Source organism: Myotis yumanensis, unplaced genomic scaffold, assembly GCF_028538775.1.
Source record: "Myotis yumanensis isolate MYYU_CA2020_CCGP unplaced genomic scaffold, mMyoYum1.0.hap1 SCAF_16, whole genome shotgun sequence".
Lineage (NCBI taxonomy): Eukaryota > Metazoa > Chordata > Mammalia > Chiroptera > Vespertilionidae > Myotis > Myotis yumanensis.
This window is the reverse complement of record NW_027223767.1, coordinates 32632526-32703499: the sequence shown is the minus strand read 5'-3', so window position 1 is coordinate 32703499 and position 70974 is coordinate 32632526. Positions and strand designations below refer to the sequence as shown.

The following is a 70974-nucleotide window of genomic DNA, read 5'->3' as shown; positions in this document are numbered from 1 at the left end:
CTTTGAGTGGGGTCCACATTTTACATCACTACATCCCAGAGCTGTGATAAGTTCCAGGAAACAGTTGCCCTTACTACCTGCAGTGTGCTCTACTTACAATTTTTGACTCCTTTTTAAAAAACACACACACACAAAACTGCTGGTCATGACCCATTAATTTGATTTCTTGACCAAATAGCTCAAGGCCCACAGTTTAAGAAACATTGCTCTATGGCAGAGGTCCTTAAACTTGATGTGCATAAAGATGACCTTGGTCATGTTTAAAAATGCAGTTGTCAGCCAGGGCCGGTTTGGCTCAGTGGATGGAGCGTCAGCCTGCGGACTGAGGGGTCCCAGGTTCGATTCCGGTCAGGGGCATGTGCCTGGGTTGCGGGCACATCCCCAGTAGGAGATGTGCAGGGGGCGGCTGATCGATGTTTCTCTCTCATCGATGTTTCTAACTCTCTATCTCTCTCCCTTCCTCTCTGTGAAAAATCAATAAAATATATTAAAAAAAAAAAAAAAAAAAAAAAAAAAATGCAGTTGTCAGTCCACTCTGGTGATGTTTATTTTCAGCGGGGCACATTTTTAATAAGCCGGCCATGCGATTGTGATGCAGGTGGTTGATAAGAAACTCTGACCTAGTGGGGATTGCAGGCAGTGAACAATGAAAGGCATTAACTTGGGTGTGAAGTGTGCAACGCCTGAGTCAGAAATGTGACCCAGACTATGCAAACCTTAGTCTCTCATCTGCCTGTCTCAGAAGCCTATAGTGTTGTTTGCTTTCAGCCGCCATGAAACTTGGCCATAAGAGAAGAGATAGACGCCCCTTCCCTTCCCTTCTATCCCCACCCCACCCCATTTGAGGGCTGCTGTTCTCTGTTTTGGGCCACTGGATGTTTTCAGATGCCTGGCGTTGGGGTCATGAGTAGTGCGGAGGACTTAGCTCTGCTATTCACAGATTGTGTTAAAATCATCACTGTTTTAATGGTTTTGAGTTAGCAACACAGTCATTGTGTCTTGGATGTGAATAAATGGCCGGCAGAAGAGGTTGATTTTGTTTCATATCTGGGTATTCCAGGCTCTGTAGTCTGGGGGAAGGGCAGGCTGATGGTTTTGTTTTTGTTTGGAGGTGGGGGGGTCGTGTCCCAGGCTTGTCTGTCAACAGTTGTTAATAAGAGGCACAGTTCCCCACCTCCTTGCCTTCCTTGGTCCTGGCTCTTTCCTATGGTGACAGCTCAGGCTCCTGTCTGCATGTGGATTTGTTAGTCATTCAGTTTCTGATGCTGTGACCTCTGTCTCTACCTTCGAGCACAAACATACACAGATCGGATGCATTCACATGTTGGCTGTTTCCCTCTTAGTTACTGTATCCAAACATGTTGGTAAAAGAAATTTCCTTGAATTAAAGCTGCCATTTAGCTTCAAAAAGAACTAAATTATCCAAATTTAAATTCAACTGTGGTCCTTCCTGCCAAAGGTATGCCTTATATGGGATTGCTAACTGTAGGATTGTTGACATTAATAATGCTCAGTTTTGGTCAAGCAGGCCACACTGAGAATGTTTTGAGCCAATGGAAAAACAGAAAGCAACAAAAGGCTGGCAATGGATAGGATAGGATGTCCTAGGCGAGGAAAAGCAGAGGGGAGAGATGTTCAGGTGCCATTCAAATGGAGGATCAGGATCAGTTTCCTTTCTATATCATCTTGGCACTTCCCTAGGGTCTGTGGACCAAAGCACTGGATGCTCTGAAAATTGCACTCTTAGCCAAGTGAGTATTAAGCTCTGTATTTTTGAACTTGCACCTTCAGTGATGGAAAGCCAGGGCCTGCAGGCTAAAGGTGTTTTGTTAGAGTTGATAGAGTGATATTATCCTTAACAAAATAAGGTGATGGTACTTGACTTTCATCCTAAAGAACCAAACCTACCTGAATGTCACTGGGAGTGGTGAATGTAACCTTGGGAGGTTGGGGATGGGGGGTGGGGGAGGTAAAAGTAAATTGGATTATGCTCCTCCCCTGTTTACAACTTTTCAATCGTAATCCAACTACTTTCTCTGAGGCCCTCCTCTCTCCCCTAACCTCTCCCACCGTATCTCCTACCAGCCCTCACCTGGTCACCTCTGCTTCACTCTGGTCCAGCTGCAGGTGGTTTGTTTTTGTCATTGGGCCTTTCCTACTGGCAGTGCCTCTTTCCAGAATGCCTTTCATCCAAATTTCTGCATGATTGGCTTCTCTCCCTTGGGTCTCGGAGAGCCCTGCCCTGACCAGTTATCTAGAACAGCTCCTCTCCTCCCTGCCCTTTAGCCTTTCTTAAACCCCTGGGATGGAGTAGCACTGGCTAAAATAATCTATGTTGTTGGAGTGAATGAATGAATGACGAAAGAGCCAAGGTTGAGTCTCCAAGAGTAGGAAATAGTACTTTATTTTCAAGAGGAGAAGATATAAAACAACACAAGCATTTCTACCAGTAATCACATTTCATTAATACTAAGAGACATTATAAGTAGGGTTAAGAAGCCTGGGCTTTGGAACCAGAAAAATCTGAATAATTATCACTGTGATCTTGGGCAATTTGCTAAAATTCTCTAAATCTCTGTCCCTTATTTGTAAAATGGGACTAATAATAGTTACTATCACACAGGGTTGAGGGGAGGATTAAATGAGAGAATGCATGGAAACCAGATGCAGAGCCAGCCCCCTGAGCACCTGGTGTTAATAGCTAGATTCTCCCTCTCTGATTGGCAGGAGTTCCCAAAACATTGATTTGAGAATGGGCAGTAAGAGGTAAAAACTACAAAATTATCAACATAAGAATGCGTCAACCTAAGAGTTTATGTGAGCCAATCTAAGGAAGATTGCATGAAGGTGGGAGAAAGCAAGGCTGGGATTGGATTACAGGGCAGTTAACAAGATTATGTGCTCTCTTGAGGGTGGTTTTTCAAAGGTATGTTGACCTAGATGCTCAAGAACAATGGGGCTAGGGTTTGCTTAAGGCAAACATAAACCTTTTACTAAAAAAGGTACCTGTCTGAGGTGTGACTACCCTCCATGACCTGTTAGGAATTTAAGATGAGATCACCCTGTGAGGTTACTTTTCGGAGAACCCCTTTTTCATCCACAAAAATCTTTAATCAGTTTAAGTAAATGAAGACAAAGTGTCACTTGGATCTTTCAGAACTGGAATGGAAGTTAGAAATGCATAACTGTAAATAAATACCCATATGGAAGAAGTAACTTTTATAGAAGTTTTTGGAAGGAAATGTTGTCTACTTGTTCTTCTTTTATCCTTGGATTAAGGTGGGGCAACTGACAGCTGTTTACTGGGGCCATTGGTCCCCCCCGCCTTGTTTTCGCTGCGATGAGGTGTCCTCCTCTTTGCTTTGTGGAGGGACACTGTCTGAAGTAGCTGTGTATACCATGATGCTACATTTCTTATAAGGGTTTATATTGTTGATAACTTAAGCTGCAACTTTAAAAAGTTAATTGGAGAAACTTCTTTCAGAATCAAGTTCTCCGAAAAGCTTTGTCTCTTCCGAGGAACTGTTATGATTTTTTCTTTGGACAATTGGAAATTTATAGCTGATCATGTTTCTCTTTTTGCTTTGGCTGCCAGGAAGCACAAAGCCAAATTTGTGGCTTGAATTTAGTAACTAGGGGGCCCTGCATCCTAACTTTTTCTGGTGTGAAACTTGTAATTTTTATTTTCTCTACCTTCTAGTTAATGACTGAATAACTTTTTATTAATGAGGTATATACTGGATTGGCATTAACATCTATTTTATGTATTACGTTGTAGAGATATAAACGCTGAGGCTCAAACAGGGGAGAAGGGCTTACTTAAGACACACAGCTAATTAGGGCAAAGCACAGACTGGAAACCATACCTTTTGTTTATTAGGCCCAGGGCTCTTCCTACTCCTGTACATTCTGGAAAAACACCAGCTCCTGACTAAAACCCTAATAGCCCAGGATGTCTCAACACTAGGCAAAGCCTACGTCCTCTCTGATTGGGCCAAGGAGCATTCTGCCATTGAGGTGCTACCGTGCCACCCACATTCCTATTTCCTGGTTGAGTCAGCAACGTTGTGTGCTCTCCCGTCTCCTGAGCTTCAGGGCCGCCAGCCCTCCCCTGAGGTCTTGAGAATGTGGTGTGTCCAGATCTGAAACTAGATTGCCAGCTCAGAGTGAAGACACCCTCTGGTGTCTGGAGCTCTATTTGTTCATCTCCAGGAAGGAAAGCTTGATGTTCAGGTGGCCCGTGGGTGCCCCCGAGGCTCAGACAGGGTCTTCTGGGTGCCAGCAGTGGCTGAGTTTGGTTGGACTGAAGAAAGTGCTTTAATTTGATCTGGTACGAAATTTAGTTATAGGAAATACTGATTTTGTTTTGTTTTCCCATGGTGCTCTGGTTGGGAGTACCTGGGGCAAGAGGGCGCAGACTTGGAACACATCCTGCCTGATTTCTATTTTGAGTGAGAGAAGAGTACCTCTGGCCTGGGGCTGAAACTCAACCTTGGGTTTTGTTTTATTTTCCTGGGTGATAATCATTGAACAGGTATAAGACCTTGGGGAGATAAGGATGAGTTAAACATGGCCTCTGCCCCTAAGAGCAATTAAGGCATATGTATTAGTAACTAGAGTACAAAACAAGGTAGACTTTTAAAGTCATCACAGAGATACAGAGAAAAGGGTAGGCATATTGAAGACGAGGTGGTGAAGAATAAAGAGGACTTAAACATGTAGAAACACGCTCCAGGGGAAACTGTGGGTGCAAAGCCACAGAGGTGTGATCATAAGAGGCAGTGTATGGGCAACGTTCCGTAGGCACAGGAGATGTAGAAAGGAGACTGCTGGGATATTGCCACAGTTTAAAATAACTCCATGGAAGTGAACTGTGATTTCCATTCACAGTAGCACTCGTGAGCCTGCAGCCTGTGCACAATGGCTAGTTGACATAGATAATAGGCTTCCTCAAAAGTGAGACTCTCCTTAGGGCTCCTCCATCCTGGCTGCCGTTAAGAATTCCCAGCCCAGCCCTGACCGGTTTGGCTCAGTGGATACAGCGTCAGCCTTCGGACTGAGGGGTCCCAGGTTTGATTCCAGTCAAGGGCATGTACCTGGGTTGTAGGCACATCCCCAGTAGGGAGTGTGCAGGAGGCAGCTGATCGATGTTTCTCTCTCATTGATGTTTCTAACTCTATCCTTCTCCCTTCCTCTCTGTAAAAAAATCAATAAAATATATTAAAAAAGAAAAAAAAGAAAGAAATAGTTCCCAGGTTTCTCCAATGCAGCCATCCCACACATGTCTGAGGTCTGGAAATCACTGAGGCAGTTGCTCTTCCTGGCAGAAACCAGCCACCTAATTAATATCTTTGACCTTTGGCCTCCTCTCCCACTTCCCTTTCTTTTCTTTTGTTTGTATGACTCCTGTGTATGTCATCCATTCTTTCACCACTTCGGTCCCTGTCTGTTGGAAGGATTCCTCCCTAAATTGACCCACTACCAAATGGACCATAAGGTAGAAATGAATTCTCTTTCAGTATTTGCTGCTTTAATGGTATAAACGGGTACCTTGTAAATGTAAATAGGGCTTTTTGGTAAGTTTTGCTTATGTGGTTTTGAACTTGTTTCCTTCAGGATTTGAGGAAAGAAGTGTCCCACACATGACTGCAGCCTCAGCCAGACAGCCCATGAGCAGGAAGATACTGAAAACTAGCTTTTCTTGTGCCTAATCTCTTGGTTCACCTTCTGGTTCAGGTTATTCCCTACCCTCGTATGTTTTCTCAGGTTTCTGTAATTAAAAGTCGTAGCATTGAGCCAACCCTGAGAGTCTGAAAACGTTTTAAAGAGAACTTAACATCTTTGTCTTGCATTATAATTACTTGATTTCGACTCTCCCTCTGGGAGATATTCTGCTTAGTGCTCTAGAGGCCTCAAGAACCTAGGAGGCACAAATCCAGACCCGGCTCTGGCTTGTCTTAAGTTGAAGAATCCATGAGGGGTGGGAGGGTGAGGGCCCAGGACTCGGATGTTGGTTCTGGTACTTTCAAACAGGTGATCTTAATAATGCCCGCCTCCCTGGGTTGTTGGGAGGATTAACTGAGAAAATGGATACCAAGTGCCCCCTCCGGGGCCCACAATAGGAAATTAATAAATTGTAGAGTCCTGGAGGCTGACTGACTTGTTGCTGCAGAGCCTCAGGTGACTCCTCCCTCCCGCCTCCCCACACTTCCACCTTTTCCACCGAGGCCTTTTTGAGCTCTGACTGCCAGCCAGACTTTGGGCTGGGTATGAGGGATGATTAACCAGTCCTGGCCTCTGGCCAGCAATGGCTCACAATCCAGTAGGAAGACTGACCCGTCAACAACCAGCTTGGTGGAGGTTTCTCCAATTATATTTAAGGCTGTGCTGGCACAGTGCTCGTCCCCCCTTGATGTGCCAGGCACGAAAGAGAAAAGAGGCTGTAATTCTTACTAAAACCTGTCTGCCGTCCCCAGAACAGGAGAAATCCAGAAATTTGTTCTACATGAGTCCCTCTCTTCCTCCTGACTCCGTTTCCTTTCCTTCAAGAAATGGCAACACTAGGTGACAGTTTAATAATCCTTAGAACAAATTATGTCCCTCTGTGTCCTGGTGAAGGCTGGGACTTTAGACATACAGGCATTCTTGTGAAAGTGCCTCTGCCCTTTCTTTCTCTTGAGTTTTCAGTTTAATTTCCAAATTCCAATTGTGGAAAGGCAGGGAAGGGAGCCCAGCCACAGATGTCAGAGTCTAGAGTTGTGGATTTATTTGAATTGGGAGATTAAAGTCGGGGAGCCAAAGGCATGCTGACAGCTGAACAATGAAATTGTATTGGCAGATCGGGGATGGATGGTTTGTAACTAATTGGGGCCCCAGCTGTGCCCTGGGGGAGCAGCAGTTACAGAGGAATCGGGGTCACACAGTGCCCATAGTCCAAAGGACATTTGTTTATTTAGTAAATAATAGTTGATATTTGAGTGTGTGAGACACAGATGGCAATCAAATAATGACTTTAATAAAAAATACAACTGTGCAAAGTGCTATGCATGTGGAATAGGGGACCTGACTTGATCGGGCTTGGAGGATGCTCTGCAGAGGGCTCCCTGGGCAAGGAACTTCTGAAGATTGGCCACATCTCTTGCTCTATTTTCAAAGATGTTTTCTTGATAGATCTACACGGTTGTCTTAGATCAGGGGTGGGAAACCTTTTGCCTGCCAAGGGCCATTTGGATATTTATAACATCATTCTCAGGTCACAGAATTATCAACTTAAAAATTAGCCTGCTATCTTTGGTCAAACATTTAATTAACTCACCCCTAATTCCTTGGCAGGGCCAGAACAAGGATTTTATAGGCCTTATATGGCCCTCAGGCTGGATGTTCCCCACCCCTGTTTTTTTTTAATTACTATTTTTTAATATATATATTTTTATTGATTTCAGAGAGGAAGGGAGAGGGAGAGAGTGATAGAAACATCAATGATGAGAGAGAATCATCAATCGGCTGCCTCCTGTTAATGCACACCCTGCACTGGGGATTGAGCTCTCAACCTGGGCATGTGCCCTGACCCAGAATCGAACTGTGGCCTCCTGGTTCATAGGTCGATGTTCAACCACTGAGCCACGCTGGCCCGGCGTTCCCCACCCCTGTTTTATAGATTATAATTCAAGGTTAGCTGTGTCTGGTCCCTCTCTGGGTCCAAGACCATGGAGAAAATGTATTTGTTTTGTTTTCACCAGGAGTGTCATCTCTGAGCATGGCCAAATACAAAACAAAGGACTAATGCTGAGGGTGGCAGTCTCCGGGGGTTGGAAGAAAAGGGCAGGCCTGGCCCTCTTTTGCATGTGGAATAGCGAGGCAAGCTTCATGGACCTCTTTTCTTCTCGGCCTGAACCAAGCCTGACACCTCATTTTTTCCTAACTCAGTGATTTAATGCAGTAGCTCAGATGGCCCTAAGGGATTTATGGCCACCACCCCAGGAGAAAGAAGGTTCCTGTGTTGACAGTCTAAGGGTTTTTCTAGGGGTCCAGAAGCTGCCCCAGGTGATGCTAAGAGATGGTGTGAAGGGCCAGGGGAGGTGGAATGGGAAATGTTTCTGCCATCAGACAACAGCCAGTGAAACCACCAGTGGTCCCATATGCTGGGGCGGATGGGAGACATGGCTCCACAGCCCTGAGTCTTAGACCCCTGCCAGCCCGAGTGAGCTGAGGTCACAAGAGTGACGTTTTGAACTTTGTGGCATATAAACGGTGTGTGAATCCAGTCATGTCCAGCATTAGATTGATTTTTTTTTTATTGACTTGAGAGAGAGGGGGGGGGGGGGAGGGAGAGAGAGAAACATTGATTTGTTGATTCACTTATTTATGCATCCATTGGTTGCCTTCTGCATCTGCCCTGACCAGGGATCGAACACACAGCTTTGGGAAGACACTCTAACCATCTGAGCTACCCGGCTAGGACCAGAATTAGATATTTTAAATGTTCTGCACAGGGGCAAAGGTAAGGAGATTTTAAAAATATCAGCGTTATAGGGCAGCATGGTTTCATGGGTGGTCATTCATTTACTCAGTTAACACTTATCAAGACTCTCCAATGTGCTGGACACTAGGTAGGAGTCCTGGGCAAACCATGGCTCTGGGGAGGGGCTGGGTACAGACTGGACTTATGACTTCAGTAAGTTCCCAGTCTGGTGGGGAGACAGACACAGGAACGGTGTGATAAAGGGCCATGGTGGGGGTGCATGCTGGAAGAAGGGGCCACCAGCTGTGCTTAGCGTCTCATTTGAGCTGGGTATTAAGGGATGAGAGACATCGGCCAGCAGAGAAGCTAGGCTCAGGCATTGCAGGAGGCTGAAACAACTTGAGAAAAGGCAGTGAGCGAGCTTGGTCTGCTGGGGAAACAGGTTTGGAGTGAGGTGGGAAGGTGATGAGAAGATAAGGCACCAGGTTCTTGGTGCCACCTGAGGTGTCGGGCTGAGTCCTGCAGGCTGCTGGGAAACTTGAGAGAGATGTGATCAGATTGTGTTGTATAAATAGAATTCTAGAATGGGCTGGCGAGGTAAGCGCTGAGTCAGGGAGCCCAGTTAGGAAGCTCTCACAGTGGTTCAGGATGAGAGAGGACAGGACTCACTCAGCGCTGCGACTGGGAGGGTGGCTTTCAGAGGCCGAGCCAGCCGTCTAGGGGACAGATAAAGAAGGAAGGGAAGAAGATCAAGAGTGTTTTCTGGCCCTACCTGGTTTGGCTCAGACTGAAGGGTCCCAGGTTCGATTCCAGTCAAGGGCATGTACCTTAGTTGCTGGCACATCCCCAAGTAGGGGGTGAGCAGGAGGCAGCTGATTGATGTTTCTCTCTCATCAATGTTTCTAACTCTCTATCCCTCTCCCTTGCTCTCTTTAAAAATCAATGAAATATATTAAAAAAAAAAAAAAAAAGAGTGTTTTCTGTTTGGGCACCTGGGCTTCCAGGAGGAAGGAATAGAATTTGGGATGAAGGTGATAGGAGCCAAAGGGAAGGAGAAAGATGGTGTAGTTTGAAGTGCCATCCGAGGCGCCAGATAGAGGCATCCTTTTGAAAGGGACCCAGGTTGCTGAAGACTTGAGGGTGTGGATGAGAGCACAGTCAGTCAGGCACATAGGGGGAGCACCTCCAAGGAGGAGGAGGATGGAAGGAGAGCAGCCAGGGAGACCTGAGAGGGGCACCATGAGGCCCAGCAGGGAGAGTTTTAGGGAAAAGCAGCCCATGAGAGAGCTGAATGCAGCAGCAGGGCCAAATAGTGTTAGCATTCAAACGTGTTAGTGTTTGGGCTTGGCACATTGGAGCTGCCCATATTTTTGTTACTCAAAAGCCTGGTTGTGATAAATGATATTCGTGGAGCATTGCCAGAAGGCGTGGCAGCTCTTCCATTCCACTGAGCGTCTGCATCGCTGAGTCCAGCCAGACCATCAGAAAGCCATGCTCTTAGGCTGCCCTGACGTGACCCTATTAGAGTCCGTTTTACTGCATTGCCCTTTGGTGTTTGTTCTGATGTCTATTTTCATGGAGGGACAGTCTTGCAAGAGGGTTACATGGTAGGAACTTTTGGGGTGCGCTGAGGTCCTTGTCCACAGGGTTACTCATCATCTCCTACTCATAGAATGTCTCTGAGAAAAATCTGTATCCTGAACAACCAAGATTCTTTTGTTTTATAGGAACTATAAACTTGTATAACTGCTATTTTCTTTTCTGCCTTGGTTACTGGGGAGCTCAAAGCCAAATTTGCAATTGAAATTCAGTAAATATTTAGCAATTTAATAGCATGCATTTCTATATCCTAACTCTCCTTTTTTCTTTTATTCCTCCTTCCCTAATTTCTTTACCTATTTTAATAGTATTGTATTGTTTATATTTTTGTAAGTCACTATAAATCCTTTTTGGAACTAGGAGTTGTATAAGAAAGAGAAGGAAGCCATCAATGAGTTACCTATGTCCTTGGCAACCTATCTTCAGACAAGTAAACCAGGCTTTTTACATTATTATTATTATTATTATTATTATTTTTAAATAGGAAAGTTTATTTACAAAGCCACAGAGATAGAATAAATGAGCTGTAGAAGAATGGGCTCAGGAACCAAGTTACAGGCAAAAGAAGGGTCCTGGGAGAGAAGGATTAAAGGTAACACCCCCGGTGGGGGCGGGGGGGGGGGCGTAGAGGAGGGGGACAGGAAAGGCCCAGTTCCAAGAGGGAGAGCACCACATTATTTTTTTATTGAAATTGTAGAAACAACCCAAAGAGATACCTGATCTCTTCATAGCCAGCTAATAACAACAGCTATTTTTATCTGGTATCTAGTAAATTACATGCAAGTTTCAGGATTTTCTAGGGGCACTGCCTTTTCTCTATGCAGATGTTCAAACAGATGCAAGCTTCCCATGGGGCCTCCCGGGCAAAATGCTGACCTAAGGGCCATGTGGTAAACGCATTGCTGTGTGAACAGATGTTGCAAAGGCACATCCAGCAGCCGTCTCTGAGCAGGCTCTGCGAGGCTGGCGTGTTCCGCAGCCTCGTTGAAGTCAGGGTCTTAGTAGGACGAAGGTTGGTGGGTGGATACTCTGCTCTGGGGCAGGACTCAGCTGGTAGAGACGTCATTACAACATGGAATCAGGACTTTGAAAGCTGAAGGGATCCTAGAGATCATGGAGGATTATCATCTGACAGATAATCCCCATGAAACCAAGACTAGGCCTGGTATCCAGGATAGAGATGAATGGTTGGTTTTGTTTGTGAAAGAGAGTAGTTTCTTGAATATCCAGGCTGGTTTTTATTATCCACTGGATGGATTTGAAGTACCACCTGGGTCCAGTGCCATAAAATGGGAAACCGTGTAACACGATGACATGATTTTCCTGTGTGGCTTGCATGTCAGCTTCATGGCAGTTTTAAATGACCACAGCCCTTTCTCAACAGTGTGAAGATTGTATTTTTAAAAAAAGATTTCTTAAAATTTATTTTTAGAGGGAGGGGAAGGGAGAGGGAGAGATAGAGAGAGAAACATCCATGTGAGAGCAGGACATTGATTGGCTGCCTCCTGCACATCCCATTGGGGATTGAACCCACAACCCCGAGCATGTGCCCTGACTGGGAATCGAACCAGCAACCTTTCGGTGCAGGGGACAACGTCTAACCAACTGAGCCACACCAGCCAGGGCTCATGGCAGTTTTAATAGGGGCATTTCAGCAAAGTTCTCACTAGTGGTTCCATCCTGGGATTAGTAGAGACAGCGCCGATCGCAGAGGTACCTTGTCCTCTGCACTAAGTGGAGTGGTCTGTTGTTTGTAACGACATAGCAATAATACCAGATCCCCAGCTAAGCCACAAAAACCCACTTAAACCACAGTGTACCTTTAAGTGGATTAAGTTAGGTCCTAACCCTCTAACCACCATGAGTCAACTCGGAGACAGGAACGCTGCTCCGAAGGGTCCTGTGAATCAGCAGTTCCTGTGCTTTTTCATGCTTGCTGGCCAGGATGGTGACAGCTAATCAAGGTGAATGAGTACTAACCACCCAAGTGTGCTGAATGCTTCACTTGCATGATCTCATTTGATTCTTTTGTCTCCTCCATGAGGTAGGCACTGTTGTTACTCCCTTTTAGGCACCTTGCCTAATGGTGGTGCAGCTAGTGAGAGGAACCGAGACTGAATCCCAGTTCCTCTGCCTTAGATCCTGCGCTCACCACTGGACTACATTGCCACCCACTCCTCTTGCTTGGCAGCCCAGGGAGACTGGGTCTCTCTGCTTCGTGGCCTGGGTTCAGGATTCTGGTGACATTGGGAATGGGGAAGGAGATCAGTTCTCCTGGGATAAAGGCCATCCATAGCCTTTCTATTTCTCTATCTTTATTGTCTCCCAGTTCCAGAAATGGCTGCTCTGTTCCCTTCCCCTGCTGTCACCTGTTGATTGCTTCCTCACCTATGGTGGAACAGAACGGGGCTACTGGTCCTGCTCCCACACTCCTGTCCTCAAAGCTAGCAGAAAGCCGTCCTCGGGCTGTACATGCAAAGAATGGGCATACTAGTAGATGCCAATGACAGGTCTTTATGGGTTTTATGGAGTCTGGAGACCGAGAGTAACTTTGCCCCCTATCTCATTACTTGGGAGAAGGGAGGGGCCTCAGTCATGCCTGCTACCTACATGGGTGGGTGGACTGGTCCAGTCAGCAGCCCAGCGAGAAGCAGGGGGCGCTCAATGACGGCCTCTCCGGTGTGCTCTGCACTGCCGAGTTCAAAGGTTCAAAAATGACTGAAACATGGCCCCTGCCCTTGGAGCTTACCTCTCGGAGAGGAAACAGGCAGGAAAGGGTAATTTCACTTTCAGTGGGGTGTTAACTAGAGGTGAGCGCAGAGGAGGGGCCAATAAGCCCAACGCTGAGGTGACATTTGAGCTCAGTCTTCATGGTGAACAGTGGTGAGAAAGAACCGTGTGTCAGGCTGAGGGAATGGCATCAATGAAACTTTCAAGAGTGAAATGCAAAGGTGTATTAGGAGGGACTACAGAGAGTTTGGTTGCCAAACCTGAACACATAGGAGAGTTCCTGAGACACAGTTGACCCTTAAATGTCAGTCCAATTAGTGGAGTATAGAGTATGAGGTGGTGATGAGTCTGAAGCCATTTAGGGGTGTGTGTATAAGAAAACAGAGGTAGACGGTGGTCGGTGGTCATAAACACTTAGAATTTATTGTATACTAACGACATGCCAGGCACCTATGCTGAGTACTTTATATGGATTAATTTAGTTAGTCCTCACAAGAGTCCTATGAGGAAGATACTCCTATTCTTTGATGAGGAAAGTGAGGTCCAAGATCACACGGCTAGTCAGAGATAGAAGTTGGATTTGAACTGAGTCTGGTTCCAGAACTTGCCTTAACTGTCGCCCCGAATTGCCTGTCTGAAGGCTGTGGAAGTGGTGACATGGTCAAGCCTGCTTTTAAAGTAGACTGTGCTGGCTGAAATGCGGAGAGTGGATATAAAGGAGAAAGGAGGCTCGTGGGCCTGCCGGGGCCGTGTGCCAGCATTGTGTAGATGCACTTACATCATCTCATTTAATCCTCCTAACCCTCTGTAGGTTGGTATTATTCGAGTTGGGGAAGCTGAAGGTCAGAGTAGTTGAATAACTTGCCCCAGATCACTCAGCTAGAAAGGAGTAGAACTGGTTTGATTCCAGAGCCCACGTCTCCTGCAGGCAGTCTTCGCCTGCCCTCTACCAAAACATCCCACAGAAACAACAAAGCACCCCACAGAAACGACAATACAACGAGGCCCCTCCTGTGGTTGGAGGTGTTACTTCCCCTGTGAGTTCCACCTTCTCAGTTTCTGTGGCGCTGAGTGTGTGTCAGTAGAGCTTTGCTCCCCACGTCCTTCGAGTTCCTTCCTGGCTCACCTGAAGCATTCATCCCCCTCACCCTCCATCCTGGGGACACGCAGAAGGCTCTGTGTTGAGTCCCAGCTGCAGTCGTGGCCCCTTGGGGAGCAGGCCTGTCTGTCAGGTGGACCAGCCCATTTTGGCCTGAGCTCCCTTTCCTATGCATTTGGCTCTCAGAGTGGTGTATCGAAGGTCTTTGTTTTTAATCATAATAATAGTTCACCTATTTTCTTTCCGTGCTGATCAGCGGGAGCCAGCTGGGGGTAGTAGCAAATCTTCCTTTAATTTCAACTGTGATGGATTATCACTTCCCTTAAAACGGTGTTTAATTTGTATCTGTGCCCAAAGGTTTTTAACTATTGAGCTCATTTGATTATTATTGGGAATCAGTATGTTGGCGTTAGGAAGCTCCATGGAGCCTGTAGCCCCATACCCTCGATTTCTTCCTTAAACAGCAACACGCACCTCAACTATGTTATATTCCTTCCTGCAAACCAGCTCAAAGAAGCTTTAAAATTTTTCCCACGAGAGGGAAGAAGGTAGTTATTTTCCCGTCCCTGACCGGCATCTGTTTTCCTCTTGTTCGGCCTCTTCTTTCTTCTCAGGCACAAGGACCTTTCTTGATGCTGCTTCCTTCACCTTGCTTTGCACTCACCCCCCTCATCCCTTCTAGTTTGCCCTGTACCACTTGAACAAGATTCATATTGCAGCACCATACTTTTTCTTTCCTTCCTTCTTGGGGCAGGAGTCAGCTTTCAGGTGCTGTGCCTTCCGGTGCAGGAGCGAGAAGTCAGGGACTGGAGCAGCGCAGACCAGCGGCTGCTGTCTGGGCTCCCCAGGGCCTTTCCTAGCACCGGGCAGCCTGGGATATTGCCTACATGGCTGGCTTTTCTCTTGTCTTCTCAAGTTCAGAGGTGTGGTGTGCAGTGAATGTGTGTGCGTGGGTATGTGTTTGTATGGGACATAGGTTTAATACAGGCTGTGTAAATGCCTGTTGCTCAGAAGGTGGCTTTGAATACAATACGTTTTGCGATTCAGATGTAAAGCAGAGCAAAACCAGAAACCCCTGCCTACAAACTTTTTTTTTTGGTTTCCTGCAGAAGAGAAGTGAGAGAAGAAATAATTCTACTCTGGGGAAATGCATAATTTAGAAGCCGGCTGCGTGTATAAGAAAACAGACCCTGTGGCTGCTCTATAAACCTGGACTGGCAGCCTGGGCTCTTTGTTTCCTTTTCATCCCTCAGTGTTTATCTAAGACTGAGGAGCCCCGTGCTCTCCGTGCTCCCCACTGGGCAGCGAAGGCCTGGCCTCGGGGGCGGCCGGCCCTGAGCAAGCCTCCTGCTCGCTTCTGTTCCTTACCCTGCGAATACTCGAGTACTCGGACTCTTCCTTTCCTGGGAATGCTGTTCTTCCTGAGAGTGGGAGAGGAGCATTGGGAAGAGCAAGGGCATTTCAGGAAACCAAGTACTTGCACACAGAAGAGCCTTGCTATCCCATGGGCTTTGGTTCTACCCACTCGCAGAGTGGGCCCAGCAGGAGGGAATGGGAGCTGCAGCCAAGGGCCCTGTCTTTTCCTGCCGCATCTCCCGTTGTGGCCAGGCCCAACCCTGAGTCAGTCAGTTGTCACCTCCATAGTCTTCACGTTATTTTATCATGTTCAGTTTAACCAGATTTCACAGCTTTCAAAAGAGACTGTGCAGGGAAGACTGGGCCCCCACAGGCCTGAATTCCTTCAACAATGGGACATCTCATGGATGTGGACCCTGCTTGGCTCGGGGGTGCACAAGGGACAGGCAGGATAAGGGTAGTGACCACTGTTGTCCTTCAGGCCAGTGCCGGCGGATGGGATGGACCACTCAGGAAGATGGAGTTCCGGGATGCAGTGGCCCTCAGTGGCCCCTGGGGCGGGGTGCGGGGGGTGGGGTGGGGGGGATGATGTCAGGGGAGAGGGCAGCCTCCCTTGGGAAGATTTGATTCCAGTGAGGTTTAGAGGAAAAAGAACTATGATTTGCAGACTTTCTCTAGATAGCCAGAAGGATTCCAGACATAATCCAGCCAGGAAGATTGGTTTTGTTTATCTTCCTCCCCGGTCTCTCTAAATAATTTTATCTTCAAAGCCTGACACAGGTGGTAATTAACACTCTGGTTCTCCTTGGAGGGAGGCAAGTGGGAACACCACCCCCGGTAGTGAAGCTCAGGGACTAGGCGGGTCCAGAAGCCTCAGGCAGGTGAGCCTGAGCAGGCAGAGGGAGGCTTAGACCTAGGGGCCCTCTGACCTTTACTTGGACACACCCTGGGAGCCATCCCACAGTCTGTGTCCTTGGTCCCCAATAGAACAAAGGAGCCGAGGTTCTGATAGGAGAGAGATTTGGCCACCGTGGGATGAGTAAGGGGAAGGTTGAGGGTTGAGGAGGAATTCTGGTACAATTTACTATCATTGTGAATTTTAGGTGCAGGAGTTTATTTCATTGGTTTCATTTATTCACTTGAGGGTTTTTTGTTTGCTTGCTGGCTTGCTTGTTTTTAATATACTAAGCATCTACTTCTGGGCAAGATAGGGCAAAGGGAATTACTTCTCCCAACAAAGCTGGCCAGCCACGAGGGCCCTGGCTGGTTGGGAACTTGATCCTTTGTATCCCATGCCTAGTGTGGGGCGTATTGGAGTTCACGTGTTGGAAATGGATGAGAAATCCAGATGTGACTGTTGATGTAGTGACTCTCTGTAGGCTGCATTTCTCCTTTCACTCCTGCCATTTATCTTAGTCGGCTCAGGAGAGGGGTCCCTTAGGAGCCCTCTCCCAGGGGCTACAGGTAGCACATTTACGCCTGGCCTGTTGCAGGGCTCCCTAGAATGGTGATCATGCCAGTTTGCTGTATGTCGGTGGAGGGACTGCTGAGAGCCCTGAACCTCCAACTCGAGGAAAGCAGCAGTTCTGGGATCTCCGGTGGCTTCTTTCTCCTTCATGGGGCATCTTGACACAGTGCAAGAAGCAGAAGGGGGTCATTTCATCCTATAACTGTTGCCCTCCTGGTGGCAGTTGGACTCGACTTGCTTTGCAGGAAGCCCAGCTCCATCAGCTAATGATATTCCCTTATCTTGGTACTGCAGGCTGCTGAGCACCGGCCGGAGACCTCTGCTTGAGGGTCCTTCCTCTGAAGACATCGCCAGTGTGTGGAGCCCGCCCCACACCCACTCCCTGCCACACCACGGCCTTTACCTGTGTCTTCCGGTGTTTCCCCTGCGACCCGTCCTGTGGGAGTGCCTCGTGGGCTGCCCCAGAGTTCACCCCACGCTCAGCGGCGCCAATGGTGAAGATGACAAGATCCAAGACTTTCCAGGCCTATCTGCCCTCCTGCCACCGGACCTACAGCTGCATTCACTGCAGAGCCCACTTGGCCAATCATGATGAACTCATTTCCAAGGTACACGTTCCCTGCAGGCCTGCCTTGCCTTCCCCGGGGGAGGGCACGTCCTGCCCCTAAAGGTGCAGAAGGTTACAAGCTCTCCAAGAGCCTGGGTATTGGTGCTGCATCTTCCATACCAGGGGAGGAGGTGTGGGAGTTAGGGAGGGGCTGACCCACATGGCTGTCTCATCCAACTGAGAAATAACTGAGTTGGGGAGGGCGTGTGCTAGTTTGTTATTTTGGAAATTGGATGCCATCCCTGTTGGAGGCTGTGGGGAATGGTGGCTCGCAGGCCAGAGGGGAGAGGGGCTAAGGAGGGATTGGAGTCTTTGGCTTGGCTGGCTTGGCGTAGGTTGGCAGACGAACATGGTCTAGAATGCTGCCTGCCTGGAAAGCGAGTTGGAAGAAAGTTGGTGGGGCCAGGATGTCTTGTAGTGGGTTCTTAGCTGAGATGAGTTGAGGATACTGCCTTTCAAGGTCATGAGACTGTTGACTTTGGGGAGGACCAGAGTGACTTGGTGAAGAGCTGACTCACTGGCCTGTGGGGACCATTAGGGCCTTAACACGGCATTTGATCCCAATTAGAAGAGAAAATGGAACCCTATTTTCCAGAGGAGCCTTGGCAACTGCTTCCTAAAGTTGGGGTGGGGGTGGGAGGATATGAAAAAATAAATAAACCCAACAGCTCCGTTGTACAGTCTAGGAACTGGCGCCTTCAAGCAGCACTCTCAGGGGAGCTGCTTCCCTCCTGGCCCTGAATTCCTACGGGAGGAGAAACAGGTTTTACGAGGCTACATAAAAAGGAGAAAGAGATCACGGAGGACTTTTCCCTTAAAAAAAAACAACAAAAAAAACTCCTTCCTCTGAACCTGTACTACATGCCATTCAAGCAAAAAAAAAAAAAAAAAGAAAAAGAAAAAAGATAAAAAGAAACAAACAAGCCTTTATGCAGACCCAGACTAAGTTTTAAAAAAATGCTAGAAAAGGTGGCATCGTTTTCCCTGCCCCGGGCCTGGGAGCCCCAGCCAGAGAGGGAGGAAGGAGCAGCAGTTCTACAACAGTCGTGTCCAGCTGGCTGACCCACCAGGACATGAGGAAGGCTGCTGAACAACCACGTGTGGTGTAGGGATTCTTAAGTCAGGACCCGGGTTGGACCTCCTCCTCCTAGGCCTATTCCAGGGTCTAGGGTTACCACAGACCTTGAACCCTGGAGCCCTCTGAGTCCTGGCACCTGGCCCACTTCCCTTCTCTGGGTTTCTTCCAGTTACTCTCCTTCCTGCTGTTTCTGCTTCAGCCAGCCCATAGCTTCCTCCTCTGTCACCTAACTCGTGTTGTCTCAGATGCCGTGGATCTTACGGGAACCCCTTGAGTGTGGAAGTTTGGATGGGGGAGGCTGTGTCAGCGAGGGAAGACAGGATTCAGTCCTTTTTGCTTTGGAAGAGTGCCTCCAAGCTTGAAGGGAAAATGTGAGTTGTCCTATTTCTGAAAACCTCCAGAGAAAGTGGAAGCCAAGACATTTTTTTTTTTAATACCAGGAAGAAGTGCTCTGTATCATAAGAAATTGAGGGACCAGTGAAATGTATTTTAGCGCCTTCTCTGTCCTAAAATCCTGCTACTTGACACTTTATCTCACCTAACCTTCATAAGAAGCCTTTAAAGTAGGTGACATTAGTCATATTTCATTTTTTAAAATACCTTCAGGCTTCTTTTTCCCCCTTTAAATATGTTTTTTTAATTGATTTTTTTTAGAGAGAGAGAGAGGAAGGGGGGAGGGAGAGAGAGATAGACACATCAATGAGAGAGAAACATCAACATCGATCCACTGCCTCCTGCACACTCCCTGCTAGGGATTGAGCCTACAACCCAGGCATGTGTCCCAATTGGAAATCAAACCACAGACCTCTTGATGTATGGTTTGACACTCAACCACTGAGCCACACCGGTTGGGCGATACTAGTCATATTTTATATGGATGGAGAAGTTGAGAGTTATAAATGTTGCCCAAGAACTTAAATTGGAGGCTCAAAAAAGAGAGAGCAATTACTCTGAGCATGTTTAAGAAGGATTTCTGGAAGAAGTAGGCCCTGTAGGATAGGCTGAAGTGACTATGGGGAGATGGCAATCAAAGTCACTCTCATCTCTGGCCTGGTATACGGGGTCTTGGATGATCTGGCAGAGCCGACCTTTTGAGTTAGGGCTCCCGCCAGTTCCTTGCTTTATGTTCCAACCACTTGGAACTAAGCAGCAATCCCTAAATACACAGACGGGATTTCAGGCTGCTGTGCCTCAGCCAAGGGCAGCCCTTTCCCCTCACCTTCCTCTCTCCCAGGAGCCCCTACACAGTCTTTGCCACCTGGGGCCATTGCCTACTAGCTTTGTATCCTCTGGGTCAGAATCCCACCCAAGGCAAGAGCTCAATAAATGATCAAATACATGGATGGATGGAGCCTGACCTTTGGGAGAAGACAAGCGACGAGCAAGAGAGACTTTGTTGGCCTCATGCCCTCTCTCCTGGGCCTTCTGGGGCAAAAAGGCTCATTCACAAATCCAGGCCAAAGTCAGCACAGGCTTTAGTTTCATTGGCCACAACCGGTGCACAGATGGGGTGCATTAGAGCTTGATGATTTAAAGAGTTGGGTTAAATGCCTGGCTGTGGGTTAGGACTGAGGGGACTGTGGCTGGCACCGCACAAAGTTTCCTTTATTTCACTCCCCGGCCACCCCCGGCGTTAAGTAATCTATAGATTCTTCTGCAGGTCCGCTTAACAGGAAGATCATTGCCCCAGCCCCCTCCTTGGAAAATGGGCCTTTCTTTTCATTTTGTTTCTCCCTTCCATCTAAGAAAGTTCAGGGAGAGAATGTTTCTCCTGTTCTCCCCCCTTGAGGTAATCTGTGTGGTTTCAGGGTCAGCCCCGTGGGAGTTAGGCACCGGGAAGCAGATAGCTGGGGCAGCCGTGTAATTAAACGATACGTTGTGCTTGTAATAGAGCCTTTGATCTGGAAGCTTGACATTCCATTGTTTGGTCTAAAAAAAGAAAAGATGACACAAAGGTCCAGAGAACTGTAGCCCTGAGTGTTTGGCCAGCAGAGAACAGGGGATGGTACCAAGACTTTGGGCTCCCTTCCTACCAGTGTGACTAAGCCCACATGGAAGTGCATAGTTGTCAAAGGATTTGAACAATTAGGGCCACGTTGGCATGTGGGGTAAAGAATCCTGCACCGAGTGGTCCACCTTCCCAGCTTGCTCTAGATCCCCAGACGCCTGGCATCAACTGTCCAGCCTCTGATTCACAGCCCCTCACTAATCAGAGGGGTGAGATGATATTTGTTGTGTCTAATGCCTAGTAGCTAGCACTGTGCTCACTGTGTGCCCTTTTCCTAACAGTGCTGAGTGGTAAGTGTACCTTACTGTGTGTGGAGGGGGGAGCAGGTTTACCTCACTGGGTTGCTATGAGGCCGGATGAGATCATAGATGTGTGGGTGGTTTGTAAATCAAAGAAAGCTCTATGCAAGTATAAAGTGGTTCCTCTGCTTCTCTTGGCCTTGCTGTCTCCCTCCCCCCCCCCCCCCCCCCCCCAAAAAAAAAGAAAGAAAGAAAGAAAAGGAAAAGAAGAAAGAAAAAAGGAAAGACAAGGGGTGGGGTGGAGAGGATTGTTCCTGCTGACACCAAGCAAATTTCCATTAGCCAAGATAGTTTCCCTTTAGACCGTGGAGCACAGGAGTTAGACAAGGAGGAAAAGGAAATAGAAGAAATCGACAGCAAAGATGTACATGTCTGCAGAAAGGTAACAGCTTTCGCTCCGGGGGATGATGGCTGGGGGTGGGTAGGTGAGTCGATGAGAGAACTATCTGGGGAATGTGCTGAGGCATCATCCTACAGCTTTCTTGGGGGTGTTGTGCTCTGAGTGTTTGCCTGCAGAGGTGTTTTGAGTTGGCATGAGGAATTGCTCACACTGTAGTTTCTTACTTAATGGTGCAAGCCCCAGGATAAAGTTATACCTGGGTTATAAATAATAATGGTTTCCATTGGACCCGTTAGTTGCCCTGAGTAAAAACCATCCAACGCTCATTTCAGTGGGGACTATTATGGAAACCTGGATCTTCACAAAGCTTTTCCCTGCAAACTTCCTCTGTGGTCGTCATTCCCTTCCCTCCCACCTGCTAACCCTACCGTGGCATCCTGGAGTAGGCCATTTGGGAATAGTGAGTTGGGTTCATCTATCACAATCCCACTCTAAGGACAGTGGCTTCATTTGGAGACACTGGCTGCTTTAGTTACTGCTCTAGGTCCTTGGAGGGAAGGAAGAAATCTTTTGCTCACTCTCTCAAACTATTTTTACTATGTCAAACCTTTAGGTCAGTTATCTTCTGGTGACAGATACAAAATTCCCAGAGTTGCAGGTCACTGATGAGCTCAGCCCCTGTTCATGAGGAAACAGGCCATGGGCCACTCAGTGACCAACTGAGGTTCCATAGCCTCAAAACCGCACCCCTCAGCTGCACTCCGTGGGAAGAACTCTGCCTCAGCTGCTTTCTTCTCAGCTGGGGAGCTCCTAGGAGGCAGGTTCTTTTTGTTCCCTCTGGGGTTCCATCAGGCTTACCGTGGTAGCGTTTGGGTTTTCCCTTCGTGCCTAGACATTAGACCAGGGGTCCTCAAACTACGGCCCGTGGGCTACATGCAAATACAAATATTGTATTTGTTCTCGTTTTGTTTTTTAATTCAAAATAAGATATGTGCAGTGTGCATAGGAATTTGTTCATAGTTTTTTTTTTTAAACTATAGTCCGGCCCTTCAACGGTCTGAGGGACAGTGAACTGGCCCCCTGTTTAAAAAGTTTGAGGACCCCTGCATTAGACCAAGTGTTTCTGTCATCATTCAGAGCAAGACCTTCTGAAGGCTTGTGTGGATCTCACAGTTTCTGAGAGGCCACTCTACCTCAGTTTCCCAGCTCTGCTTCTGAGCCTAGAGCATGATACCTGTGATTCTCAAAAAGACTTGTACCCCCAACACCATGGCTTAGAGGTAGTGGGCACGGAGGAGGTGTCAGTCTGGAAGTACCGAGATCCGACCCATTCTGTGTATCTCGATAAGTCATCATATCCTTTCTCAATTCCCAACCTCTACTAGCTTGTCTTTCACGTACAATAAACGAACTCTCCAGAATATTAATGCCATTTTTTATGTCCTGAAAATCTCATGTAGAAAACCACACAGGAACGGAATTTGTAAAAGTCTACTCATTTCATTTTCTCTAAGTACCCTGGAAAATGTTATAGTCTGCATTGGATTGTACTAGTAGTATTAGTGACTTCTATGCCACATCAAGCAGAATAAGCCATAAAGAACATGCACAATAAGATGTGTCACTTAGATAATTCTTGCAAATTATATTTTCAATTCTAATTTTATCAATTAAGAGATTTTTGGTATCTAGTGAGGTATATGCCAGTGATTTTTACAAAAACCATGATTCAATAAAATTAGTATTTCTATTCTAGCAAGATGATTGTATGCAAATCTGTAAATGTTTACCTCAAAAAAGTGAACTTTTTGTTTCTGAAATAGTAGGACTCAGGCTTTCCCCAGAGTGACCGATGAGCTGTCAGCAACAAAAGGCTGAGAGCAATCCCATACAATAAAGTGCCTTTGTTGCTTTTGCAGTGTTTGCAGATAATTGTTGAATGTTTGTCAGTGTTTCCTAAAGAGCATTTCTGAGGTACAGCAAAGGCAAGAGTGACAAATTATGGAAGAGTTCCAACGTAAGCCGAGAAGCCCAGTTTCAAAACAGTCCATCAGTTTAGCTTCTGTAGAGAAAATCACATATCTAACCTAAATTACTTCTTTACTTCTTTTCTACAACTACTTGACCTTTGCAAGTTCCGATCTCCTCTCCAGGAAGTATCAGTTCTGGAAGAGTGCAAACAGGATGACCTGTCGGCCACCGAGGAAGGAGTAACAGGTGAACCAAGTTTATACAGAAAATCTCCCAACAGAGAGATGTCATTAGATTACAGTGTTTCTTGGTGAAAAGAAACCATGTGGAGCTTATAAGATATCTTATAGCATCTTCCCCCATTCAGACAGAGGTTGATTCAAATTCTGGGTGAGATCAGCCATAAATTAGGCTGGGATGTTTGCATGGCGTAATTGTTTCAGGACAGGACCGCCACAGCAGGATCTCAGAGGCCTCTGGCGTGTGGGGGTGATGGCAGCGGGGACTGTGCCCATACTTGCTCTTTTGTCTCATTGTTTCTGTTCTGTCACTACACAAATGCTAAACATGTACTCTGTGTGTGTATGTGCGTGTAGCCCTGTTCTAGATACCCTGCTACTACCCTTAAGGATTTTATCTTCAAGGAACTTTGTAGTTGGGGAGATAATAGGTTCATAAGTCATCCCTTCTTGGAGTTTGTACTTCACCTTGTGTTTATCTTAAAGCAATTATCACAGTGTAACGATGCACATCTCCCATTAGCTTGTGAACTACTTGAGGAGATGCTTGTGATGTCATCTGTGTCTTTGGCACCCAACACAGCTCCTGAAGACTGGTAGACTTTCAGTGAATATCTGAGTGAATGACTATTAGTACCCAGGATAGAGACAGAGATCAGGGGTCTTAATTTGGGGTCCGTGGACTGGCTTCCAGGGATCCCTGAAGTTGTATGTTTAATTCTGTGTGCACGTATCATTTTCTAGGGTGGTTTCCATGGCTTTCATTAGGTTTTCAAAGGAGTTGTTGGTCAAAAATGAACTTTATGGGCCAGATATTGAGGGACTGTGATGGAAGGGGTAGGTTGAAGCCAGATGGTGGGAAGAATACAAGTTTGACTTGATCCTGCTGGCAGCTGGGTACTACTGAAGACTTTTGAGCAAGTGGCTAAGTGACCAGAGCTTTGCTGTGAGAAGGGAAATGTGGTTGTGAGGTGGTAGGGGAACTGCTGGAGAGACAAGAAATGGAAAAACTAGTGCATGTGCATTGCAGGGATCTGAAGGTATCCCAGGCATGTGGTGACCATGCAGTAAATGCTTGTGGACCACTGCTTGAGAAAGAAAGGCTCGCATTCTGTCCTCACGAACAAGAGGAATTGAATTCAGGAAGCCACACGCTTTGGATGGCGGCAGACCTGTCCCACTGTGTTGCCTGTTCCCTGTGAAAATGAACCTGGGCACAAGTAGAATTGCTTACCAGTTTGTTATCCAAGGAGCTGCCAGGGGCGGAGTCTGGTGCAAGCAGCAGGAGCACACGAATCTGCTCGATTGTGATCCCTTCTCTGTAGTTGCTTTAAATACCAAAAGGAAATGTCGACTGAGCTCTGAGGCGTATCCTGAAAATTAACTCTGTTTGCAAATGTCTGTAAGGATCCAATCATAAGGTTGATTGGTCCATGAATGTCTCGGCATTCGGTGAGGACGCTGGTGATGGCGAACTTGTGTTCCCAGTCAAAATCCAAGAAAATCATTTCAATAGGAAGCTGTGAAGTGGGTGAAGGACCTCTGCCCTGTGTTTGAGCACCGGTCCTTCCCCCACCTCTGCACCATTGCTGGTGTGGCTGTTCATATTCTGGGGCCTGACCAGAATCCACTGTCATACACCGCATGTCCATTTCAGTATTATTTATTATTTATTTTTTGCATTTGAAACAACATGCCAGGCCCTCACCTGTGTACCAGGCATAGGTAGATGAAGCCAACAAGTTTCCTGCACCTTTGGGTACGTGGGAATGAAAGGCTCTCCGGGGAGGGCAGAAGGTTACCGATGAGGTTGTGTTGGTGACATAAACACCACAGGGTGAAAAGTCTACATTGCTGCTATTAACTACTATTTATTGAACATAGACTGTGTGCTGAGGACTCCTTTAGATGTTTTCTTTACTTCATCACTTTACAACATCCCTTCAAAGTGGGGATTAACTGACTTGCCTACATCCATAGTTTTCCAAGAAGCTGTATGGGGTACAGATCGAGATAGGTCTATGCCCTCTTTGCCATTTCAGGACCTAGGTTATTTTCTGGTCTCTCTCAGTAAAATTGGTGGTGAATTGTACCCTGTATTCCCTCCTTTATTTTCCTTGCTTAAAGAATCCTTTCTTTCTCTATATCCAGTTTCTACCTATTCTTTTTTTTTTTGCATCTACTCATGCATTAAAAAAATTGAATATGTGGCAGAAAATTTTAAAATACAATATGCTTAAATAATATAACCAGATACACTTTAAGTCCACATTAGAGAATTCATCGTGTAGAAATTTGATTGAATGCTTAGGGAAAACCTATTTTGCTTTTAAGCACCTTATGTGGCCAAATGTACAACATATGTGATCATTTATATAAAAAGCTGGAAACTGCAAAACAAAGCACCAAATATACCAGCCAAATACTATAATGGTCACTTCTGCAGGATATTTGCATAAAGGAAGTAAAATCAGGTTCATGAGGCTATGCATTCTTTATTAACTACCTTAAAAAAGCTCAGACAACTATTCTTTTCCTGGTAAGAACGCGACGTGAAATGCAAAAAACCTGCAGTATATCTGAGGTGTTATATTAGGCAATTGCATTAAAAAGCTTGTAGAATGATATGCAAAAAGCCATTTTCATTGACTGTTAAAAAAGTGTCTTTTCTCAATAAGCATTTCCATCCAACCATATAGAAAAATAAGTAGCCTCTACCCATTCTTTTTTTAAAAAATATATTTTATTGATTTTTTACAGAGAGGAAGGGAGAGGGATAGAGAGTTAGAAACATCAATGAGAGAGAAACATCGATCAGCTGCCTCCTGCAGGCCCCCTACCAGGGATGTGCCCGCAGCCAAGGTACATGCCCTTGACCGGAATCGAACCTGGGACCCTGCAGTCCACAGGCTGACGCTCTATCCACTGAGCCAAACCGGTTAGGGCTCTACCCATTCTTGAATACCAGCTTCAGTGTTTTCCAGGATGTCTTCCTGGGCTAGAGGATTGTCTCCCTCCGCTGAATGTCTGTACACCGTGCCGATTGCGTATTCGTTTAGCAATTAATAATGACGTCTTGTAATAATAATACGGTCTGTGTTATTGTGGTTACATGCACTTTTTATGTATAATTGCCTTGTTTCCTAACAAGAGTCTAAATGACCTGGAGTCATAGACTCTCAGAACATTAGAGCTGGAGGGGCCTGGGAACCTGGGTTTTCTAGTTCAGCTCCTGGTACAGATCAAGAAAGCACTGAGTACCTCTTGACTTTGTACCTTGCCACCTCCTCCCTGCTGCACCGCCTACTGCCTTGCACCTAACGGTTGCTTGTAAATGCTGGAGGCAGCCCGGGGAATTAAAGTATCAAGCTGTATGATCTTGGGCAAGGCTGGTCTCTCTGGCTCTCCTTTTTCTTCCTCATTCCAAGTGAGGCGTTAGATGAAACTACCTTTAAAGGTTCCTTCCACATCCCCCTGATTATAATGTAGCAGCAAAAAGTGATATGAAGCAACATAACTTCGGGTTAACAGGGAACATTGCCTAGGTTTAGACTCTAGCTTCTTTTCTTAGTGGTTATGCAAGTTAAGTAACCTTGTCTTAATGCCCTCATTGGGAAAATGGGAATACTATTAATATTAGATAGCGGATAGAATTTTTGTGGAAATTAAATGAGGTAATCAAGCACTTCACAGTACTTGACGTATAGTAAATGCTTAGCAAATGCTGCTAGCTGTTGTTTTCTGCAAAATAACAACAGAAAGTGGCACTCAAACATAACCAGGTCCTGGCACCCATAATTGTCCTGGTATATTTATTCCTTCTTTTTTTGAGAGACTCAACTTTTGCCCGGTAGCTATACAGCTGGTCTTCTGAGGCTTCTGATCCTTGTTACTTAAAATTCCAAAGGGTCTGACAGGTCTCTGGAGGCAGTTAAATCACAGAATCAGCAGCCTTCATCCCGCTTTCTGGGGCCTTACCTGCAAGCACCTGCCAGGTCTCTCTAGCATTTTAAGTGGAAAATCTATTCTACCCCCTTCTCTCCTGTTCTGTCAGGTGGTTACTTTGCCTCTGACCACAGACCTGCAGGGTTACAGAGACCTCAAACTACTGTGACAACAGCAGCCAGGCAGCTGGGAGAGAGTTCCGGGCCTGGGTGTCAGGGCCACAGCCAAGAATTGCTTGTCAGTTTGATGAACTCTGTGATGGTTCAGGTGTGTGTGGGGAGGCAGGGAGGCTGAGCTTCTTTGGAAAGAAGTCATTTTGCTTATCCTTAAAAACAAAAAAACAACAACAAAGAATCTCTGATACTGTTGTTTCCAAAGCACTTAGCCTATTCCCGAGGGAGGTGGGGTTTGACCTGGTGACCCAGAGCTGCGGGCCGAGGAGAGCTTCCCCACCCTCTGCCTATTGCTGGTGGCTGGACAGTGACTCAGGGGAGGAGGGAGCTGAGGAGGAGACTGGCTCTGCCAGCTGCTGCTAACAACACCATCTAATCAGTCCACAAGCTCCTCCCTGCAGACCACAGTGAAGTCAAGAAGCAGAGCAGGTGGCACTGGCTCCCCCTCCCCGTCTCCCCCAACACCTTTGGATCTTTAAAGGGGCAACTAATGGTCGTCAAAAACCAAACGGTCTCTCTTTGGAGGCCCAGGAACTCCTTTTCCTCCCTGTTAGGGCTGGTCTACCACAACATTCACTGAAGTCCAGCTCTCTCACAGGTAAATGAGGGCACAGAAAAGCATTTCCTGGCCAGAACAAAAACTCTCAGAGTGACCCCTCCTGCACTACGCTCCATCATCATTTGTTCCACATTTAGGGAGCTCCTCTTACATGTTAAGTAGTGGGGATGCAGTGGCAAACAGATGCGTGTATGCCTTGCCCTCACCCAGCTTGTACCCAGTACCCTTTGGTTACTGGGAAGCCACTCTCCAAAGGAGCAGCTGGCGACAGTAGAGGTGGGGAGCTCCACCCTGAGCCTGGTACCGAGTTGTCTGGGGCAGCTGAGAAGCCAACATTTCCATGTTGTTTTCCATTCCATTTGCCTGATTTCCATGCCCCAATGTGTACAACTTTTTCCTTGACTATCCCTGTCCTCCCATCATGTCAACCGGGTTTAGTCCAGCCTCGTAAAAGTGCCAGCTGGGCCCTTGCAGCTCGAGGTGGCCCGTGACCGAGCCCTGCTGTTCCCTGATGTGTATTTGGAGGAACGTCTGTTTGCTGGACCAGGCCTCTCACCATTGCTGGTGGCTCCATCTTTATTTCTGAAAGCTGCTTGACTTGACCCTCAGCTGGCCCCTCCCCTTTCCATGCCAAATGTTCAAAATGACAGGGAGGTTCGCCCCAGACAAGTTCACTTGGAAAAACCTAAGGAAAGAGGAAGCAAGAGAAACCAGATCTCCTGCAGCTCCATAAGTCACCGTATTTACTCTCCCCTCAGCAGAAGAAAGAAAGAAAAAATAAAAGCAAAGTATGTTTGTGGGGGAGGAGAGCTCCTCCCTGTCTGTCTCCTCTGTGAAATAACAGGCGAATCTGCCCTGGGCACTGAGGGGGCGGGTGCTGGGTAAATACAGGAGGAAGGAAAGCCGATAAGATATGGTCTGACAAATCTAGGTCACCAGGCTGCTGCTAGGCACCTGTATGACTGGTCACCTTGAAACTGACAGGAGGGAGGAGGATGGACTTTTGTTCAGGGCACAGACTGGCCAACTTCCCATGCTTTTGTTTGTTTATTCAGTAAGCATTTCTTGGGCAACATTATATTCCAGGCCACGTGGTGTAGGTATTTCAGGCCCTTCTGTGTCTCCATTAGGCAAAACCTCCTCCTGGATCCCAGGCCTGTAACTAGTGCTAAAAAAAAAAAAAAAGACATGACATCATGCAAAAGCCAGTCCACTAACTCGCAGAGTGGGGGCAGCCAGTCTCTTGGTAGACGAAGGAGCTGTTGGAAGGCTTACTTCCCTGTTTCTTCAGCTAGATCAGGGGTGGGCAGAACTTTTCTGTGCAGGCCAGATAGCAAACATTTCAGGCTTTGCTGGCCATATGGTCTCAGCCACTCAATTCTGCACCCATAGAATGAATGCATCAGCAAAGGAGTGTGGCTACATTCCAGCAAAACTTTATTTGCAAAACAGGTGAGAGACCCAAGTTGGCCCTTGTGTATTGTTTGCTGACGCCTAGGCTAAATATGTGGTCAGGGTGGCCTCCGGCCAGAGACAGTCACTCTCTGTCCTCAGTTTTTGTTTCCCTGTAGGAATGAATTCAGATAGGAGAGTACAAATAGCAGCAAGAACAAGTGAGAATTTACCTGCAGAAAAGGAATACGCTCAGATATAGTCGGAGCGGGCAACTCAGCCAGCCAAAACCAAACCAAGGGCCCCGCACTCAGTGGAGGGTTTAGGGAATTTATACCCCTGGCTGGAGTGTCCCTAATTAAGTCACCCCCTCCATTATTTCTCACAAGTAAAAATATAGCTCCAAGTTGTAAGGCTCCTTGACCCAGGTGTTATGCCACTGGTTACACCACATCCTGGAGGGGCTCTAAGTCTTCTCTCTTCACATAGGGGTCTGTTGCCTTTATTATCTAACTTTGGTTTGTCACATCTCACAGGTATCCCCTCCAGGCCCTAACTGCCTTACCCAGCTCATGTCTTCCTTGCTGCCTGCTCTAACAGATGGTCGAAGTGCATGTTGGAGAAATGGGTTCATGTGATTTCAGGAGGAATTCCAAACCAGCAGGTGACTGCCTTTGGTGTGGACAGTGTAGGAGCTAAAGCACTGTGCTCATGGACAGGGTTGATTGGCACTCCGGTGTCAGTTTAACTGCACAGACAATTCCACTTCACAGGCCAAACTTCAGCCTCAGCCACGTCGCACACCCAGCTTCCCACCAAAGGTTACCAGGTGACCCAGCCAGACAGCGCACACAGTTTCATACAATCTCAACACTCCAATGGGAAAACAGTGAGGGGCGCTGCTGATGGGGAGTCAGTAGCATCATTTTAAAAGCCCTGAGTGAAGGGTCACGCCGCCTCTACTCTCAGTCTGGCTCTGCCACTAACTATTCATTGTGGCATCGATAAGTCATTTAACCTCTCTGCCCAGTCAGCAGATACTGAGTACTTATGAGGCACTGGGGATACTGAAATGGATGCAACAAAATTCTTGCTTTAAGGAGCTTATGGTCTATCGGGGAAGAGAAATAAGGTGCAGTGAAACACAGGGTTTGAGTAGGTGATTGTTCAGGATTCTGGGGGGGACAAAGAGCAGGATGAGTGCTTACTTAGTGAACAAAAAAGGGGAGTCCATCCCGAATAGAGTCAGAGAAACATTCTAGAGGAGATCAAGCCTAGGGAATCACAGGTGAGAGATGGAGGAGGCATGTGAGGGGGAATGAGGAGGTCAGCAGGGGTGGGTCATGGGGCCCAGACTCCCAGCGAAGGAGGTTAGACTTAGTCCTGTGTGCTGTGGGAGCCACTGGAAGGTTTTAAGCAAGGGAGTCCTAGCATCTGATTCAGGTTGGACTCAACGTCTCTCCAGTTTCCATAAACCCTGTAGTTGCAAGCTTCATGTGAATAGAAATGTTGATATTGTATAAAGTTAATAAGCAGGATAATTAAACCAGTGGCTGTAATTAATAACCAGGCTCAGTCCCTTGCTGGTAGTGCCTTTAGCTAAACAGCAATCGGATAAATCATTGGCCAACACCAAGCACCTTTAGCTCTGAGAAGAGGGACTTGTAAAGTTCCCTGGGTTCCCTGGTTTGCTGGGCCATGTACTCCCTCTTATGTGACCCTTGTGGCTTCTTGAGGCTCACTGAGTCGTCATAGGCTAGCAATTGCAACTCCACGCTTATGTGCTTTTCTGCTACTTTAAAGGGAGAACTGAGTTGCAGCATTCAGATGGCATTTGGTGTAGCTTTGAGGCTCAGGACAGAGCAAAGGAAAGGGGGGGGGGGGGCGCGTGGCACGAAGTGGCTTCTGCAGTCTTCATGTATTTTAGGGCCTGCCTGAGCATAATTTAGGGCATTAGAAAATGGGGGTTCCTGAGCAGCGATTTCCAAATCTGACAGCACATCAAGGTAGCCTGGGATGAAAAGGCTGATCTACAGGTCCCACCTGCAGAGAACCCTATGGTGTAGGTCTGAATGTGACTAGGGCAACACACAAGTCACCTAGGACACAACATTTAAGGAGGCATGCATTCTTAGGGTTTGTACAAGTGCAGAGGCGGCACTTCAGAGTGAGGACCTCCTTAAATGTTGTGTTCTAGCTTTCTGGCTGGCCTCCCCCTAATCCCAGCCCTAGGAGGGAGTCTCCCCTCTCCCCCTGAGATTCTGATGCAACTAGTACTAATATTGGGAGCCACAGCTCTAGGACAAAAGTTCTCAATACTTGGGAAATAGCTACCCATGCTGCCCCTACCACCCGCTATCTACCATCTAACCCCATTCCACTGCTTGAGGGCCCACAGGGCGGTTTTGGCTAACATTTGTCTGAAAAAAGAAACAGCTCTTAGGAAGCATTCGTCTAATAATGAAGACAATAGTCATCATTTTACTGAGAGTATACTAAGTGCCAGGCACTGTACTGGGGACTTTTGATGGGACTCACATCTTCTCTCTTATACCAATCCAGAGAGAGATGTGCTACTATTGTTCCCATGTTCAGGCAACGAAAGTAAAGCTTAGACAAATTGAGTTGACCAACAGGACTTAGCTAGGAAATGGTAGAACCAGAATTGGAATTTAGGCAGGACCCCCATCCATGCCCCCTGAAAGTACTCCAGCGTGCGGTTTATTTTTTTTGCTCTGGATTAGCAGAGGAGACCAGCTCAACCCCCTCTCCTGGTCTTCCCCAGGCTATCTACCTGGCTCTGAAATCTCTAGGTAACTCCCTGTTTCTAGAACCAAACATGGAAGCCCAGATTTCCTCTGCGTGTATATGTTTTTGTAAATAGGGTTTTCTGACCCATGGCCCCTGGGAAGGGGTGGAAGGAGACCCTCAGCAGGGGCAGAAGAGTTACTCTTTCTTAAGCTATTTACTGATCGACTCCCTTAACTCCTGAAACCAGAAAGAAGAGGAACTCAAGAGTCAGCAGGGCTCAGAGCCCTAATTAATTTGTGGTCCAACTGGGTCAGGGGGAGTGACCCGGTGCAGTAGCCTTTTTCTTTTCTTTTTTTTTCTTCAGGGACACGTGTGCCCAGCTCACTAGAGCAGAGTTCCATGCACAGAGGGGAGAGATTCCAGATCCCCCCCTCCCGGGGGTGGGGTTATCTCTCCCGTGAAGCATGTCTGCCTATCAGTCCCTTCCTCCCTGGCTCTCTGGCTGGGCTCCTGCCGGTGTTAAGTTGCTCCAAATACCCAGTCTCTTATTTCACATCCTCAGGCAAAGATCCCACAGCCAAGGTGCCCTTTCAGCTTAGCTTTCCCATCGGCTGCTCACTGACAGATAAGCTCCTAAGAAGAGGGAAGCGGGAGGGTGCAGAGGTGGGGAAAACTGGAGCCCACCCCTTTGTTGTCCTCCAGCCCCCAGTGTTGTGTGTGATGGGGTGGCGGCCAGCGGCCTGGCCCCAGGCCCTCATTGGCAGCTGGGACTTGACTTGGCCAAGACACAAATGCTTGGGCTTTACCTTAGGGTGGGAATTGGAGGCCTAAAGTTTGTTAAGGGTCAAGAGACAAGGAAACTGTTTTGTGTGTGGGCTGGGAGAACGCAGGGGCTCCTGGAGCCAGGCTCTGTTTCTGCAAAATCTGCCAGACTCCCAGTCTAGACCTCACGGAGATGGCTCATTCCCTGGGCTGGGTAGACTGAGACACGAGTGCTGCCGGGAGTCTGGAGCGAGAAGGAGCCAGTGGACAGAATGTTCTTGCACCTGGATGGACCGGCCACAGCACAAGCTGGGCCCCTGCAGGTAGAGGCGAACCCTTTCTCATTTAGTCAAATCATATCTTGAGTAACAAATTTACTGCCGGATGAACTGGTTCTCATGTACCTTTCTGAAGTGATATAAGTGGTTAAAATAAAAACGGGAGTGACCAGGAAGTTTGCACAGTTAGGTCCATTGGTCTTACTGCTCTGGGGAGCGAACCTGTATCCTGGACTTAACCTTCCACCTCTGCTCCTCTCTTGCCACTCGCAACCAAAGCGAATGCCTGGAACCTGGTGATAGGGATGATTACGTGGAGTTCGTTGGTATTCCAAACAGGCTCAGCTAATTTCCCCAAGAAGAGGTCCCCAACCATGGCCTCCAAAGATAACCTTGTGGGCAGTGCCTAGGTAACAGAACCCAAGAATTAGGCCTCTGTGTGTGTAGGTTGGTGCCAGAATATATCGAAAATGATATCCAGAATGCCCAGAGACTATTTAAAACGTGTATAGAAAGGTAGCAATTAAATGTTTGCCTTGGAATAAGGCTGGCCTCTGCGTTCTCCCAGGAGCCCTCGCCTAGGGAAGATGATTAAAAATAGATCTGAGTAGCACTTCCTGCTTGGCAGATGGCTGATAGCAAACACTGGGGCTTGCAGCTGACCTTTCCCTTCTGAAATCTGCTCTGTTTCCATGATGCTAATTGAGTCCCTCTCTAGACCTAATCAAAGAGCTGGCTGCAAAAAAAACCAAAAAAAAAAACACCACCACACACACAAACCACACTTGCTGTCCTGGCAGGGCTCAATTCATGGAGCAACTTGAAAGTGCTGGAATTTGCATGGAAACACCCACTCCGTGTTCCAACTGGCTGGTCCTTGTTTGAAAATGAACAAGTTTTGCTTTCAAATTTGCTGTCCAGGGCTGTGGAGGATCCCACCCCCTCTCTGCCCCCGTCCATAAGGAACGATTAGTGGATGGGGGAGTGATAAGAGCACCCAGTGTTTAGACCTATGCACAATAGACAATGCTCACTCTCACTTCAGAACAGAGTAGGTGTCCGAAAGAGGGGCTTCTGGAGGTTCGGCTTCTAGGGGGTGGCTCCATCCTCACTTATAAAGCACAATATCAAACTATGGAAGATACGAGGCATGTGTTTTTATTATTATATGTAGCAAACATCTAGGGACCATTGCTGTTTATTGAGTTATTCTCCTCCCCAAGGAAAGAGATGAGGATATACACAGGCTGCCCTGAGTCCTCAAGGGTTTCTTCTACCTACTTCCTTTCCAAGGACAGTCCTTGCGCACCTAGAGTGCTCTCATCCCCTCCAGTCCCATCCGTGTTCTCAGAATCCTTTGAACATCCATAATGTATTATAGGGACCTCTAGGTGGTTTTGTACATATTTTATAGGTTGTAGTCCCATTGGCTAGATTGTAAGCACCTTCAGGGCAGAGCTGACTGGCTGTATTCTCATGGTGCCCAGCAACATCTGACACAGCTGCTCATTACATATTTGCTGACATATAGTTACAGAGGCACCATATTCCTTCAGACGACTGCATCACAAGATTCTGAGCCATACCCTTCTCATCGGAAATCAGGTTCCCCCTCCCCAACTGACTACTTTAATGTGACACAAAACTTTTTGGCCCGGGAGAGGATTTTCCAGGGCCTGATATTTTACAATGGACCTGAGACTTTCATGGTGGCCCGGGAGGAGGTTGAGCGCCAGAAGATGTGAAGGGGATTTTAGTGCCTGTCTTGAGGATGAGAGTCGCAGGGCCAAATGATCAGATAAAATAGGCCAGCTGATGTTTTATGCAGATAAACAGGAAGTTTAAAAACACCAGGGAAAAGGTCTAACTCTGAGTCAGAAGTGTTTGTTTAATGTGTGAGGCGTATTCTCTCTAGAGAATATGGACTCACAAAATGTTCACCCTTCTAAGAGACCTTACTCAACCCCCTCGTTTCACAGATGACACAACTCCCAGCTCAGAGGAACAGGGATCTGTCCAAGGACATCATGCTAGTTGGAGGCAGATGACCGGGCCATGCCTGGCAGGGCTGGGAGTGGGTGGCCGGTGATTCCTACCCAGTCACATTAAGCTTCTAGAGGGAATACCAGTAATCACCAGTGCACAGCTTTTGCACTTTGGCAAAAATATTTCTAATATTTATTTGTTCCCGTTTCTTTCTTAAGAGCTCTTTGGCTGTGATTTCTTCAAGCCGTACAATAATCCTCACCACTATGACCCTTTTAGGTAAAATTGGCTCTCCCTTCATCACTCTACTCCTAAACTCAGTCCCTTAGGGTATATGAGTATAGAGATTAAATGTAGGTCTTTGCTAATATTCTCACCAGAGGAAACCTGCTGGACCACTGCTACCGTGCGAACACACTGATGAACCTACTTCAGTTTGTATGCAGCCTCAAATCCAGTTGTTTCATTAAATAAGGCCTTGCGCTTTGGTTAGCATTTCCAGGAGAGGGAAGTGTTGAAAGTATTTAGAGAACGCCTAGTACGAAATGAAACGTCAGGTTCAGAAGCAAATGGTAAACTTGGTGAGGAAATCTGAAGGAACTGGTAGAGGAAAGGTGCTACTATTTATTGAGGGCCTGGTAGATGCCAGGCATTTTACTTTCTGCGAGGTGTTATACCATTTGGCAGATGAGGAACTTGAGACCATGGAGGTCACCATATCCAATAATATACCCTACAGAGAGTTCCAGAACTGGGAATTGAACTAGTTCATCCAACTGCTTAATTCTTTCATTATACCAAGGCACTAAACTGGGACAGGTTTAGCCCATAGAAGGAAACCTTGATGTGGGCAAGAGAACAGCATTAAAGCTGTAACTTGAAGTGCTATTTGGTACCAAAGGATATAAAGATGGAGGATTTGGGGGGCTCTCAGGAGACAGAGTTCATCCAGCTCATGTAAGTAATTTTGGTTCTGTCAGAGCAACTGGGAGCGGGTTTCCGGTCCCTGGGAGTATTTAAGCAGAGGTTGGGTAGCAGTGTGGACAGGGTGCATCAGGTGAGTGGTTGGCCTTTGGAACTTCTTCACATCTCAATAGACTATGAAATTAAAATTAGGTCAAGTCATATGCATGTTTGGTTTGGTTTTGAGATTCCTACAGACTGCAATTAGTTAAGTATTTCTCTTTTACCATTTCTCCAAGCATTCTTCTGGGTTCTCTGCTCAGTCTTGGCCATGAAGTTCAGGAATTTTAAGGGGCTTCTTGGTGTTCAATTATTTTTTTTCGATGGGTTGTAAAATAGGAATCATTCATTCAGTAATAAGCTGGGAAGGCTGTTTTCAGGCTGGGATTCAGAGTCTTAGGCATGGAAGGTGTACACATTTAATTGTGTCCATTCATTCAAGGTGACCAAGCTCTGGTGGATGTGAGTTCTAATTTATTAATTTACAGTAGAACAGATCATCCTGAACGCTTGAAATGTGTGTTACCTTCCTGGAAGGTAGACCCATTTGAGCAAGAGGATTCTATTTAGTCAGCTGCTAAGTAAACATGGCATCAGAGCAGAGCAGAGGAAACTGAATAGCCTAAGAGGTTTTCATCAGTTTTGACAGCTTGATCCATCCTTCTTCTTCAAGGAGATGGCTTTTCCAAGTGGACACGCTCTTGAAAAAATTTGAGGCTTGGAGTCAGAAGCCATCATTTAAGTTCTTAACTTGACTTCCAAGCTTCGTAAAGCTGAGTAAATCACTTGAGCCGCCCTGGGCTTCAGTTTCCTCCTGTTGTTTTGGAGGTTGATTCCGTTCATGTATGTGAAAGTGCTTTGCATGTTCTGACACCTTATATATGTGTCATGTTAGTCTAACTCTGTTAGGCTCCCCTCTTTCAGGAAGTCACTTGGACAACACCCTTGTTATCCCATCTTCACTCTCCCCTGGACTTTGGAGCCAGACCACCTAGGTCTCTATCATGTATTGGCTATTCAACCTGGGCACATGTCTTAACTTCTCTCTCTGCCTCACTTTTCTCATCTGTAAAATGGGGACGATGATTGTACCTACCTCATTAGATTGTTGAGAGGATTAAATGACTTTGCTTATGTAAAACTATTTGAATCCTGCCTGGCATGTGATAAACACTATATAAATGTGAGCTGTTATTGTTATTTCACAACTTAACGAGCCACCTCAGTTTCGTCTATAAACTCTCTCCAATATCATTGCAGGATGTGCTTGTTAGAAAATAATTTAAAAAGCAATTTCCTTCATAGCTTCAGTCTTGGAGATTAGGCTTTTCTGGCCTTTTCTGCCCGGATTGGTTGCAGAGCAAGGCTTACCTAGAGAGTCTGTCGGTTTTGCCAACTGACTTCACAGACAGCCTTTGTAATGCAGGAAACTTTCATTCCCCAGTGTCCAGTTGGCCTTGGAAACAGAAGCGTAAATTGAACCATAAATCTAAGAAATTGGTATTTGTCCTTCCTAGGTATACAAATGAATAGTGAATTGTTTTCAAAGGCCTCGCGGTTTTGAGAGAAATTTGAGCACCACTGTTGCAGCTTTAGTTTTGTCTTTGAGTTGAACTGCAAAGGGCCCAGTGATAAATGCCTTGTTGCCATTACATCCTGATTCCACCGTCTCTACTGTAACTCAGAAATCAGTCTCCCTGGACTGACCACGTGAGGGTGACAGGTCAGGCTTTCTGTAGAGGCCAGTGCTTGCATGACTCTGGGACTCCCCCGCTCTTGATCCTTCTGGAGAAAGCGTGCTTTCCATACCTTCTCTCTAGAAAGCAAGGAGGGAATGCAGGATACTGAGAGCTGGTAGCATCTGTTTTCCCATTGGCTGTATGTTTACATTGGCATCTACTGTCCTAACTGTTTGCCACAGACTAGAGAGCGTTGGTTCTTCAGAGAACAACCACCGGGCCCCAAGCCACATCTGAGGCCCTTAGGACAGCTGGGGAGGTGTGGGAGAGGAGCTGTGGAGGTCTGTGGCTGGAGAGGGGTTTAGGAGAGTGGCTGGAAAAGCTCTGGGAAGACAGCCCAGTCCTTCCAGAGGAGTTCTACAGCTCCCATTTTATTTTTTTTATTTTATTTTATTTTTTTATTAAATATATTTTATTGATTTTTTACAGAGAGGAAGGGAGAGAGATAGAGAGTTAGAAACATCGATGAGAGAGAAACATCGATCAGCTGCCTCCTGCACATCTCCTACTGGGGATGTGCCCGCAACCCAGGTACATGCCCTTGACCGGAATCGAACCCGGGACCCTTCAGTCCGCAGGCCGACGCTCTATCCACCGAGCCAAACCGGTTTCGGCAACAGCTCCCATTTTAAATCCCCAAAGCCTGTGGTGGTGTGAAAGGAAACGGAATTTATAAATACTTTTTTTTTGGGCCAGGTACTGTGCATTCATTTTACACTCACAATATACCTTTGGAAAAGGCATTCTCTTCTCCCTTTTGTAGATGGGACCTTGAGGCTCAGAAGTGGCAGTGTCTTGCCCAAGGTTACACAACTAGGAAGGGCTGGATCCAAGGCCTCCCCAGCTCCAAAGCCTGCCTCTTTTCTACTGCACATCAGGCAGGCATGACACATGGGGGAGCCGAGCTTGCAGGGTCTTCTCTGGTCCATGACTTTATTCTAGGTCCTTCCCTGAAAGCAACTCGTTTCACCTGGGTCAACAGGAAGGTGGATTTGAAAGGTCTGATTAAGTGAGGGCAGATCCCAGAATTTCCCCCTTTCACCAGTAAAATGTGACACCTCACCACCTTTTGTTTTTTGGCTTTTGGTGCTGTTTCTTGTAACTGGTATGCTCCCATGCCCTTGGAATTTTATGACTCCGCACTGCAGATATTTCCTCCTTTCCAGCCAGTCCCTTCCCTGCCCCTCCCTCCATCTGTTTTGGGAATGTGAGGTTGCCTTGAGACCTACCAAAGCTCAAAGCCAAGAAGGAGGGCTGTAGGAGACCATGCTTCTACCCCTAGGCAGCACACATGGCCTTTTACCCCATTCCAAGTTTCTAGACAGATATGTGAATGCCTTTTGTAGACCATAAACACGTACAAATGGCTTTGTCCTTTCCTAGTCTTTCCTGGTGACCTGTGTCCTAGTTGTGGAAGTCATCGGGTCGGGAAATTCTCCCTTATAATTAACCCAGGTCTCTTATTTCCATTTAAGTCCATTTCCTCTTCTTATTGCAGAGAAGATGGAAGAAATCCCCTTTAATCTTTTCCCTCTGGGCTAAATGTTCCCAGTTTCTTTTTTTAAGTTGCATTTGAGTTCTAATTCTGGAAAATTTCATAATTTTCATTGTTCTTTATTATCATCCTTTCCACTTTCTCCATATGCTTCCTTGGGGTGGAATCCAAACAGGATCCAGTATTATTTTGCTTGGGTTTCAGGTTTTTGGAATGGAGCCTGTGGCTTTCATTGACCCTAAGTAGGAAACTACACTAGGTCTAACTATGAATGGAGAAAAGAACGAGAAAGGAAAAATACTGACCTGGTCCCCCCCAGCCTAATGCCAGTTCTGTTGAAGTGGAGGTGTTTAGCTGACCCCAATTCTCTTATCTATCTCTACCGAACACTTAGGCCACCTTTTCACTGAGATGGTATGTAGTATAGTATATAGTTCTTTGAGCATACCCATGGAGACAGAAAGTAGATTTGGGGTTGCCTGGGGTTAGGGGCAAGGAAAATGGAAGGTGACTACTAATGATCTGAGATTTATTTTAGGGGGTGCAAATTAGATGGTGATGGTTGCACCACCTTGTGAATATACTAAGCGCCACTGAATTGCATACTTTAAAGGGGTGACTTTTATGGCAATGGGGATTACCATTCAACTAAACAAAACAGCTTTATGTTGGCACCAGTAAGTTCTTTTATAGTTATCCTAGAGGCCCGATGCACAAAGATTTGTGCAAGAATAGGCCTTCCTTCCCCTGGCTGCCAGCACCGACTTCCCTCCGGCAGCCAGGACCTGGGCTGCTTCGCTCCTGCCGCTGCCAGGCATCCGGGACCAGGGCTGCTTCGCTCCAGCCACCACTGCCACACACTTGGGGCGTGCTCCAAGCCCTGGAGTGTGTCTGCTGGGGCTGGGGGTGGCACGCTGCCCCCTCTCGCCCATCTGCGCGGCTCCTCCTGAGCGGTCGTGATGCAGCCTCCTCCTGAGCCGGTCGTGATGCCCGGCCAATTTGTATATTACCACTTTATATATATAGATAGAAAGACATTCTAACAACAACAACATTTATACAATTCCTTGAAGTTTAGGAAGCTCTTTCTTTTATACACATTATCTTATTTTTTATACAAAACTGGTGTGAATGTGAATACTATTTTGTTGTGCCCATTTTATAGATTAGAAAATGGAGTTTTGGGGAAGTGAATTGGCTTGCCAGGGCTCAAACTCTGTCAATCTGCCTCTTTGAAGCCCATGTAATTAAAACTGTGCCTGTGGATGGTCAATTGGAGAAACAAACACCAAGTGCTTTAAAGCAGCAGTCGCCAACCGGTGGTCCATGAGGTCCAAAAGGTTGGCGACTGCTGCTTGAAAGGATTTGTAACTGGACAATCAGTGGGTCCCTGCTGCCTGTCACTACTTAAGCCAATAAAGCAGAGACAGGGTTGAATTATATATCAGCGTTTATTCCAGTACTGCCAGCAGTATGGGAGAGCAGCAGGTCATCCACAGAAATCTGCTCTGTAGCCCCCATAAGCCAGCTGCTTATAGAGGATAAGACAAAGATTACATGGGGAAGTAGGGATTACAGGCATGGGGAAGTAAGCTATGCAGGCCTGGGTGGGACTCCATAATCTGTCCATGATAATAGACAGTTCTTGAATGAGAACGGCTGCATTCAAAGATTGACTCCCAGATCCAAGGCTGACTCCATGGGCCCAGGGGTACACAACTCCCAGCCAAGTCAGAATGTCCTTTCTTTAACCAACACAAGGCAGTCATGGTTAACAGAGCATGATTAATATTTCCTATAACCGTAGCTAGTCCCCAGTATTCTATTTTTGCCCCTAACAGTCACAGAGCATCATGAGTGAAAAGAGCCATGGGGAGCGTCAGTCTACCTCCTCAATTTTTATGGAGACATTGAGTTGCAAAGAGTGAAAGGTTTATCTTTTGTCATATTAGTAGAGAAAGGAGGAGACCAAAGTCACCAAAGAAAAGGATGTCTATGAACCAAGTAGATGAGAAGCAGCCTTTTCATTGCGCCTCTCCGGCTCCTGAAAAGGCCCAGGGGGAGAGACAAGAACTGACCTTTTCCCTCTGCACTTCAGTTACCCTGTTTTACTTATCATTCTCAACAGCCCTATGAAATACAGGCATGGTCTCACCTACAGATGTGAAAGATGTAGAAGCTGAGAGAGGCTAAATGATTCTCCCAAGATCAAGTAGCTTATAAGTTGAAGTTGCAAAACCAGAATTTGGTTTGTTTGTTTGTTTTATTTTTGTTAATCCTCGCCTGAGGATATTTTTTCATTGACTTTTTTTTCTTTTTTTTTTTTTTTAGAGAGAGAGGGAACAACAGAGAGAAACATCGATGTGAGAGAAACCCATCGACTGGTTGCCTCCTGCACGAGCCCTTTGGTTCGAAGGCCGGATGCTCTATCCATGACCCAAACTGGCTGGGGCGCAAAACCAGAATTTGATCCGAATTTCTGGTGCCAAGACTCAGCCCTCTCATCGTGTGCAGATATGCATCCAGCTCCCGGTGGACATCTGCTTCCCCGTCCCCCTGCGCATCCCCTGAGGCAGGTGCTCAGTTGAAAAGGGCTGGCCTTCCCAAGAGAGGAGGGGACCTGTGTGCGAGAGGCTCTGCTTGCTGCCAGGAGGCCTTCACGCCTGAGTCTGTCCAAGTATCCAGGACTCCAGGGCCAGGGCCTGGGCCTGTCACCACGGCGAAGGAACCACATGTTTGCTCTGTTGCCACCTCCCCATAGAAGTATTCATTTTTCAACAGTCCTCCTCCTTTTCAAAGGCATTGCTGTCTTCCAGACTTTCAAAGGGGCCAGAAATCAGTGGTTTTGGCTACTAAACAGGAAACTCAAAGCCCTTTCCGTTCCTTTGAGCTAGCTGGAAGGGCTGGGCCTGAAATGATTACTTTCCTATAAAGGACAGAAGAAAAGTTCTGTGTAACTTAAAAAACAAAAAAACTTTCCCAGAGCCCTAAATACCAGCCGTGGTTGACACACAACATGGCAAAGAGCTGCCTTGTTGCCTGGCAGTGCTGACAGCCAACTAATGTGTCTGACCGTCTGTTTGGGATCTCCTAGCCTGAGATTCTGGTTGCTTCATCCTGATTGCTTCCTGAACCTCTTCTCAGTCTCCCCACCTTTGGTGCCACCCTCACTCGGGGGAGTGCCAGGCTGTGCCTGGTTGCGCCAGGCTGGGCCGGGCCCCACAGGATACAGCGACCCAGCCGGGGCTATTCTTGTCTGTGTCTATTTGCAAGATGCCTGTTGTTCTCAGTCGCTGTTTTTCCCATCATAACTGTGGACTTGGCAGGGGGCCCGTGTGAAAGGCCTGGTGGGAGAGCTCTGCCCCAGGAAACGCGGCTGCTCCCAAGTGCCAGGCTGAGGAAGCAGGTTCTCAGACAGCCGCTCAGGGGCCACCTGAGTGGATGCTGCCGGATGACAGCCCCGCTTGGGTCCGGCACCCTTTTGCAGAGCGCCGGCGCCTGCCAGCATGCTGTCGTGGAACAAGCCTGCGCGAACCATAGTGGCCCTGCGAGGTGCCGCTGGGGCTGGCTGGCTGGCGTTTCTCTTCTGTGTGTGTCCTCCCCTAGCCCCACTTTCTAGGAATTCTAATCTGTGTCAGGCCAGAGAACATTCCTCTTGGGCCCTACCCCAGAGCCCCAGAGCAGTGGCTTCCAGACTTTTTAAAATCACACACCCCTGGCAGTAAAATGTTCGTGCATATACTCCTAATTTGCGTACTTACAAATGGTATGCATGTGCTGCTATGTAATGTGTACATTAGAGATATATAGGCAAAGGAAATCTTAATAATTTATGTAATTTTAAAGGACGGAAGAAAAAGGAAAAAATTATAAAATTTGCTTTTAATCTGGTTTAATTGAAGGTATAGGTCATTGAATATACTCTTTAAACAAAATTAAATCTTGTTCCTCACTTTCTGATTCCATGATTCCCAGGTCCATCCCACGCAGAGTGCATTTCGGTACTTCATTGTAAGTTTCCTTCCCTGGAAACGGACTTTCAAAGAAAGGGCGATTCTGTGGAACATGTGTAGCGTCGTCGTGCTTACCAAATCCTGACCCCATTTTCCAGCCCCTCCACCAGTTACACAAAGGCTTTTGCTGAACTTTGCAGTTGCTCTTGCGGTATTGAACAAGGCTGCAAACCCCTCCGAAGCTCTTTGGAATTCTTTTAAATAGATAAGGAAATTGTTTACAATTCCTAATTATACAACTATAGGAGTACAGTGTAGAGGTACAAGAAACTTTAGAGATGGCTATTCTTTAAAATTTTATTGGATTTTTAGTTTTTATTTATCTAATTGGATTTTTAAAAATGATTTTTAATTCTATATACAGTAAAATTATAGTCCTGTGAGTGTTGACATACTCTTGTAACCATTCTCACAAGTCAGAACAGTCTCACCACCCCATCAGCCCTTTGTGGTCAAATTCTCCCCTGTTCCATAGCCTTTGGCAACCACTGGTCACCTCAGCCCAGTGCACTTCAGGTTCATCCATGTTGCTCTGTGTATCCGTAGTCAGATATGTGATTTTCAGATATTTCCTCCCAGTCTTATTTTTTTTATTCTCTTACGAGTATCTTTTTCAGAGCAAACATTAAAATTTTTTTATGAAGTTCAATTTGGCAGGTTTTAAAAATTAATTATGTTCCTGTTGAAGTATCTTAAGAAATCTTTTCTAACATTAAGTAACAAAGATTTTCTCCTGAATTTTCTTCTAAATATTGTCCATTTTGAATTAATTTGTGCATAGGCATTTCCATTGTAGACTACAAAGATCACACAAAATGAAAATACTGCCAAATGCCAGTTCTCTTCATAGCAAAAGTTTCTTTAGAAAAGGAATTATATTTCCATTCCCTGTTAAAATGTCACCTTTACTTTGAAGGGACAGATTTAGTGTGTTTATGTTTTTGGAAAATCTGGCAAAATAGCTTACTTTTTACCACAAAAGGCAGCTAGTTTGGAGTGCTCGTCTTTTTGCAAAAGAAAAATGTATAACTTATATTTACATTTTAAAGATTTTTTTATGTAAATGAGCCTCTTTGTGGTCCTTTATCTCATTACAAAAAATTACAAGGATCCTACTGTTCAAGATCTGCTTTTCTTAGCTCAGTCTCCTTATTGACATCCTAGAGCACAGAAATAGTGGTATTCATGATGTGCTGAAAGCAAAGGCAGAAGAGTATCCCCCCCAAAAAACAACACACACACAGCGAGAGCCCCATACTTCCTGTTAGATACCTGTACACATGACACATACTAGCCCAGGAAGATCCCAGAGGCAATCCATGTCTTATGTCTGTTTAGCGAAACTTTAAAGATGAAAGAGAATAGATAAAATTTCCAGTATTCTTGTCCTACTCTGGGGGGTTGTCATGTGTACCTTCTGGGGATACCGCTGCCCTGGAAAGTCTTAGGAAGCTGCCTCGCTTCCTGCTTTCCACTTGTGCCGAACAGATAGTGGGTGACCTGTGAGTGTTTGAGAAACAGATGACTTTTCCTGTCGTAAATGGTAAAGCTGTGGTGCCGTTTTCCTGCCTGCTTTCTTCTAGAATTTATTTTCCCATCACCACCTTCGTCTAAGCTCTGAACTTAAAGGTCTTGACAAATGTTTTTTACTTTACTTATTTTTTAAATATATCTTTATTGATTTCAGAGAGGAAGGCAGAGGGAGAGATAGAAACATCAATGATGAGAATCATTGATCGGCTGCCTCCTGCACGCCCCCTACTGGGAATCGAGCCCACAACCCTGGCCTGTGCCCTTGACTGGAATTGAACCCAGGACCCTTCAGCCCGCAGGCCGACGCGCTATCCACTGAGCCAAACCAGCTAGGGCTTGACAAACGTTTTTTAGAGGATGACACTCCTGATTATTCATAATGTATGGCCATTGAACTATAAGTGAATATAATTTTGGAGCTGGCAGGGGTCTTGGAGGTCAGCTAATCCAAATTCGTTCTTAAAATCAAATAAAAAAATTAACAGACAGGGAACAGGAGGCGTCCAGAACACAGGTGCCAGTGGGACACCTCTTCCTGGGGAGGTCAGAGGAAGCCGAGTGGAGACTGAGCATTGGTGGGTGAAAAGCCTCCCCCCGCTCCCCGCCCCCCCCCCCCCCCCCCCCCGGGGCAACATTGTGGGCAAAGTTGGTGAAGTGCAAGTTCCAGGAACTTCATGGGGTTGGGCCCGACTAGAGCAAAGGCTACCATGGGAAAGGAGCAGGAGAAGAGGCTGCAGAGGTGGTGGGGCCAGATCCTGAGGCCCTTGCTATCCTGGCTGGGCTCAGGTGTCTTTGTGCTCTAAGGTTGAGCCAGGAGGTTGGCCAAATCTGTGCTCTGTGTGTCCCTGGGACATTATCTCATCCAAACACTTCCAGGCTTCAAGGCTGTGACACTCATCTTCATGCTCAGTTCTAGTCTGAGAGCTCCTGTGTTCCTCAGGGATGTTTCAAGACCCAGGAGAGTTGGCTTAGGTTTGAGCAGCAGCTGGGGAACATCTGGAGCGACACCTGGGAGCAAAGGCTTCTGGTGTGTTTGTATGTTGGAGGTAACCAACGGTTCAGCTGCCCCAAAGGCAGCTTTCCCACAAGTCAAGCATGCTGCCTTTCTCTCTGGCTGGCGGCACTGATCCCTGAAGTCCTGTGCTTCTGACAGCGACTGTCTCGTGGGCACCGATCTGCATCCGGTCTGGTTAACCAGTCACCCCCAGGTTTCTCCAGCCACTGAGTAACAGAGGTCATGGGAGAGCCCCTTTTGCGCTGGTTTGTTTTCAGAGTGGATTTCAGAGCAGACTGAGATATTTAATTCAGGGTACAACCGTCAGACCATTAAAAATGCAGGCAGCAATGCAGAACACGGCTGGCTCATGTCAACCAGACATTTCAGGGTAACCGGAGGAGGCAGACATGGGTAGGGCCGGTGTTAGTGGGAGTAGACGCCAAATGGCATGGCAGGCCCTGGCTCCTGTTTCTCCTGTTCCCTGCCACCCTCCAGCCGGAAGAGAAGAAAGCTCACATTGAAGCTAGACGTTTAAATGGGAGTGCTGCTGAGTGAGCACTCCTGTGACCTGGAGATCAAGTTGCTCACACCTCAAAGGGAGACGTCCCATTTAGGAGGGCTGTAACTGTCATGGAGGTTAGACTCTACACCGGTGGTTCTCAACCTTCCTAATGCCGCGGCCCTCTAATACAGTTCCTCATGTTGTGGTGACCCCCCAATTTCATTGTTACAAATTGAACATAATTAAAGCATAGTGATTAATCACAAAAACAATGTGTAATTATATATGTGTTTTCCAATGGTAGTTAGGCGACCCCTGTGAAAGGGTGGTCCACAGGTTGAGAACCGCTGCTCTACATGAAGGCACGACACATGAGAAGAAGGTGGGTTTGATGGTTTCTTCTTGCCTCAGGGACTCTTTGCTGTCTCTGTAGAGTTGGACCAAGAGGGTGAGCAAAAGTACCGGTGCTGGTTTCCATGCCCTAGACTACTCGAGGAAAGCCGTGGCCAGCACACAGGGCTGAAATCAAGTGGGTCTCGGAAAGGCCAGTGTGGATCAGTGATCTCAGGTGGATCAGGAGGGAATTGGGAGTTTGCGTTTTTAAATACCTTCTCACCTGGGCTACTGAAAATGAGACAGTCCTGGTGTGGGCTGGCCAGGCTCCTTAGCTCTGTCTGTTCTGCCTTCTCCTGGAATGCTAACTGGCTCACTGCTCCCTTTTTTCTTTGTCAATCCTGGAAGGTCATGATCACTGTGATTTGGGCTGATTTTCCCGAATGGGTGAGGGAAAGAGACGTCTAACCATTGATTTGTCTTCTTGCATTTCAGTCGTTCCAAGGAAGTCAAGGACGTGCATACCTCTTTAACTCCGTGTGAGTGTCTCTTAACAGTACCTCCATTGTTTGGTGCCAATTTGAGGGTTGGGGGAAAACACAACACTCCATAATTAAACAGTGGACCCTGCCCTCTGTGCCACAATGAAAAAAGCCGTGGCATGTTGTGCTCCAGTTATCTTTGGGGGATTTTTTTGGCAGCATCTTTGGCTACAAACAATATATTCCCTAGCCCCAGGAAGCACCTCAGAGAGCTGTGGTCTCATAGGGAAGAAGCTGAAGTGCCTCTTAGAAAGCCTCCATGTGAGGGCTTATAACAAGGTCTGAGGCATGTTGGGAAAAGGAAGAGATTTCACAGAAGACACCAGCATCTACTGGAGGACCTAAGGCTGGAGAGAAAGCCCAGATAGGGAAGGCCCTCCAGTCCTCCGGCAGATGCACAGTCTGCCCCAAGCCTCAGTCATTAACCGGGCACTCTTTTACGGCCTCTTCCCGGCAAAGGAAGGTGAAGCGCACGCAAGCCAAGGAGCCGTGACAGTGGAAACCCTGCGTGCACAGTTGAGGTGGTGCGTGCTCTGTGGAGGAGCAGAGTGTATTTGATACCCAGGGCTCTCTCACCCTTGTGCTCAGGGCAAGACTGGGCTGTCATGTTTCCCATTTCCGGCTGCAGCCAGCCCCCAGGAAGCTCCGAGGAGCTGTGCCCACGGCTGTGGACTTCACAGTGTGGCCGTCAGTTTGTCCCTTTATATCACAAGATTGAGAGCACCTCTTAGGAACATTCCAAGCAAAATCTCCACCATCGAGACTATTTTTAGTCACCTTGTCGAATCAGAACTTGCAGACCTAAAATTCACTTCAGTGGAGATTTCCCACGTGGCTGTCCTTTGGGGGTTGTTATGATTTCAGTTATGGGGGGCACCCTCCTTGGTGTGGGCTTCCCCCGAGGCCGCTGTGCTCAGTGAATTTTCTGCTGGGAGCTCAGCTTGAGCAACTGATGCTGGACAGGTGACTGACTACCCATTCTCTCTTTCTGTCCCTTGGCATAGAGTTAATGTGGGCTGCGGGCCTGCGGAGGAGCGAGTGTTGCTAACAGGACTGCACGCAGTCGCAGACATTTACTGTGAAAACTGCAAAACCACTCTGGGCTGGAAATATGTAAGTATTGAGAAGTCTGGTGGAGAGAGGGACATGCAGGGGAAGCCAAGAGCCTCGCTCTACAAGTAACCTTTCTGTGGCCTGGGGGTACTGTCTTTGACCAGGACGGGAACCTGACCCCAAAGAGCAGCGCATGGCACACTCCTGTTTGCCACACGCATTCTTCCCTTTTTACTACTCATTCCCTCACACCACCCCTGGGACAGACAGACAGACACACACACATACACCCTTTGCCTTTAAATAAATAATAATTACACTCGGACGGAGCATTTCCTGACAGCTTACTGTGTTCCAGGCATACATTATTTTATTTACTCTTCACAGTATTCCGAGAGCAGCGGTTCTCAACCTGTGGGTCCTGACCCCTTTGGGGGTCGAACAACCCTTTCACAGGGGTCGCCTAAGACCACCGGAAAACACATATATAACTACACATTGTTTTTGTGATTAATCACTATGCTTTAATTATGTTGAATTTGTAACAATGAAATTGGTGGTCACCACAACATGAGGAACTGTATTAAAGGGTCGCGGCATTAGGAAGGTTGAGAACCACTGCCCTAGAGGATAGGTCATATGTTAATCCCTATTTTTAAAAAATAAGTTTTTATTGACCCGAGAGGAAGAGAGAGAGAGAAACATCGTTGAGAGAGAATCATCGATCGGCTGCCTCCTGCACTACGCCCCCCCCCCCCGCCACTGGAGATTGAGCCCACAACCCCTTCATGTGCCCTGACCAGGAATTGGACTCTGGCCTCCTGATTCATAGGTCGATGCTCAAACTCTGAGCCACACCAGCCGGCTTAACCCCTATTAAGGATGAGGACACTGAGGCTTAGGGAGGTTAGTAGTACGTGCAATGGTATCTAACCGTTACATGAATGGGGTCCAGGTCGTGGTCTGACTGCAGCGCCCATGCTTTCATGCCCCAGTAAATGCCCCCAGAGCAACTCTAGTCCTGGGCCCTGTGCTCGGCATCATCAAGCATTGGTAGTGCATGCCCACTGTCAGCCATAGTCACGGCTGGACTTTGCCAACCGGACATTCATCCCTTCGTTGCTTAATTCAGCAAGTATTTTCCACACCTTCTCGGTACCTAGGAAAGTCAGCAGTCCTTTGCCAGGGTGGGAGGAGGTATATGTGTTCTATGAAAATACTTGTATTATTGTTGTTGTTTTTACTGGGTGATCTTTCACAGTGCTTTTCTCTGCCCTTTCGGTCACTGTGGCGGAATTGAACAAATGAGTCTTCCTGTCTCTGGGAGGGCAGCTTATCCCATATAAGATCCCTTACATTCCGCCCTGTCAGTGGCCTAGGGCCATGTCACCTGCGTCAGGTAGGAGGAACCTGCAGGATTCCAAGCTGCTGGCAGAAGGATAATGCCGTGTGGATGTGGGTTTGTTGTTGTAACACATGTACCACTCTATGGGGTCTGCTGGTGGGGGAGGTTGTGTGTCTGTGGGAGCAGGAGAGTAGAGGGGAAATCTCTGTGCCTTCTGCTCCTTTTTTGCTGAGAGTCTAAAACTGTTCTGAAAATAGGACTTCTATTTAAAAAGGATGTTGAACAATGGAAGCCAGGCATAAAAGTATGCTTGCATTTAAATAAAGTTTAAAAATATGCAAATCTTGAAACCGGCTGCAGGTGGAGTCTGTAATGAGCAGCATTTGCATCTCCCTTGAAAGGTTTGGATTAGAAAGGAAAAAGCCTAGACGCTGTGTTTCACGACACCAAGGTGGTTTGGCCTGAGCTCCCTATGGTTCCCTCTGTGGTTTCTTCTGGGGAAAAACTGGCCTTGACCATTCGCCCCGCTCCCACCCCCCTGTGTGGCCACGGGCCCTGCTGGGTGATCTGGGGGCCACAGTTCTGGATTGATTATCCAGTAACGTTCTCCCCCTTCTCTTGGCTGTCTGATTCCTTTCAGGCGGTGCTGGGTTACAGACAGAAGATAAGTCTGAGTTGGTTGGTTTTGCTCCTAAATTACTTCAGGGCAAATGACTCACCGCTTGACAGAGCTTTATTGAGAGCCTTTGTGTTTGTTGGATACAAAAGAGAAGGAAGCTATGTAGTCCTTGCCCCTGGGTGTTCGCAGTCCTGGCCGGGGAGCAAAGCCACAGGTAAACGGAGGAGATAGTGGGGCCCGTAGAATGTATGCATCCATCTCCCCAAATATCTGTTGATCGCCTCTGTGTGCCGGGCCAGTGCTCCAGCCTTCACCCCATGATTTCTTCTGACCCGAACAGTAATCCTGTGAAATGCTTTAATTGCCCCAGTTTTGTAAATGGAAAGTTTATCATTTTGTACATTGTAAACCGTTAAGTGGCGCTCCTGACACTGGGAAGCAGAGTGGAGCTCTCACGCTGGGGATGTGGTGCTCCGTCCACTGGAGCCCAGTGGTGACATTTTGCAAATGCCTTGTGACTTCGGGAGTGTTGATTTTTTTTGTATTTTGTTTTGTGTGTGTGTGTTTTTTTAATAAGGATACACTCCCACTTTCCTAGTTTTGTTTTTTCCTCTCCCCACCCTGAACACACTACTATGGGACAATAGGTCTTATTTCTGAACCACATTCTCTGCTGTATGCACCTCTCTCTCTCTCTCTCTCTCTCTCTCTCTCTCTCACTCACACACACACACACACAGATGGGGAATAATGAAGTGTCAGGAATATCACTGCTGAGCCCACGGCTCTTGTGTGTGGTGTTAGTGCATTCTCTGTTGGAGCCCCTCCCTCTCTACTCTGTGGACTGAGTCCTCTCAACCAAAGACTGAAGGCTGAACTCTCCTCCTGCAGCCCAGAGCCCTGAGCTCTAGGCCAGAAGAACCTCTCGTCAGTAGGATTTAGTTACGAATATGGGGACTCAGGAGGAAGAGCTGATGTCCACTGCTTCTCTGCACTGACCTTAGCCGTCCAATGACTGCTCATCCACCAGGATGTTTTAGGTATCTATGCCTGCAAATAATAGCCCCCTGACCTCACTCCTGTGAAGGACTTTTCTCTGTGTGGGGCTTATTACAAGCTGGAAAGTCCGCAGTGCTGCAAGGTTAGTGCGGGGAGCTGCCAGGTACTTTGTACTTTGTAGTGAGCGCACAGCGCCCCCTCCCCGCCCCCCCCACCCCCCGGGAGGCCTGGCAGCTGGGTGGGCTCATACAGCTCCTGTGTCTCTGGAGAAAGGCAGAGAAGGAAAAACAGACGTAACACATCTGACATAGAAACAGCAAGGTAAGAAATGAAAAGACCTGTTTGGCCTTGCCGAAACCGGTTTGGCTCAGTGGATAGAGCGTCGGCCTTTGGACTGAAGGGTCCCAGGTTCGATTCCGGTCAAGGGCATGTACCTGGGTTGCGGGCACATCCCCAGTAGGAGATGTGCAGAAGGCAGCTGATCGATGTTTCTCTCTCATCGATGTTTCTAACTCTCTATCCCTCTCCCTTCCTCTCTGTAAAAAGTCAATAAAATATATTTAAAAAAAAAAAAAAAAGACCTGTTTGGCCTCACCATACTTTGTTTCTCTCCCTGTCTTTTCTCTAAGGCTAACAAAGTCTAGTTTTAAAATATAACACAGACACTGTACGAACACATCCATAGGGCAGATTTCTGGTTAGCGTCAGACACCAAGTTCCCCAAGACAAAATATAGGGTGTCCCCAAAAAGGCATACACGTTCGTATACACAGATGAATGAAATGCATTCATTCATTCTTCAGTTATTTATTGAAGACCCGTTATGTGTCGAGCAGTCTTCTTGGCACTAGGGATAGGCCCGTGAACAGAACAAAGGAAATGTCTGCCTCCCATGAAGTTGATATCGTCGTCGTGGGAGACAGACACCGCACAACATAGACGCGCAGGTTACAGCGCACGTTGGAAGGTGATACGCGCTGTGGGGAGAGATTGCGGTGGAAGCTCTGGTCTTAAGTCGCTGAGTATTTGGCAAGAGCCTACCGAGATGGTGACATTTGGGCAAAAACCTGAATGAGCAGAGATCCTAAGGCAATTCTATTGTAAATGTGGAGGAAGCCCTGGGGTCGCCCCAGTGCCCTAGTGCATTGAAAGGGACACAGTGTGCTTACGTGGCGGGAGTTCTCTCTGTGAGTCTGGGTACAGCGGGGCAAAGGCTTCTCTGCCTGCCACGGGCCCCGCCTTTGCACCTGTGCCACCAACGTCACCTGCTTGTCTTCGGTCACTGACCATTTTTTCTCTTCCTTGTCTTTCCTAGGAGCATGCCTTTGAAAGCAGCCAGAAATATAAAGAAGGGAAATACATCATTGAGCTGGCACACATGATCAAGGACAATGGCTGGGACTGAGCCGGGAGCCGCCGCCAGCCCGTGTCCACGTGAACACCACCCAACTGAACATTCTACCCAAGCGTGAGAGAGTGACTGGACACTTGGTTCCATCCATGTAGGGGCCTTGCCCCCCTGGGGCATCCGCCCACCCCGACGCCGTCTTTCTGGTGACCGGCCTCTAAATCGCTGTCTCTCTGTCTCTTTGCTTTGTATCTGTTTGTGAGTTGATCCTGGCTTCTCTCTCTGTTCTCGTGTTGGCTGAAAACAAAACAGCAAAAGGAACAGACGCCTGACCGCATGGCGGCAGCCCACCCTGATCAGGGCCTGGGGCCCACGTGAGAGCTGCCTGACAGCCTCTGGTCAGGGGAGCAGTGCACGGCGGGGTGTGAGCAAGGGGGACCTTTGAGGGTTCCAGGGTGGGCAGGGGACGGGAGGGGAGCGGGAGGGACACAATTGTGCTACTCCCGGAGACCTGGTAACTTAGGCTTGAAGTAACCAAGTTGTCTAAAAGGACAAAGAGAAAAAAAATACCTCATGGCCGTGCTCTCTCTGATCAGAAGCTTCTGCTCCCGACACCACAGGGGCCAGGTGAGCGGGTGGGCACCAGAGTGGCCCTAATCCTAGCTGGCGGGGCAGCGGCCTGCTTCTCCTGGGCCAGTCGGGGTGTCTTGGAGGCTGTGAGTGATTGTGGGGGAAGCCCAGCTGGGTTTGGATGACTCTGGAGCTCCACCGCTCCTCTGGGTAATCTTCGTTTCCTCTTCAGCCACCAGAGGTGAGAGGAGGGGGACTGCCATTTGCAATGGGTGCAAAATCCAAACATCCCAAAGGCTGTGACCAGGAACCAGGTAAAAATCAGTAATTGAGGAGAACAGGGAACAAGGAGCTGCAGTTCGCGGGAGCTCCTGCAGAAATGGCTCAGATATTGGGCTCAGAAACAACTCCATGTAAAACCAATTCGCATTTCTGCGTGTCTGACCGTTTCCCTGACCCTCAGTGAGAGGAGAGAGCGCTGTGGCGAGGAACGGGGTGTGGGGGGCGAAGCTGGGAGGAGCCTAGCTTTGAACCACTGCAGGTGCAGTCCCTCCTCCTTCCATCTCTGGTATGCAGCTGCTTCAGGGAGGTCAGCAGTTGTACGTACATAGAGTTTTGGGGTGGTTTTCTCCAGTCCTATCATCATAGATTGTGGAAAACAAAGTCCCAAGGGTTTGAGCTTAGTGATAGCTTGAATGTGAGAGAAAACTGTCCGAATGGTCCAACAGGGGGAGGGATCAGACTTGATGTCAGATGTCAAATTTTAATATTACCCAACACCCCCGCTCCTCTCCTCCTTATCAAAGTTCATTATCTTAGGTGAAGTGGAGAACAAATCCCTGTGAGGCTCCTGAGAGAGGGAGGAGCCTGTTACATTTAATCAACACTGTGAAGTCTGTTCCACAGCAGTTTAGCCAGTACACAGCGCATGACGGAAACTCGTTGAGCTGAGTTCATTTCATTGCTTGGACTGAAAATATTATTGTTCAGATATGTGTAAGTTGTGTCAGTATCTCATTCTCCAGGTAGGCTGATCCTACAGGAATATTCACCTTAGAAATCACAAAAGAGTGTGTTCATGGAGACAAGAGTCTATAAAATTGATTAACCAAGATTCAAGCAGCCAACCCAGGATTTTTCAGAATTGAACCAAATTCCCCTAGGGCAGTGGTTCTCAACCTTCTGGCCCTTTAAATACAGTTCCTCATGTTGTGACCCAACCGTAAAATTATTTTCATTGCTACTTCGTAACTGTAATGTCGCTACTGTTATGAATCGTCATGTAAATATCTGATATGCAGGATGGTCTTAGGCGACCCCTGTGAAAGGGTCGTTCGACCGGCGACCCACAGGTTGAGAACCGCTGCCTAGGGAATGGGTCGGCGGTGGAAATGCCTTTTTGTGTCTCTGTGTGCTGACTGCAGGATGGGGGACCTGAGATGGCGTGGTCCTGCCAGCCGAGGTGGACAGCAGGACAGAAGGCAGGGGGCTCCAGGCTCACAGTAGACTGCCTCTGTAAGACTTCTGAGTTTTAGAAATGGAACTTTGTTCCCAAAGGCTTCTCGCCCACATCTTCGGTGCTTTAGTAGCCCTGGGAGATTTTGTTCTCCTCACATTACTGAAAAGCAGACTGAAGTTTAAAAAAAAAAAAAGTATTGCGTTTTTGCTCCCAGAGAAATAGTTCCTCTGGTTCCCAGGCACTCCCAGGCCCAAGATCTCAAAAAATAAATTTTTTACAACTTTCACATTCCTCAGCGGGCTTGCCAGCCCAGAAGTCATAGATTCCCTTCCAGCCCCCCTGAAGATAGTGGCCTTCAGTTACGGATTTTGATTAGCCCCCTTGCTCAGGGAATGTCCTGGCAAGTGATACTCCTTCCCATAATAAGAAAACAGGGGCTGAACATGAGTAAGTTTTTGTCTTTGAAAGTAAGAATGGGGTATGACAACAGAGAAACCAGACATGAGGTGCCCTGGAATTTTCAACAGAAGGAGACCGATGTGTCCCTCTTCTTGCTTGGGGGTGGGGCCTGCACAGATCAGCCCAGGCTCCAATAAGACCCTGGTTTTGGTGTTTTGGTTTTTTTGTTTGTTTGTTTTTTAAATTAATATTATCCATTGAGCATCCAGGGGTGGAGGGCACCATACATGGTGCAAAAAGACCTGAGTAAAATGTCGTTTTTTTCCATAAATATAGAAAAACAAAAACCCAACTCATTAGGCTTTCCCTTCATGTCAATGAAACCAAAAGTGCTTCTTAAACCTTCAGCTCCATTCATGGCTTGTCTGCCTAACGTCTGGTGGTATCAGAGAGCCCTCAGCTGAGCAGTGGAGATGCATCAACGCATGGCCTCAGTCACTTCGTTCTTTAATTTTCCTCACCAAATCATGGACTCAGCATAACCAAAGACCTCGTCCACTCACCCCTGGTAGGTTCAGGGAATTGGGGTTGAGGGAGTAAGGAAGGGGAGGCGAGGAGTGAGAAAGGAATCGGCCCAGAGTTCTGTGCCTCCAGCAGCTGCCTTCATTGTCCGCTCAAGTCCAGCCACAGACGCTCCAGTTCCATCCCAGGTCACATGGCCTTGGTGGCCCTGGCTGACACCCACCCCACCCCAGCCCATCCTTGCTGTTCGTCTCAGGCTGCTGATGGGCTGACTTGGCATGAATCAAATTCAGCCGAAGTTGAAAGTCACAGATTATCATCTGGGCCTGACTGAGGGGTGCCCCGGCTCCGTGGGCAGTAGTAAGATCAGGGACATAGGATGGAGGACATCTTTCCTGGCAGGTCAGTGTGTGAAATAGAGGCATCCCCTTTATACAAAGATTTTCAAGTGGATATATATAAAAGAAACAGTTGCTTGTGAATATATACTTTTGTAAATAATATTTAATTTTTTAAATAATATATTTGGTGCTGTTTTCTCAGATCCCCTGAGAGCACTTTTTATTTTTCATTTTTAAATTTTATGGTTTTCTCTGCATTTCTTGAAGTATATTTTAAGGGAAACAGTGATCACCAATGTATTCTTTTTTAAAAAAATAAAAAAAGATCTCCATCACAGTAGTCTGGAGGCAATAAAGCAATGCCTTGCTGTATTTTTCCCCATTGGAATGGACTCTACATTAGCAGGTTGAGAATCCAAATATTTTCTTGCACCAGAATTGGCTAGAAAAGAAATAAATATAATCAAATAAATTTAGTAACAGAGTGAAACCAATTGGAAAATTGGAATCGGGTGTGTGTGTGCGTGTAAAGTACTTTGGATTGTGCCTCCTGTTTTTTTTTATTGGGGACACTATACCTATAGTTTACACCTTGGGCACATAAGGATTTCCCTTCTCTTTCTCTCTGGCGGTAGTTTTGTTCCTGAGTGGACCAACAGCACAAACCTCGGGTCTTGTTTCCCTGAGCGTGGCACTGTTGCCGGTTTACTCCCGTGTCTTTCCTTGTGTGCTCAACTTTTCCAGACCTTAAAGGAAATCTGTTTGTGAAGATCAGGCAGAGTCAGATCTGTGGTTTTCTGAGATGTGAGTGTCTGCATCACACATCCCAGGGCTCCAGTTGTAGAAACCACATCATGGTAAAACATGGACTGGGTTGGGTTGAAAGAACAGGAAGAAAATAATGCACGTACCTTGTTAATAGCAGCTTTTTATTAAAAAAAAAAAAAAAAAAAAAAAGGTCAGATTGACCCAGGAAGAGGCTGAGAAATCAAATCTTGAACACAGTCAACTCACATGTTTTTTAAGTCTGCCTCAAGTGAGAAAATGTGCTAATGATGGTCTAGGTAGAGGAAAGAGATGTTTAATTTTAAAAATTAAAATACAGGCATGAACTCTGCCAGTAATATAAGGTAAAGCAAGAAGAAACAAGCTATTCTCATTTTACCGAATTCTATCTGCCCATACGTTTTGTATAAAATTTCAGCGAGAGTGAGAGTTCCCTTCTCCAACCTGCAGAGACGATCTTTGAATACAGAATCTATTTATGCTCGTGTTTACAAACTACGTGTTGGGTTTGGGTTTTGTTACTTCCTTTTGTTTATCTTTTTGTTGTTGTTGTTGTTGTTGGCATTTTTCAGGTCACTTTGCTTTAATAACAAAGATGATTATTTTCAAATAATTTGTCATCACCTTTTCCTGTATTTGTACATAGTGGTTCAGTATTAGAGAAAAGTGCATTGTTTCTGTCATATTTCCAATCTGTGTTGGTGCTCATTTGAGAAAATAAAGTTTTCAAATATTAATTCTCTGGAGAGCTCATCTGTCTTCATTGACCCAGCCAGTTTTATCTTGACATTTAATATTTAAAGTAACTGAAAGGCCTGCGGGAGGTCACCCCACTCACAGATCTGTTGACTGAGGTGTTATTTTCTCCAAGGACGGTTTGCCCATTAATGAATAAAAATCAGGTCTCCTCCTTATCTATCGGCAAATGTTTCTCCTGGCTTCGGGTATCAGAAATGCATGAGTGACCATTAGCCTTTCTGTCTACTCGGCCCATATTCTTAGCTTTTCTGTTTATACCGGTTTCCTTGGAAATAGGGATGCATTAGGTAAGCGGGTGGGGTGGGGGGAGTACAAAAGAACAAAATTATGTCAAAAAGAGGCGGCAGGATCTCTGAATTGACGATTCAAGTCTTCTCAGTCACCGAACACATTTATTAAACGCCTTCTGTTAGATTCCAGACAAGGTGAGGCAAGTTAACATCCTACCAGTCAGCTGGTTTTGTTTTCCAAGTGCCTTCCCTGCAGCCTCGTCCACAGGCACACCGTCCCCCAGAGCCAGTTGTAAGTACAGTTTTATATTCTGGTACCTTCATGTTGCAGTGCCTAGATGTCATCCGTTTATATCATATTTTAAGCACTTTCTCCACAGCTGGCCTCCCTAAATCACATGGAAAGAAAATAGTAAAGCCACACAAGTGTGTGGATGTGTTTGTGTGTGTTCACATTGGGGGTACTATTTTTTAAAATATATTTTATTGATAATTTACAGAGAGGAAGGGAGAGGAATAGAGAGATAGAAACATCGATGAGAGAGAAACATCGGATCAGCTGCCTCCTGCACACCCCCTACTGGGGATGTGCCCACAACCAAGGTACATGCCCTTGACTGGAATCGAACCTGGGACCCTTCAGTCTGCAGGCCGTTGCTCTATCCACTGAGTCAAACCGGTTAGGGCGGCGGTACTATTTTAAGAGCCGATTCCCCATAAAATAAAAAATCCTTTCTCTACTTCCCTTGAGTTTTCACCTATCCCTCTGGGCCCAGCCGCTGTTGGCTTTTAGTTATCCTTGGGTGTGTTATTTTTCTGTGACCTGATTTGCCTCAGTGGATGTGCCTGTTATTTCATTCTTGTTTGCCTTTGGCAGACCAGGAAGAGAGGAGATAACATGCAGGAGTCAACCAGTCTCAAACCAGCAATCCCTGGGTCCTCCCCCTTCCCAGCTCTTCTACCCCCAGCAGCTATCCTGTTCCAATGACACTGGGAGAAAGTGCAGAGAGCACCAGGGCCCATTGAGTGCCTGGTCTGTGCTGGACCCTGTGCTTTGCCTACAGGATCTCACTGAGGATCCTTGCGATGAGCTACTTCCTCTCATCCCAGGAATCCTCACCATCCTGCGGGAAAGCTGATTGGAAATTAAATGTTGACTATTCCTGTTCTATAGATGATGAAATCGAAGTTTTGCAAGGTTTCTTTGCTAGCCACAGGGTCTTTCCCTATGCTGTGTTCCCAGTTTCATCCTCTTTCTTCCTCCAACCTTAACTCTAGTGAGGCTCACAGGACACTTTCCCAGTCTGCCCACATGACTGCTTCATAGGTAGGGGTTCAGGGAATGAAAGTTAGAACATTAAAGTAAACAAAGCCACCAAAGTCAATGCTCCCTGAATAAGATTGTGTATTCCGTAGCTGAACATAAGTGGGGCTTTGTTGTTTTCTAATACTCTGTAATGGATTACATATGTAATCCTTGGCCCCTCGATTAATAGTAGGTACTTACTATGGTTTGGTGAACATTGAATTAATGTGGATGGGGGAGAATTAACAGCTTTAAACAAAATCTTTTCAACGTGTTAGATTCCCTAAGAGGAGAATGGCGATGAGGTTAGCATTAAATGTTTTCTATGTGAGCTCATGGTTACACCATGGGCGATCAAATTATTATTTGCATGTATTTATTCACCAAGCATTTTTTTGACATAATATGTGCCCCGTCTAGTCAGGAAACTTAACCCCAGGGAGGAGAAAATCAGAGGCACTCATTGTGCAGAGTGGGAAACAAAGGGCTATGATGCATGGCCCTCCCCACTGTTGTCCAAATATCCAGCCACGACCCTCACAGGCAGCTGTTTCCTGCAGAAGCAATTGCTCATAAATCCTTTTATCTGGACCCAATAAATGGCTCACATCCTGGAGCAGGGCACAGGGCAAGCTCTTAGAGTTAGAGCACAGGGCTAGCCTCAAACACTTGCTTCCCTTAGTAAAAAGGAAATCTATGGAAAGGGCTCAGCCCGGTGCCTGGTATATAGTGAGGAGTCCCTCATAAAGTAATTGTTATTATAACAGTTTGTTCAAATCTGTTTTGAATTGGAAGTGGGATAAAGAAGGCTATTGTATTCTTAATGTACATTATATGTTTAATTTTGCAACAATCCTATGAAGCAAATATCACCGTTTTACAGAAGAGAAACTAAGACTCGGAGTGTAGATAACATGCCCGTGGAAGAGCTGGGACTTTTTAACTCTTGTTCTGATTCTAAGCCTACACCCTATCTGTGGCCCTGGCTTGTCTCTCAGGAAAGGGAGTAACTACCAAATAGGAAACTTTCTGGCAGATCTAAGCACACACCCAAAATTTCATGGTTACTTTGTGTTTTTAATGTTTTCTTCCTTTTTTATGAAATGGAAATTCTGTCTTTTCCAGTGGAAACCAAGAGCTTAGAATTGAGACTAGGGTTGAATTGTATTATACCTTTATTTTACAGGGTTTCAGGCCTGTTAATTGCAGTGCCTGTTGATTTTATATTTCTCAGGAGGGGAAAAAAGTGTTGCTTTCAGTTGTTGACTGCTTTAAATGATAAAAAATCCAAAAACTTGCCCACGGAGAAGTGACTCAAGTATCCAAACATATGACAGCATCTTCATGGGGCCATATGGGACCAACTCTCCAGAACAGCTTGGAACAAGCCAAGGATTAGAAGTTCATGTCACATGAAGATACTTCTAATTCCCAAGTGACGTGGGATCATTTTAATGAGAAATTGGTGAGATGCTGAATCTCCGAAGGCATTAGCGAATTATTTGAAAACTCTCACAGAACAGTTCTACTTAATTTTAAATTAAAATCATGTTAACGACTTACCCAAGCTCAAGCTTGAGCAGGGTCAAGTAGAAGGAAGGCTGGATCTGCCATTGGACAGGTGGGGGTTTTAAGCCTGATTGCACACTTCTCCATCCATCACTTATTGGAAGTCACAGCAATCCTCAGGACCAGCTCCCATCATCTGTGCAAAACGTAAGTTATTGTGAGAATCCCAGAACTGCCCAGCACCCAGCACACTGCCCGATCAAAGAGGCTTTAGCAAGTGTCATTGTCTTTGTTGTTGTTGTTGAGTGACAGGAACTCACTGTGATGGGCACCGCTGGTGCATAGGATTTTAGGATCTCACATTCACCATCTAACCAACCTCTACGAAGGAGAGTAGGAAACCAGCACCCAGTCGCGGACCAGGTAAGTACCAGAGCTGGACCTGACACCCAGAGCACCTTGCTGGTCAGGTAAGGGGTCCCCGCACCACAGGACTTGCTTCCACTTCTAGAGGAGAGTGTGTACAGTTATAGGAAGAAGAAGAAACGCATCAGCTAGAAAAACATCCTTGAAGTTTAGGACCTTGCTTGAAATGTTTGTAGTAACCATCATTGGCGGCCTTCAGTACAGCAAGATTTGCTCATTATCCTGGCATCGTGGTCTGATGTGCAGGCAACAGAGGGGAGAGGGAGCCGAATGCTCCTCGACGCGCTCGCATCCCTGGCCTCCCTTGGCCTCCCCTGGCCTCCCCGCCTCTGATTCCAAGCCACTCTCCAGGGCAAGGCCATGCAAGCACAGCAACCCAGCAGTCGCATCCAGGGATGTTTTATTTATGGCTTTAATAATGGAGTCTCTTGGGAAATGTTTGGTTTCCCATTCCCAGAAGCAAAAATGCATCTGCAGAATGTTCTTGAAATTCATTACTGTTTATGTTTCTTTCCTACCACCATAGTCTCTGAGCCACCTTAATCGAGTTGAAACTGTCCCTTGGCAAAAATAGGATCACTTAAGTGATCGTTTGTTTGGCTGACATGTTCTATACCTGATCCACACAGTGTAGAGCGTTGAGAAAAGAAGTTGATAGTGCTGCTGATCATAATATGAACATAATCCTGTGTTGAACTTGCCGTGTTTATTACCAAACTGCCACAAATCCCATGGGAGTTTGTTTCAGCCTTGTCCCCTTCCCAGTCCTTTATTCCCAGTCTTTGGGAAACAGAACCCACATATCCTGGAGGCACTCAGGCTTGACGTTGTTTCCATGGTGACGGGACATGCCCAAGGTTCACATTTCATTTCATTTTATACCTAAGTGATCTTACAGAGAAATGGTACCATCTGCGGCTAGAGGATTGCGGAAAGGGAGTGGCCCCTGATCTGGGGCGGCCTTAGTTACCGGAGGGACTCTGGGAGTTTCTGTTTAAGAGAGGGCGTGGGTATTCATCTTACAAAGAAGAGGTTGGAATTTCCGCAGAGATGACTGGTTTGGACCTGTTGTGTCCAGTGCATCAGAGATTTCATCTTGCCTCGGGTAGACCTAGGTTTCACCTGAGGGACAGACTCTCCTGAGAAAGCAATGCCATGAGCGTAAGGCAGGCAGTCCCACCATGAGAATCCTAAAATCCTTCCTGCCTGTGGGAGGAGACTACCAGGCTCTAGTTACTGTGTGACCTTGAATAGGTCGCTTATCTTCCAAGGCTCAGCTGACTCACCTGTGAAAGAGGCTTTAAGGACTGAGTAAGACGATGCTTGTAGAAGTGCCTAGAATGAAGCCTGGCCATCTAGAGCTAGAGATTCTCTGACTGGCTTATTTCGCTTAGCATAATTTACAGATGGCAAAATTCACAGTTGTACAGTTCTGTGAGGTTTGACAAAACTCAGCAGTATAGAGTCATGTAACTAATCAAGATACAGAATATTTCCATCACCTTTTTCAAAAATTTCCTTCATGTCCCTTTTATAATGAACCCCTCCCCCACCTCCCAACAACCACTGATCTATTTCTGTTCCTATAGTTTTGCCTTTTCCAGGATGCCATGTGTTATGTAGCCTTTGAGTCTGGCTTCTTCAGCATGTTTTAACAATGCTTTAGAGCAAGCGTGTCAAACTCAAAGGCTAACACGGGCCAAATAAACAAGGTTTAAGTTTATGTGGGCCACAAAAAAACAAAAGCTTCAATTTTCATAGAAACATAGGTTTATTTCGATAGAGACATGCTGGATACAAAGAGCTGACATAAATGAGTAATCGTTAACATAGAAGAACATTTTAATAAAAATTAATATTTTTTTCTTGAACATTAACTTACCAGACACAGAATAACTGCACAAATGAATAAGCGTAACACAAATAAACCTATTTTTTCTTGTTCTCCGAAAGCGAAATATTTCCTGTTGCGCACAACAAACAAGTCAGTACAAGACTAATGACGTGGCCGTCGTCTGCCAAAATATTCGCTGTTGGTATTAGTGGAGAGAAATGGTGCGCCTGTGCGTAGGCACATAAGGGAAATGAATGCAACATGATCATAGTAATCAGTCATTAGCGAACGTTGTAGTTATTAATTATGAATAACAGGTTATTGTAAAAATTAAGTAACAAAATTTTTATTAAAACGTTTCTTACATACCGTTCTATTGGCTGGGCCGCAGAAATATTTGTTGTGGGCCGCATGCGGGCCGCGAGTTTGACATGCCTGCTGTAGAGACTCATCCATGTTGTTGCATGAATCAGTAGGCCATTCCCTTTTATCTTTGAAAAGTAGTCTATTGTATGGATACCCTGAAGTATGTTCATCAATTGGTGGACATTTGTGGTGTTCCCAGTTTCTGGCTATTATGAAAAGGCTGGTACAAACATTTGTGGACAGATTTGTGTGTGTATTTTCACTTCTCTTGAGTAAATTACTAGAAGTGAGATTGCTGGGTCATATGGCCAAAGTATTTTGCATCCCTACCAGCAGTGCCTGAGCATTCCAGTTGCTCCACACCCTTGTCAGCACTTGGAATGGTCTATCTGTTTGTCAATTTATTTATTCTGATATATGTGGATACTCATTTTTTTCTTTTTTTTTAAATAATTTTTTTTCCAAATATGTTTTTATTGATTTTAGAGAGCAAGGGTAAGGGGTAGAGAGATAGAAACGTGGAGAGGGAAGCATCAATCAGTGGCCTCCTGCATGTCCCCTACCTGAGCATGTGCCCTGACTTGGAATGATAGGATGCCCAGTGACTAAGCCCCACTGGCCAGGCCTCATTTTTTCTTTGATTTCTATTGCCACATTCCTCCCTTGGAGTAAATGTATAGGAAATCCTATCTGACCAAACAAGGTAAAGAGCCAAGAGGAAATACAAGAGTGACTTCACATAATAAGCAAAAATACCCTTTGCTTCATAAGAAAACATAAAGACAAGAATGAAAAATAAATGAGAGAGCAGGTGGGTGTTGGGAAGAGGGACCCAGGTATGGGATCTCCTCATCTTTCCAATGTGATTCCCTTTCGTCACCCATCTAGGTGGGAAGCACACCCTTTGGCCACATATTCTGATTAATTCATTTGGAAAAATCCACTTTGCCCTTGGCACAGATTATGAAACTGGCCTCTTTTTGTTAACTCCCATTTTCCAACCTAGTCTCCTTTAAACCAGAAATGCCGGTTCTTGTGGAAAGATGACTGGGATGATAACATTGCTAAAATAGCCACACGTAAAGTGATTATAAAAAAATTGCACATTCAAGGGAAAACCTCACCCTTGACCCAGAATTATGTTATTCCTTAGTTCTTTAGTAAGTCATTTGACATGAGGAGTCTTTGAATTCCTCTGAGGAATCATCTTGTTCTTCTCCTTGTCACTCCGCATTCACTTCCTTGGCACACACATTTGCAGAATAATCTTGCAATTTATAATCTTAGCCATTTGGTTCAAGGCTCTCTTGAGACGATTATGACCTCTAAATGTGACTGCATGAACCAAGACCTAGAAAAATCAGGTCTGAAATAAAGACTACAGCCCCCTCTTTGGGCATGAGATTAGAAAGGAAGGCATTTCTTTCAGCTGGGCACACTGGGGCTCTGTTTCCCCAGGGTTGCTCCTCACACACCTCTGTGCAACCAACAGAAGGAGCCAAACAGCCCAGAGCCCACCCTGAGAGTCTGCATGTCCCCCTTCCTTTCCTCCAAGGAGAAATTGCTGCTTGTATCCAATCAGTGGCCTCCCGCATGCCCCCTACCCAAGCATGTGCCCTGACTTGGAATGGAACCGGCGCCTGCCTACACCAATCACCTCTCTTTCACCAAGTGCAAGGGAGAACACGGGACCAGAGGCGTGAAAACTGTGAAGAATTCAGGTCATCTGCTGACTGGTTGGCAATGCTTACTTTTGGTCTCTAGGCAATAAATCATGACTCCCAAGCAAAAGACTATTCCTGGTTTCAGCCATTATCTGCATCCATATTCCCCAAGGCCCGGTATCCAGGGCGACCCAATACTATGGCAAATGCAGAATCTGCTAAAATTGAGCATCCAGGCTTGAGACCTGGACTCTAGACATTTGGTTCAAAAAGTGATGGTGACACAATGGGGTCAAGCGAAGCTATCAGGAAAATAGCTATTAATAATAGCTCACATGTATTGAGCGGTAGCTCTGTGCCAGTCACCTTCACACTAGTCCTATAAGGTAGGTCCTGTTATCAACCTGGTTTTACAGTAAAGATGAGTGAGATGGTGACTTCCTAAGGGCCCACAGCTGGCTGGATGGTAGAGCCGAGTTTTAAACCCAGGTAATGTGTCTCTGGAGTCTACCTTCTGAACTGCTCTATGGTCTGCCTATAACTGGAACCCTGTTGCAACAAAAATCTCCAGATAAGTCTGATGGTGGGAAAATGTGAGGACAAAAATGTCTCCCAGATTTTGAAATCTACCCCCCAAAAAACAAATTCAACAGGTCATTCATTTCACAGAGATTTATGAACATGCACAGATGCTGGGGATGTAGCCGTAACAAGATAAGTATGGTCCCTGTCCTCTTGGATCTTACAATCTTAAAGTTGGTAAAGAGAAAATTACCCTTAAAAAAAATGATGTGTTCCCTTGGAAGTATGAAGGGGCAATACCAAGGAGGAAGAGATGCCTAAGTCTGATTGTGAGAGAAGTCTTCACAGAGGAGGCATCTTAGGGGTTGAGTCTCAAAGAATAAAGAGTAATCACTGGGTGGATAAGGTATATGTGCACACTTGCGTGTTTGTGTGTGCTTGTGCACACTTGCGTGTTTGTGTGTGCTTGTGCACATGTGCTCATGGGTATGGGGTGGGGGTGTTGCACAGCGGAGAAAAGGAAGAAGCATTCTGGGCTCAGCAACACCCTAGCCCGTCTGGTAATTCAAACAGCACATCTGGTAATGCCTAGAACACGGGACTCAAGGGAAACAGCAGGAGAGGAGGGGGAGGCTGCACAAGGAGGTTGGGTCTTGAAGGGCGTTGTAGGGAGTTTGCGCTTTAACTCCCAAGCAACAAGAAGCCATTAAAGGATTTTGAGCAGAAGCAGGGCATGGTCTGATGGACATCAAATTTCAACTTGGCCAGTTATGGAAGGAAAGATTAGAGAGAGGCAGAGGGGCTAGGTGAGGGCAGGGCGGTAATTGAAGAGGATGTTGCAATGTTGTAGATGCCTAACTAAGGGCTGTGTCCACGGGGATAGAGTGGAAGAGACAGATGAGTATGATTAAGAAGACAGGATCCCTGGGATTTGAAGACTGTCCCATCATGAGGTGGCATAGTGGTTAATTACACAGGCTGTGGTTCCAGACTGCATTGGTTCATACACTAACTAGCAGTGTGACTTGGCCAAGCTACTTGAATCCATTGGCTTCAGTTTCCTTATATAAAATGAAGATAATAACAGCACTATGTCATTTGGTAAAGATCAAATGAGATCCATGTGCCTAGAACAGTATCTGACACAGTAAGTGCTCAACACGTTTTCTATTTGTGTCATTTTAGTGAGAGGCGGGGACTGATCTAGGCTGGGTCCCGGGTCCTTACCAGAGTCACCATGGCGCCCTGAACTAGGTGCACGGTCCTCTATGAGAAGGCTGCGGTCTGGTAGAGCACCCACTGAAGACCTTGCCAAGCTGATCCTAAGGTAAGCCGAGGAAGTGGTAAGCCACACTCCTGAGAAGCTTCAGGTTCTGGGCTGCCTGACTCACAGTAATATTTTCTTCCTTTGTTTTGATTAAAGATCTCAAAAGATAGTTTTCAAACATCAGAAAGATTTCGTGTGGCCCTAGCCAGTTTGGCTCAGTGGATGGAGCGTAGGCCTGCGGACTGAAGGGTCCCAGATACAATTCCCGTCAAGGGCACATGCCTGGTTGCAGTCTCAATCCCCAGTAGGGGACACGCAGGAGGCAGCCAATCAATGATCGTTTCTCATCATTGATGTTTCTCTCTCTCTCTCTCTCTCTCTCTCTCTCTCTCTCTCTCTCCCTCACCCTCCCTTTCTATCTGAAATTAATCTAACAAAGCTTTCTGGTACTTTCTATGTTTCCTCCCAAGTGAATTCTAGTTCCTCTGAATTCCTGGGAATAACCCTAGTGGGAATTTATGTTTGGCTCTTCTACTTTTTCCCTTTCAGGCATAAATCTTTCCATTTTGAAAATGTGCCACTTTCAGAGAGACACTTTGATACAAATGATTTTCATTATGCGATGCTTCCTTCTGCCAATTAATCCATTCATGTATCCTTTGATCCATCTACCCACCCAACCACCCATCTACCCTCCCACCCACCCATCTACCATCTGGATGTGACTGTCTTGTGTAGTGGTGAGGAGCATAGGAGTTGGAGCCAGACACACCACTGTTAAGCTTTACCACTTAATAGCTGTGAGGCTGTGAGGCTGTCCTATACCCTCTCTGAACCCAACTCCCTGCTTGTAAAGTGAGGATTCAAACAAGTATCTCCTCACAGTTCTCTTGTGAAGATTAGATGAGAAAGAATATAAATTACGGTAGCACAGTGCTGGGTATGTATTAAACAATCAATTATTGGTAGTTGCTTTTATTGTTCTGCAAGCTGGACATTGAGCATACAACAGTGAACAAGAGAGTCAGGGGCCCAGCTCTCAGGGAACTTACATCCTAGAGGAGGATAAAGACGTGGAATAAATTATCTCCCAAACAACCCCAACTATTAAACAGCACTACCGTCCTCCCAGTTTAGTTGGTTCAAAAATTGAGAAGTCATCTTTGATTCCTCTTTTTCTATCACTCCTCCCTCTCCCCATATCTAACCCACAGGCAATTCTTGTTGACTCTGTCCCCAAAATATATTTCCCACCTGGCCAGTCTTCACCATCTCCAATGCTGCAACCTGGTTCAAGCCACCATCTGCCCTTGCCTGGATTCCTGCAGCAACCTCCTTAACTGGTCTCCTTACTTTCACTCATGCCACTTACAGCACATTTCCAAGAAGAGCGGCAGGGATCTTTTCAAAGCATAAAGCAGACCTTGCTGGGCCTCAGCTCAAAACGCTGCAATTACAATAAAATTTAACCTTCAAGGCCTCATACTCTGCCACCTGCAGTTTCACTACCCACAACCACCTGGAAATTATTTCTGAGCCTTGAACACTCCAAGCTTGTTTCTGCTCGGAGACTGTGCCCTGATGTCTCTGCTGCTTAGGATGCTGTCTCCCAGTCTCCCGTGTCTGGCTCATCCATCAGGTCTCCACTCAGATGTCACCTCTTCAGAGAGGACTTCTCTGGCCACCCTACCTCATTATCCCCCCACCATTACTTACTATACTGGTACCTTGTTTTAATTATATATATATAATTGATTTCAGAGAGGAAGGGAGAGGAAGAAAGAGATAGAAACATCAATGAGAGGATCATTGATTGGCTGCCTCCTCTATGTCCCCATACTGGGGATTGAGCCCACAACCCAGGCATGTGCCCTTGACCAGAATTGAACCCGGGACCTTCCAGTCTGCAGGCCGATGCTCTATCCATGGAGCCAAATCGGCTAGGGCTTGTTTTAGTTTCTTCTTATCGCTTCTTTTCTTTTCTTTTCTTTTCTTTTCTTTTCTTTTCTTTTCTTTTCTTTTCTTTTCTTTTCTTTTCTTTTCTTTTCTCTTTTTCTTGTTCTTCTTCTTCTTCTTCTTCTTCTTCTTCTTCTTCTTCTCTCTCTCTCTCTCTCTCTCTCTCTCCCTCTCTCTCTCTCTTTCTCACCTTCCTTCCTTCCTTCCTTCCTCCCTCCCTCCCTCCCTCCCTCCCTCCCTCCTATATGCCTTGAATGGTACTCAGCACATAGTAGGTGCTCCATAAACATTTATTGGATTAATGATTGAATGAATGACATAAATACAATGAACTGTGTGAGATCCCTGAAGCAGTACTGCTGGGGCAGTGTTGATGACAGCTGGTCAGCTCTGTATTGGAGAAGATTTCCATCTGTCTGAGAGTCAGATTCAGTCATGTCCGAGAGCAAAAACTTGGACTAGAGTTTTCTCAGAATTCTTTCCAATTGGAGATTCTGGGATTCATGCCTTTTGCTATGTCCTGAAGTGTCCTCCTTTCACGGTTCCTAGCAATACACAAATTAAAGAGCTACAAATAGTGAAATATAGACCTGGCCACCATTCTTTTTTTTTTTTTTTTATGTTCTTATTGGTTTTTAGAGAGGAAGAGAGAGAGAGAGAGATGAGAGATAGAAACATCAATGAGAGAGAAATATCGGTCAGCTGCCTCCTGCAAGCCTCCTACTGGGGATCAGACCCAAAACCTGGGCATTTGTCCCGACCAGGAATCAACCCACTGACCTCTTGGTTCATGGGTCAACATTCAACCACTGAGCCACACCGCCCGGGCTTGGCCACCGTTGTTAACAGAGCAATCATTCACCTTCCTAAAAGGCACTGCCAAAATCTGTCAGGTTATTTATATCTGATATAATAACAAAGACTCCCATTTACAGGGTATCTATTACATCCCCTCATTTTGCCTCCCTCCTGGCTAATTCTTACACAAACTGCAGACTAGGTATTATCCTCCTCATCTTGCATGTAAGGAACCCGAGGCCCAGAAGAGACTCTTGACTTGCCGAAGGTCACAAAGTTGGTAAAGGTGGGAGCTGTGATTCCAACCAGGTCTGTCTGTCTCCAATGCCTGTACTGGTTCCAAAGTGTCTAGAGGGCCAACTCCTTAAAGCAGGGGGTAGATGGCATTGATATCAACCTCACTAATGCTAATTTAGGAAAACAACCTTGAGATAAAGAGTTCTAGAAAGAAGACACTATAATTAGCCTGCTGGCCCAGCAGGAATGGTGAGTTTTTATTTATTGCAGGTCAAAGCTGTTGGCTTCTGGAGATTCGAGGGCAGGATTGTGGGGACCTTGGAGAAAACTCTTTTCAAAGACTATGAGCCCATGAAGGGCTTCTCTGGGCTGTGCCAGATAGGGCAATGTCCTCACAGTGATGAGAAAATGCTGGGGAACAGGAACAAGGAAGAGCTTGTAGAGAAACAAGTGTGCCAGAAAGGCCCTAGACAGAGTCCAGATGGGTGTCTGGGAGTGGAGGGTGGGGGTTGGGGAGAATGGAAAGAAAAGTAAATATATCCACAGAAGAAGACTTGGAAGAAAGATCTTGTATCCCCCTTTCTTCTCCCAGAATCTTCTTCACAGCATCCCTGGCTGAGGTACCCTTTCCTTCCTCTTAGAGCTGTTAACAAAAATTCCCAATTTGTGGTATGGAAAAGGGAATATTACATTCAGGTGAACGGTTTGCAAATGGCAAAATGCAGCTAGTGGAATACCAAGAATGCACTCCTGAAACACAGGGGAGGCAGCCTTTTATAAAGTTACCTCCCATTCTGATTGGTCCAATTTTATGCAAATGAAGTTTCAAACCAATACTGTTCTGATTGGTCAGTTTAGATGCAAATGAGGATATAATTGTACAGTTCTGATTGGACAGGGCAAGTCTCAGTTCATTGGTCGAAAGACAAAACCAGGAATTCCCTCATGATAGTTGACTCAGACAGCAGGAGGCTGAGAGCTCAATCTGTGGCTTTCCCCTGAAATGAAGGGTGTGTGCGCGAGCAGCTTCTGACGCACACAATGGCTGCTAGACTCTGGTTATGAGTTTGGGCCCAGTTAACCACAAGAAGTCCTTCTTGGAGGATATATTTCTTCTCCAGGTTCACAGAGCTTTGCATTAGGAGAGAATGGAACTTTGCAGAGCAGTGAGGGGAGACCTTCATGGGCAACTGCCACCAAAGTCTCCCCCAAGTCCTTAAATGTCACCTCCCTGACCCTCTCATCTACATCAAACACCTTCCCCACCACCACATTCTGTACTACCATACTTGCATTTCTCACAATATGCAATTACATATTAATTGTCATATTCATTGGCTGACTCTCCTCCTAGGGCAGAGACCATCTTTGTTTGATTCAGCAATTCAGAGCCCAGCACTGTACTGGTGTGAATTCATGTTCAAAAAGTATTTGTTCAGGG

The 70974-nt window shown here is 46.4% G+C and overlaps 1 protein-coding gene across 1 annotated transcript; it reads left to right on the top strand.

The window, feature by feature from the left end:
* The first annotated feature begins 17016 nt into the window (after positions 1-17016).
* YPEL2 (yippee like 2) lies at positions 17017-53015 on the top strand. Its single transcript, XM_070394645.1, has 4 exons — positions 17017-17321; positions 47172-47215; positions 48223-48331; positions 52550-53015. The coding sequence occupies exons 1-4, from the start codon at positions 17205-17207 to the stop codon at positions 52637-52639; spliced, it is 360 nt and encodes a 119-aa protein (XP_070250746.1). The 5' UTR covers positions 17017-17204; the 3' UTR covers positions 52640-53015.
* The last annotated feature ends 17959 nt before the right edge of the window (positions 53016-70974 follow it).

What these genes read in the sequence shown, in the direction of transcription:
- YPEL2 (XM_070394645.1), top strand. Translation starts at nt 17,205, where the DNA reads ATGGTGAAGATGACAAGATCCAAGACTTTCCAGGCCTATCTGCCCTCC. An exon ending in GCATACCTCTTTAACTCCGT is followed by an intron (nt 47,216 to 48,222) that starts GTGAGTGTCTCT and finishes CCCTTGGCATAG; the next exon opens with AGTTAATGTGGGCTGCGGGC. An exon ending in CCACTCTGGGCTGGAAATAT is followed by an intron (nt 48,332 to 52,549) that starts GTAAGTATTGAG and finishes TGTCTTTCCTAG; the next exon opens with GAGCATGCCTTTGAAAGCAG.